The 72,089-nt window shown below is 48.0% G+C and overlaps 2 long non-coding RNA genes across 3 annotated transcripts in view; one reads left to right on the forward strand and one right to left on the reverse strand.

Moving 5' to 3' along the window:
• Positions 1-4,335: 4,335 nt before the first annotated feature.
• Positions 4,336-41,507, reverse strand: LOC132386506 (uncharacterized). The gene is made up of 3 exons (XR_009509558.1): positions 40,570-41,507; positions 40,006-40,055; positions 4,336-4,466 (listed from the first exon to the last, which is right to left on the reverse strand). It is a non-coding gene; the product is annotated as an uncharacterized LOC132386506 (long non-coding RNA).
• A 13,041-nt stretch (positions 41,508-54,548) lies between these two features.
• The window catches only part of LOC132386505 (uncharacterized), a 23,613-nt gene continuing 6,072 nt past the window's right edge, over positions 54,549-72,089 (forward strand). Inside the window, exons 1-3 of one of the 2 annotated variants that reach the window (XR_009509557.1) lie at positions 54,549-54,911; positions 62,103-62,296; positions 67,542-67,951. This is a non-coding gene — a long non-coding RNA (uncharacterized LOC132386505). Of the gene's footprint in view, positions 54,912-62,102; positions 62,297-67,541; positions 67,952-72,089 lie in introns of those variants that run through there. The other variant, XR_009509556.1, reaches the window with a different exon arrangement.

Below are 72,089 nucleotides of genomic sequence, written 5' to 3' on the forward strand. Positions count from 1 at the left end.
CCTCCCCCCTCTCTCCCCCTTCCCCCTCTGCCCCTCCCCCCTCCCCTCTGCCCCTCTCTCTCTCCCCCTCCCCTCTTTCCCTCCTCCTCTCTCCCCCTCCCCTCAGCCCCTCCCCCCTCTCCCTCCCACCACTCTACCCCTCCACCTCACTCCCCATCCCCCTCTGCCCCTCCCCCTCTCTCCCCCTCCCCTCTGCCCCTCCCCCTCTCTCCCCTCCCCTCCCCTCTGCCCCTCCCCCTCTCTCCCCCTCCCCTCTGCCACTCCCCTCCCCCCACACCTCGGGCGCTCCCTGTGGTGGAGATATGACGTGTAAGACCCGTGATTGGAGAGAGTTATGAGCATGCGCAGAAATCTGAGAAAGATCGAGAAACATCGAGAAGCCTGGCCCTGTGAGACTCGTGTGGTTTTGCTGCTGTTGTCAATGAAATTCTATTCTTCCAGAATATGTTTCGTTATTAGAAACCCCCGGGACGTATGAATATAAAGACCATGACATAGTGTCAGGAGTTGGTCTGGAAATATCAAACGTTTTCTCCATTTCCTGTCAGCCTCACTCCACCCTCCCCTCACTCCCTCCATTTCCTGCCAGCCTCACTCCACCCTCCCCTCACTCCCTCCATTTCCTGTCAGCCTCACTCCACTCTCCCCTCACTCCCTCCATTTCCTGTCAGTCTCACTCCACCCTCCCCTCACTCCCTCCATTTCCTGTCAGCTTCACTCCACCCTCCCCTCACTCCCTCCATTTCCTGTCAGTCTCACTCCACCCTCCCCTCACTCCCTCCATTTCCTGTCAGCTTCACTCCACCCTCCCCTCACTCCCTCCATTTCCTGTCAGTCTCACTCCACCCTCCTCTCACTCCCTCCATTTCCCGTCAGCCTCACTCCACCCTCTCCCCTCACTCTCTCCATTTCCTGTCAGCCTCACTCCACCCTCCCCTCACTCCCTCCATTTCCTGTCAGTCTCACTCCACCCTCCCCACACTCCCTCCATTTTCTGTCAGCCTCACTCCACCCTCCACTCACTCACTCCATTTCCTGTCAGCCTCACTCCACCCTCTCCCCTCACTCTCACTCCTCACTCCCTCCATTTCCTGTCAGTCTCACTCCACCCTCCCCTCACTCCCTCCATTTCCTGTCAGTCTCACTCCACCCTCCCCACACTCCCTCCATTTTCTGTCAGCCTCACTCCACCCTCCACTCACTCACTCCATTTCCTGTCAGTCTCACCCTCCCTCACTCCCTCCATTTCCTGTCAGTCTCACTCCACCCTCCCCTCACTCCCTCCATTTCCTGTCAGTCTCACTCCACCCCTTCCCCTCACTCCCTCCATTTCCTGTCAGCCTCACTCCACCCTCCTCTCACTCCCTCCATTTCCCGTCAGCCTCACTCCACCCTCTCCCCTCACTCTCTCCATTTCCTGTCAGCCTCACTCCACCCTCCCCTCACTCCCTCCATTTCCTGTCAGTCTCACTCCACCCTCCCCACACTCCCTCCATTTTCTGTCAGCCTCACTCCACCCTCCACTCACTCACTCCCATTTCCTGTCAGCCTCACTCCACCCTCTCCCCTCACTCTCACTCCTCACTCCCTCCAATTCCTGTCAGCCTCACTCCACCCTCCCCTCACTCCCTCCATTTCCTGTCAGCCTCACTCCACCCTCCACTCACTCCCTCCATTTCCTGTCAGCCTCACTCCACCCTCTCCCCTCACTCTCACTCTTCACTCCCTCCATTTCCTGTCAGTCTCACTCCACCCTCCCCTCACTCCCTCCATTTCCTGTCAGCCTCACTCCACCCTCCCCTCACTCCCTGTCAGCCTCACTCCACCCTCCCCTCACTCCCTCCATTTCCTGTCAGCTTCACTCCACCCTCCCCTCACTCCCTCCATTTCCTGTCAGTCTCACCCTCCCTCACTCCCTCCATTTCCTGTCAGTCTCACTCCACCCTCCCCTCACTCCCTCCATTTCCTGTCAGTCTCACTCCACCCTCCCCTCACTCCCTCCATTTCCTGTCAGCCTCACTCCACCCTCCTCTCACTCCCTCCATTTCCCGTCAGCCTCACTCCACCCTCTCCCCTCACTCTCTCCATTTCCTGTCAGCCTCACTCCACCCTCCCCTCACTCCCTCCATTTCCTGTCAGTCTCACTCCACCTCCCCACACTCCCTCCATTTTCTGTCAGCCTCACTCCACCCTCCACTCACTCACTCCATTTCCTGTCAGCCTCACTCCACCCTCTCCCCCTCACTCTCACTCCTCACTCCCTCCATTTCCTGTCAGTCTCACTCCACCCTCCCCCTCACTCCCCTCCATTTCCTGTCAGTCTCACTCCACCCTCCCCACACTCCCTCCATTTTCTGTCAGCCTCACTCCACCCTCCACTCACTCACTCCATTTCCTGTCAGCCTCACTCCACCCTCTCCCCTCACTCTCACTCCTCACCTCCCTCCAATTCCTGTCAGCCTCACTCCACCCTCCCCTCACTCCCTCCATTTCCTGTTAGCCTCACTCCACCCTCCACTCACTCCCTCCATTTCCTGTCAGCCTCACTCCACCCTCTCCCCTCACTCTCACTCTTCACTCCCTCCATTTCCTGTCAGACTCACTCCACCCTCCACTCACTCCCTCCATTTCCTGTCAACCTCACTCCACCCTCCCCTCACTCCCTCCATTTCCTGTCAGTCTCACTCCACCCTCCCCTCACTCCCTCCATTTCCTGTCAGTCTCACTCCACCCTCCCCTCACTCCCTCCATTTCCTGTCAGCCTCACTCCACCCTCCCCTCACTCCCTCCATTTCCTGTCAGCCTCACTCCACCCTCCCTCACTCCCTCCATTTCCTGTCAGCCTCACTCCACCCTCTCCCCTCACTCCCTCCATTTCCTGTCAGCCTCACTCCACCCCTCCCCTCACTTCCCTCCATTTCCTGTCAGCCTCACTCCACCCTCCCTCACTCCATTTCCTGTCAGCCTCACTCCACCCTCCCCTCACTCCCTCCATTTCCTGTCAGCCTCACTCCACCCTCCCCTCACTCTCACCACTGCTCCCTCCATTTCCTGTCAGCCTCACTCCACCCTCCCCTCACTCCCCCCATTTCCTGTCAGCCACACTCCACCCTCCCCTCACTCCCTCCACTTCCTGTCAGCCTCACCCTCCCTCACTCCAGGGGATGGGGAGACTCTCTCCCGGGGCTGACACAGCATTGTGGGCCGAAGGGCCTGTGCTGTGCTGTCCTGTTCTGTGTTCTATGATCTCTGTCAGGTCAGACTGGGCAGTTTCATTCTGACCCCGGTGTGAAGGGGGATATGGGAACGGTGATCACAGACCACGGGCAGGGCAGCCGACTGGAAAACTCAGCCCGTGGTGTGTGTTGGTGACTCAGGACGTCCCAGAATTTCCCCACAACTACCACACTGCTGTGTCTCTGGGGAACGGTGACCTACCTGTACAGTACACAGCATAACCCACGGGTGTCGGCCACAGCCAATACACAAAGTAACCGGAGCAGTTTTTCACATTGATCCCCCGGCTCCAGGAACAGGTGTTTCCATCCCGGGTGAAGCAGACGGTCCTGGTCACCTCCCCCCTCTTCCACGTTGGGATGGGGACCTGGAATGAGATTTATAAACACTGTAAAATGTACCCGGTCCCACAGTACAGCGGGGAATGTGAATCAGGACCCACTGTAAATCAGTGGTTCACAACCCACGGTCCGGTCCGGCCTCAGTCAGCACTGAGCTGCTGCCCTCTCCCTCTCCACCCCACCCTCCCCGCAGCAGCACCTTCATCTTCTGAATGAGCCCCCCATGAGGGACCTTGTCAAACGTCTGGGGGATCTCACTGAAACCTATCTGAGGAGACCCGGGTCATCAGTCTGACCCTCCCCAAAATAACCGAGCCCCACTGATGTAAACTCTGACCCTACCGTTTAACCAGCCTGGGTACTCCCCGGAGCAGTGACCCTGTGGAACGACCGTCTCGGGAATCTTCCATCCTCCGGAACTGAAACAACAATCAGAGAGTCAGTCCCTGATCTGAGGGAGTTTATTCACTCAGAGAGACATGGGAAATTACACTCACCCTGTCCGTACCCTGTCTCTGGTCAATAACCCCGAGTACTGGGAATTCCCCCTCTGTTGTACCTCTCCCTTGTTTCTACCCCGAGAATGTGGGATCTCCCCTCTCCCTGTATTTACCCCCCCATCTCAGTGTAGTCACTGATGATCCTGGTCTCCCTGCATTTCCCATTCACACGCCCCCTTGTTCCCCTGTTTACATTCCCCTTCTGTGTCCAGTTTCTCAGTGATTATCTCCTCACTTTACCTGTTAAATCTGTACCATCCCACTGCAAGATTTCCATCACTCATCAATTGTCCACTGGTACACTCAGTGTTGGAACAATCCGTGCTCCTCCAGGGCTGATCCAGGACGGTGTGGGTTACACACGGATCACCGAGTGCGGAGTCTGTGACTGAGGGACAGATCGATGTTCAGTGTTAATGTACAGCTCACATCCCCATCCTCTTTCTCTGCCAACCACAACCCCCATCTGCACTTCCACCCTCAGCAACCCCCGGGCAACAATATTTATTTTTATTCCTCGAAGGGACGTGAGTTTCAGAGGCTGAGCCAGGTAGAACTGCCCCTCCAGAGGTTCCCTTGAGAAGGTGGTGGTGGTGGCCTGTCCTTGGCCTGTTGCAATCCTTGATGTGTGGGGACACCCACAATGATGATCCGGAGTTCCAGGGTTTGGACCCAGTGACACTGAAGGAGCAGCAATGTATTTCCAAGGCACAGTCCCAACATCCGTCCTCCACTCCCCTCTCAACTTCTCTCATCCACGCTACACCCCACTCAGCATCCCTCCTCCAATCCAGCCCCCTCTCAACATCCCCCTCCACTCCAGTCCCCTCTTAACATCCCCCTCCACTCCAATCCCCTCTCATCATCCCTTCTCCAGTCCAGTCCGCTTTCAGCATCCCGCCTCCACTCCAGTGCGCTCTCAACATCCCTCCTCCACTCCAGCCCCCTCTCAACAGCCCTCCACCACTCCAGCCCTCTGTCAATAGACAATTGACAGTAGGTGCAGGAGTAGGCCATTCGGCCCAGCTAGCCAGCACCGCCATTCACGGTGATCGTGGCTGATCGTCCACAATCAGTACCCCGTTCCTGCCCTCTCCCCATATCCCTTCACCCCGCTATCTGTAAGAGCTCTATCTAACTCTCTCTTGAAAGCATCCAGAGACTTGGCCTCCACCGCCTTCTGGGGCTGAGCATTCCACATATCCACCACTCTCTGGGTGAAAAAGCTTTTCAACATCTCTGTTCTAAATGGCCTAACCATTTCATCATCCCTCCTCCACTCCAATCCTCTCTCATCATCCCTCCTCTACTCCAGTCTCGCCTCAGCATCCCTCATCCACTCTAGTCCCCTCAACATCTCTCCTCCACTCCAACCCCCTCTCAACATCCCCCTGCCTCTTTACTAGCCTCTCAGCATCCCTCCTTCACCCCAATCCGGTCTCAGCATCCCTCCTCCACTCCAGTCCCCTCTCAGCATCCCTCCTCCACTCCAGTCCCCTCTCAGTATCCCTCCTCCACTCCAGTCCCCTCTCAGCATCCCTCCTCCACTCCAGTGCGCTCTCAACATCCCTCCACCACTCCAGTCCCCTCTCAACATCCCTCCTTCAGTCCAGTCCCGTCCCAACATCCCTCCTCCATTCCACTCCCCTCTCAACATCCCGCTCCACGCCAGTAACCTCTCAACATCCCTCCACCACTCTAGTCCCCTCAACATCTCTCCTCCACTCCAATCCCCTCTCAACATCCCCCTGCCTCTCTACTCACCTCTCAGCATCCCTCCTCCAATCCAGCCCCCTCTCAACATCCCTTCTCCAGTCTAGTCCCCCTCTCAGCATCCCTCTTTCAGTCCAGTCCCGTCTCAACATCCTTCCTCCACTCCATTCCCCTCTCAGCATCCCTCCTCCACTAGTCCCCTCTTAAAATCCCCCTCCACTCCAGTCCCCTCTCATCATCCCTCCTCCACTCCACTCCCCTCTCAGCATCCCTCCTACACTCCAGCCCCCTCTCAGCATCCCTCCTTCAGTCCAGTCCCGTCCCAACATCCCTCCTCCACTCCACTCCCCTCTGAGCATTCCTCCTCCACTCCAGCCCCCTCTCAACATCCCCCTGCCTCTCTACTCCCCTCAGAGCATTACTCCTTCAATCTTGTCCCGTCCCAACATCCCTCCTCCACCCCAGTCCCGTCTCAGCATCCCTCCTTCAGTCCAGTCCCGTCCCAACATCCGTCCTCCACTCCACTCCCCTCTCAACTTCTCTTATCGACTCTACTGCCCTCTCAGCATCCCTCCTCCAATCCAGCCCCCTCTCATCATCCCTCCTTCAGTCCAGACCCGTCCCAAAATCCCTCCTCCACTCCACTCCCCTCTCAACTTCTCTCATCCACTCCATTCCCTTCTCAACATCCCGCTCCATGCCAGTCCCCTCTCATCATCCCTCCTCCAGTCCAGTCCGCTTTCAGCATCCCTCCTCCACTCCAGTGCGCTCTCAACATCCCTCCTCCACTCCACTCCCCTCTCAACATCTCTCCTCCACTCCACTCCCCTCTCAACATCTCTCCTCCACTCCACTACCATCTTAACATCCCCCTCCACTCCACTACCCTCACAGCATCCCTCCTCCACTCCACTCCCCTCTCAGCATTCGTCCTCCAGTCCAGTCCAATCTTAACATCTCTTCTCCACTCGTCCCCTCTCCGCATCCCTCCTCCACTCCACTCCCCTCTCAGCATTCCTCTTCCAGTCCAGTCCCCTCTCAGCATCCCTCCTTCAGTCCAGTCCCGTCTCAACATCCCTCCTTCAGTCCAGTCGCGTCCCAACATCCCTCCTCCACTCCACCCCCTCTCAGCATTCCTCTTCCAGTCCAGTCCCCTCTCAGCATCCCTCCTTCAGTCCAGTCCCGTCTCAACATCCCTCCTCCAGTCCAGACGCGTCCCAACATCCCTCCTCCAGTCCAGTCCCCTCACAGCATTCCTCCTTCAATCTTGTCCCGTCCCAACATCCCTCCTCCACCCCAGTCCCGTCTCAGCATCCCTCCTTGTCCAGTCCCGTCCCAACATCCCTCCTCCACACCACTCCCCTCTCAACTTCTCTCATCCACTCTACACCCCACTCAGCATCCCTCCACCAATCCAGCCCCCTCTCAACATCCCCCTCCACTCCAGTCCCCTCTTAACATCCCCCTCCACTCCAATCCCCTCTCATCATCCCTCCACCACTCCAGCCCTCTGTCAATAGACAATTGACAGTAGGTGCAGGCGTAGGCCATTCGGCCCTGCTAGTCAGCACCGCCATTCACTGTGATCGTGGCTGATCGTCCACAATCAGTACCCCGATCCTGCCCTCTCCCCATATCCCTTGACCCCGCTATCTGTAAGAGCTCTATCTAACTCTCTCTTGAAAGCATCCAGAGACTTGGCCTCCACTGCTTTCTGGGGCTGAGCATTCCACATATCCACCACTCTCTGGGTGAAAAAGTTTTTCCCCAGCTCTGTTCTAAATGGCCGACCCATTTCATCATCCCTCCTCTACTCCAGTCTCGCCTCAGCATCCCTCATCCACTCTAGTCCCCTCAACATCTCTCCTCCACTCCAATCCCCTCTGAGCATTCCTCCTCCACTCCAAGCCCCTCTCAACATCCCCCTGCCTCTTTACTAGCCTCTCAGCATCCCTCCTTTACCCCAATCCTGTCTCAGCATCCCTCCTCCACTCCAGTGCGCTCTCAACATCCCTCCACCACTCCAGTCCCCTCTCAGCATCCCTCCTTCACTCCAGTCCCGTCCCAACATCCCTCCTCCGCACCACTCCGCTCTCAACTTCTCTCATCCACTCCAGTCCCCTCTCAGCATCCCTCCTTCAGTCCAGTCCCGTCCCAACATCCCTCCTCCACTCCACTCCGCTCTCAACTTCTCTCATCCACTCCACTCCCCTCTCAACATCCCGCTCCACGCCAGTCACCTCTCAACATCCCTCCACCACTCTAGTCCCCTCAACATCTCTCCTCCACTCCAATCCCCTCTCAACATCCCCCTGCCTCTCTACTCACCTCTCAGCATCCCTCCTCCACTCCAGTCCCCTCTCATCATCCCTCCTCCACTCCAATCCCCTCTCAGTATCCCTCCTCCAGTCCAGTCCCCTTTCAGCATCCCTCCTCCACTCCATTCCGCCCTCAACATCCCCCTGCCTTTCTACTCCCCTCTCAGCAACCCTCCTTCAGTCCAGTCGCGTCCCAACATCCCTCCTCCACTCCACCCCCCTCTCAGCATTCCTCTTCCAGTCCAGTCCCCTCTCAACATCCCTCCTCCAGTCCAGTCCCCTCACAGCATTCCTCCTTCAATCTTGTCCCGTCCCAACATCCCTCCTCCACCCCAGTCCCGTCTCAGCATCCCTCCTTCAGTCCAGTCCCGTCCCAACATCCCTCCTCCACTCCACCCCCCTCTCAGCATTCATCTTCCAGTCCAGTCCCCTCTCAGCATCCCTCCTTCAGTCCAGTCCCGTCTCAACATCCCTCCTCCAGTCCAGTCCCCTCACAGCATTCCTCCTTCAATCTTGTCCCGTCCCAACATCCCTACTCCACCCCAGTCCCGTCTCAGCATCCCTCCTTCAGTCCAGTCCCGTCCCAACATCCCTCCTCCACACCACTCCCCTCTCAACTTCTCTCATCCACTCTACACCCCACTCAGCATCCCTCCACCAATCCAGCCCCCTCTCAACATCCCCCTCCACTCCAGTCCCCTCTTAACATCCCCCTCCACTCCAATCCCCTCTCATCATCCCTCCACCACTCCAGCCCTCTGTCAATAGACAATTGACAGTAGGTGCAGGCGTAGGCCATTCGGCCCTGCTAGTCAGCACCGCCATTCACTGTGATCATGGCTGATCATACACAATCAGTACCCCGATCCTGCCCTCTCCCCATATCCCTTGACCCCGCTATCTGTAAGAGCTCTATCTAACTCTCTCTTGAAAGCATCCAGAGACTTGGCCTCCACCGCCTTCTGGGGCTGAGCATTCCACATATCCACCACTCTCTGGGTGAAAAAGTTTTTCCCCAGCTCTGTTCTAAATGGCCGACCCATTTCATCATCCCTCCTCTACTCCAGTCTCGCCTCAGCATCCCTCATCCACTCTAGTCCCCTCAACATCTCTCCTCCACTCCAATCCCCTCTGAGCATTCCTCCTCCACTCCAACCCCCTCTCAACATCCCCCTGCCTCTTTACTAGCCTCTCAGCATCCCTCCTTCACCCCAATCCCGTCTCAGCATCCCTCCTCCACTCCAGTGCGCTCTCAACATCCCTCCACCACTCCAGTCCCCTCTCAGCATCCCTCCATCAGTCCAGTCCCGTCCCAACATCCCTCCTCCGCTCCACTCCGCTCTCAACTTCTCTCATCCACTCCACTCCCCTCTCAACATCCCGCTCCACGCCAGTCACCTCTCAACATCCCTCCACCACTCTAGTCCCCTCAACATCTCTCCTCCACTCCAATCCCCTCTCAACATCCCCCTGCCTCTCTACTCACCTCTCAGCATGCCTGCTCCACTCCAATCCCCTCTCAACATCCCCCTGCCTCTCTACTCACCTCTCAGCATCCCTCCTCCACTCCAATCCCCTCTCAGTATCCCTCCTCCAGTCCAGTCCCCTTTCAGCATCCCTCCTCCACTCCATTCCGCCCACAACATCCCCCTGTCTTTCTACTCCCCTCTCAGCAACCCTCCTTCAGTCCAGTCCCGTCTCAGCATCCCTCCTCCACTCCACTCCCCTCTCAGCATCCTTCCTCCAGTCCAGTCCCCTTTCAGCATCCCTCCTCCACTCCATTCCGCTCTCAACATCCCCCTGCCTCTCTACTCCCCTCTCAGCATCCCTCCTTCAGTCCAGTCCTGTCTCAGCATCCCTCCTCCACTCTACTCCCCTCTCAGCATCCCTCCTTCAGTCCAGTTCCCTTTCAGCATCCCTCCTCCACTCCATTCCACTTTCAACATCCCCCTGCCTCTCTACTCCCCTCTCAGCATCCTTCCTCCAGTCCAGTCCCCTTTCAGCATCCCTCCTCCACTCCATTCCGCCCTCAACATCCCCTGCCTTTCTACTCCCCTCTCAGCAACCCTCCTTCAGTCCAGTCCTGTCTCAGCATCGTCCCTCCACTCCAGTCCCCTCTCAACATCTCTCCTCCTCTCCAGTCCCCTGTCAGCAACCGTCCTCCAGTCCACTCCCCTCTCAGCATCCCTCCACCACTCATCCCCTCTCCGCATCCCTCCTCCACTCCAGTCCCTTCTCAACATCCCTCCTCCTCTCCACTCCCCTCTCAGCATTCCTCCTTCAGTCCAGTCCCACCTCAACATTTGTCCTCCACTTCACTCCCCTCTCTGCATCCCTCCTCCTGTCCAGTCCCCTCTCTGCATCCCTCCTCCTGTCCAGTCCCCTCTCAGCATCCCTCCTTCAGTCCAGTCCCGTCTCAGCATCCCTCCTCCACTCCAGTCCCCTCTCAGCATCCCTCTTCCACTCCAGTCCCCTCTCAGCAACCCTGCTCCACTCCAGTCCCCTCTCAGCATCCCTCCTCCACTCCAGTCCCCTCTCAGCATCCCTCCTCCACTCCACTCCCCTCTCAGCATCCGTCCTCCAGTCCAGTCCCATCTCAACATCTCTTCTCCACTCATCCCCTCTCCGCATCCCTCCTCCACTCCAGTCCCTTCTCAACATCCCTCCTCCTCTCCACTCCCCTCTCAGCATTCCTCCTTCAGTCCAGTCCCACCTCAACATCTGTCCTCCACTTCACTCCCCTCTCTGCATTCCTCCTTCAGTCCAGTCCCACCTCAACATCTGTCCTCCACTTCACTCCCCTCTCTGCATCCCTCTTCCAGTCCAGTCCCCTCTCAGCATCCCTCCTTCAGTCCAGTCCCGTCTCAACATCCCTCCTTCAGTCCAGACCCGTCTCAACATCCTTCCTCCAGTCCAGTCCCATCTCAGCATGCCTGCTCCACTCCAATCCCCTCTCAGCATCCCACCTCCACTCCAGTCCCCTCTCAGCATCCCTCCTCCACTCCAGTCCCCTCTCAGCATCCCTCCTCCACTCCAGTCCCCTCTCAGCATCCCTCCTCCACTCCAGTCCCCTCACAGCATTCCCCCTCCAGTCCACTCCCCTCTCAGCATCCCACCTCCACTCCTGTCCCCTCTCAGCATCCCTCCTCCACTCCAGTCCCCTCTCAGCATCCCTCTTCCACTCCAGTCCCCTCACAGCATTCCTCCTCCAGTCCACTCCCCTCTCAGCATCCACCTTCCATTCCAGGCCCCTCTCAGCATCCCCCCGCCTCTCTACTCCCCTCTCAACATCCCCCCACCTCTCCATTCCCCTGTCAGCATCCCTCTTCCAGTCCAGTCGCTTCTCAAAAGCCCTCCTCCACTTCTGTCACAGAAGGAATGTGAGGTGTTGCCCCTCCATTCTGATTCTGGCCTCATCAGGTGAGTGCAGGAGTCCTTGGACAGACACGTGGGAATGGGAATGGTTAGTTGAATTGGAATGGGTAGCCACTGGGACAACAATTTGGAAAGGAGGTCTCTGATCTGAAGAGGTATCAAAACCATCCAGTCCCTGTTCAGCAACTCTTCCTGGTGAATGTCTGTGACCGGTCACTACTCTCAGTCAAAGCCCAGGAGAATATTTGGGGCTGAAGGAGAGAAAGATCGTTCCCTTCAGTGATCTCAGGATTGCTACCTGTGCCACGTGCGAGTGAGGCAAGGAACAGGAAGATTATACAGATTAATACGTGGCTGAGAGGATGGTGCAGGAGGGAGGGCTTCAGGTTTGTAGATAATTGGGCTTTGTTCCAGGGAACGTGGGATCTGTTCCGAAGAGACGGTTTACACCTGAATTGGAATGGTACAAACATTCTTGCAGGGAAGATTGCTAGTGCTCCTTGGGGGGGGTTTAAACTAAATTTGCAGGGGGCGGGGATCCAGAGTGTGAGAGAGGATAGCGAGAGGAAGAATAAAGGACAGGTGGGGACTACACGGTTCCGGAATATTAAGTGCGTAGTAGAGGAAGGTGGGGTGGAACAAGTGATAAGGAGGACTCGTGTACAGACGGATGGTCTGACGGAACATGGAGTTAAATGTGTTGAAAGAATAAGTAAATGTAGGAAGGACAACAAAATTCTAGGGGCGTATAGCCCGATGGGAGTTCATGGAGCTGGGTTAAGCACAATAGGCAAGGATTCAAACAGAGAGAGAGGAGAAATGGGTTAAAAATTCTATATCTAAATGCACGAAGTGTCAGGAATAAGGCAGATGAGCTTGAAGCCCAGGTGCGAATGGGTAACTATGATGTTGTTGGAATAACGGAGACATGGCTGCAGGGAGATCAGACCTGGGAAATGAATGTAAAAGGGTATACGTGCTATCGTAGGGACAGAAATGTGGGCAGAGGGGGTGGGGTGGCCCTGTTGTTGAGGAATGAGATTCAGTCACATGCAAGGGGGGACATAGGGTCAGGAGAAGTAGAGTCTGTGTGGATAGAACTCAGGAACAGTCAAGGCAAAAGGACCCGAATGGGTGCTGTCTACAGGCCACCAAACAGTAGCATGGATATTGAGTGCAAGTTGAATAGGGAGTTAAAACTGGCATGTGGCAAAGGTAATGTCGCAGTAGTTATGGGGGATTTCAACATGCAGGTGAACTGGGAGAATCAGGTTGGTGCTGGACCGCAGGATAGGGAGTTTGTAGAGTGCCTACGGGATGCATCCTTGGAACAGCTTGTACGAGAGCCGACTAGGGACAAGACTATTCTGGATTTAGTGTTATGTAATGAACAGGATTTTATAAGCGATCTCACAGTAAAGGAGCCATTAGGAGGTAGTGATAACAATATGATAAGCTTTTATCTGCAATTTGAGAAGGATAAGGGCAGCTCGGAGGTGTCAGTGTTGCAGATGAACAGGGGAAACCATGGAAGCCATGAGGGAGGAGCTGGCCAAAGTTGACTGGACGGATAGCCTAGCAGAAAAGACAGTGGGACAGCAATGGCAGGTATTCTTGGGAATAATGCACAAGGTCCAAAATCAGTTCATCCCCCAGAGAAGGAAGGATTCAAAGGGGGGAAAGGGGCCTCAGTGCTGACAAAGGGAGTCAGAGACTGCATAGCATTAAAAAAAAGGAAATATGACAGAGCTAAGGTGAGTGGGAGCACAGATGATTGGGAACTTTTTAAGGAACAACAGAACTTATCTAAAAAGACAATACAGGGAGAAAAAATGAGGTACGAATGCAAGCTAGCCAGGAATATAAAGGAAGATAGCAAAAGCTTTTTTAGGTATGTGAAGAGAAAGAAGATAGTTAAGAACAATGTTGGGCCCTTGAAGAATGAATTGGGTGAAATTGTTATGGGAAACAGATAAATGGCAGAAGAATTTAATGAGTACTTTAGATCTGTTTTCACTAAGGAAGACACAAGCAATCTCCCAGATGTATGGATGGGCCAAGGACACAGGGTAACAGAGGAAATGAAACAGATTGACATTCGGAGGTCAAATCCCCAGGTGCAGATGGTCTGCACCCTAGGGTACTAAAGGAGGGGGCCCTGGAAATTGCGGATGCATTGGTAATCATTTTCCAATGTTCCTTCGATTCAGGATCAGTTCCTAAGGATTGGAGAATGGCTAATGTTATCCCACTTTTTAAGAAAGGAGGGAGGGAGAAAACAGAGAACTATCGACCTGTCAGCCTGACATCGGTGGTGGGAAAGATGCTAGAGTCCATTATTAAGGATGAAATAGTGGCATATCTAGATAGCAGTGATAAGATTGGGCCGAGCCAGCATGGATTTACCAAGGGTAAATCATGCTTGACTAATCTGTTGGAGTTTTTCGAGGATGTAACCAGAAAGTTAGACGGGGGAGATCCAGTGGATGTAGCGTACCTCGATTTTCAGAAGGCATTTGATAATGTCCCACATAGAAGATTGGTGGGTAAAATCAAAGCTCTGGGCATCGGGGGGAAGGCATTGACATGGATAGAAAACTGGTTGGCAGATAGAAAGCAAAGGGTAGTGGTGAATGGGTGTGTCTCGGAATGGCAGGTGGTGACTAGTGAGGTGCCACAGGGCTCGGTATTGGGACCACAGCTGTTTACAATTTACGTCAACGATTTAGATGAAGGCATAGAAAATAACATCAGCAAATTTGCTGATGATACTAAGCTGGGTGGCAGTGTGACATGTGATGAGGATGTTAGGAGAATTCAGGGTGACTTGGATAGGCTGGGTGAGTGGGCAGATACTTGGCAGATGGCGTTTAATGTGAATAAGTGTGAGGTTATCCACTTTGGGAGTAAGAACAGGAAGGCAGATTGTTATCTGAATGGTATAGAGTTGGGTAAGGGAGTAATACAAAGAGATCTCGGAGTCCTTGTTCACCAGTCACTGAAGGTGAATGAGCAAGTGCAGCAGGCAGTGAAGAAGGCTAATGGAATGTTGGCCTTTATTACAAAGGGAATTGAGTACAAGAGCAAGGAAATCCTTTTGCATTTGTACAGAGCCCTGGTGAGAACACACCTGGAGTAAAGTGTAAAGTTTTGGTCTCCAGGGTTAAGGAAGGACATCCTGGCTGTAGAGGAAATGCAGCGTAGATTCATGAGGTTAATTCCTGTGATGTCTGGACTGTCTTACGCAGAGAGGTTAGAGAGACTGGGCTTGTACACGCTGGAATTAAGGAGATTGAGAGGGGATCTGATTGCAACATATAAGGTTATTAAGGGATTGGACAAGGTAGAGGCAGGAAAAATGTTCTAGATGCTGGGAGAGTCCAGTACCAGAGGGCATGGTTTGAGGATAAGGGGTAGGTCATTTAGGGCAGAGTTAATGAAAAACTTCTTCTCCCAGAGAGTTGTAGGGGTCTGTAATGCACTGCCTCGGAAGGCAGTGGAGGCCAATTCTCTGGATGCTTTCAAAAAGGAGCTAGATAGGTATCTTATGGATAGGGGAATCAAGGGATATAGGGACAAGGCAGGAACCGGGTATTGATAGGAATTGATCAGCTATAATCTCAAAATGGCGGTGCAGGCTCGAAGGGCCGAAAGGACTATTTCTGCACCTATTGTCTATGTCTATTGTTACCCGATTGTTATTTGGGACTGAAGGAGAGAAAGATCGTTCCCTTCAATGATCCCACCACAGTTACCGGAGCTCGCAGACCCTGCTGGGGGGTGGTGTTGGTCAAACCCGAATCAGGCTCTCCAGTCACTGATATCCGGATTTCCTGAGTTGTGTCCGACTGGGAATCTGTACCGGAGCTCGCAGACCCTGCTGGGGTGATGGACAAACCCAGACTTGGCTCACTTGTCTCTGATCCCCTCTAATTTCCTGTTTAATACCTCCAACCCTTGTCTGCCAAATCCATCTTGTCACGTGTCCCTCTCTCTGTCTGAATCACTCTCCGGTCAGTCACTCCTTCCTTCCCCCAGTTGGAGTGTCCCTTTCATTAATCTCTCCCCATCTCCCCTCAGACCCTCACCATCTCCCTCTCTCCCCCTCCCCTCTGCCCCTCCCCCTCTCTCCCCATGCCCCCTGCCCCTCCCCTCTCTCCCCCTCCCCTCTGCCCCTCCCCCTCTCTCCCCCTCCCCTCTGCCCCTCCCCCTCCCCCACACCTCGGGCGCTCCCTGTGGTGGAGATATGACGTGTAAGACCGTGATTGGAGAGAGTTCTGAGCATGCGCAGAAATCTGAGAAACATCGAGAAACATCGAGAAGCCTGGCCCTGTGAGACTCGTGTGGTTTTGCTGCTGTTGTCAATGAAATTCTATTCTTCCAGAATATGTTTCGTTATTAGAAACCCCGGGGACGTATGAATATAAAGAACATGACATAGTGTCAGGAGTTGGTCTGGAAATATCAAACGTTTTCTCCATTTCCTGTCAGCCTCACTCCACCCTCCCCTCACTCCCTCCATTTCCTGCCAGCCTCACTCCACCCTCCCCTCACTCCCTCCATTTCCTGTCAGCCTCACTCCACTCTCCCCTCACTCCCTCCATTTCCTGTCAGCCTCACTCCACCCTCTCCCCTCACTCCCTCCATTTCCTGTCAGCCTCACACCACCCTCCCCTCACTCCCTCCATTTCCTGTCAGCCTCACTCCACCCTCCCCTCACTCCCTCCATTTCCTGTCAGCCTCAAACCACCCTCTCCCCCACTCCCTCCATTTCCTGTCAGCCTCACTCCACCCTCCCCTCAGTCCCTCCACTTCCTGTCAGCCTCACCCTCCCCTCACTCCAGGGGATGGGTAGACTCTCTCCCGGGGCTGACACAGCATTGTGGGCCGAAGGGCCTGTGCTGTGCTGTACTGTTCTGTGTTCGATGATCTCTGTCACAGGTCAGACTGGGCAGTTTCATTCTGACCCCGGTGTGAAGGGGGATACGGGAAAGGTGATCACAGACCACGGGCAGGGCAGCCGACTGGAAAACTCAGCCCGTGGTGTGTGTTGGTGACTCAGGACTTCCCAGAATTTCCCCACAACTACCACACTGCAGTGTCACTGGGGAACGGTGACCTACCTGTACAGTACACAAGGTAACTCCAAGGTATCTGCTTCAGCCAATACACAAAGTAACCAGAGCAGTTTTTCACGCTGATCTCCCAGCTCCAGGAACAGGTGTATCCAGCCCAGTTGAAGCAGACGGTCCTGGTCACCTCCCCCTCTCCCACGTTGGGATGGGAACCTGGAATGAGATTTATAAACTGTAAAATGTACCCGGTCCCACAGTACAGCGGGGAATGTGAATCAGGACCCACTGTAAATCAGTGGTTCACAACCCACGGTCCAGTCCGGCCTCAGTCAGCACTGAGCTGCTGCCCTCTCCCTCTCCACCCCACCCTCCCCGCAGCAGCACCTTCATCTTCTGAATGAGCCTCCCATGAGGGACCTTGTCAAACGTCTGGGGGATCTCACTGAAACCTATCGAATATCGAAAGGCCTGGATAGAGTGGACATGGAGAGGATGTTTCCTATATTGGGGGAGTCTGGGACCAGAGGGCACAGCCTCAGGGCACAAGAACCTCCCTCTAGATCAGAGATAAGGGAGAATTTCTTTGTCCAGAAGGTGGTGAATCTGAGGAATTCATTGCCACAAACGGCTGTGGAGGTCACGTCATTTATAAATGTAAAGTGGAGGTTGAGAGGTTTTTTGATTTGTGAGGGTGTCATTTGTGACTGTCCCTCATTCACCCACGGTCTTCCCAATGCTCATCAGTCCCATCCATAAGAATCCTCTCCACTGCCTTCCCTACCACTGACGTGAGACTTACTGGTCAGAGAGTCACAGAAAGCTACAGCACAGAAACAGGCCCTTCGGCCCATCCAGTCCATGCTGAACCATTTAAACTGCCTTGTCTCATCAACCTGCACCCGGACCACAGCCATCCATCACTGAAATCGAAATGGCATCCACCACTTGCTCAGGCAGCTCATTCCACACTGTAGTTTCCAGGATTATTCCTGTTTCCTGACATTTTCCCCACATTTGAACTGAATGTTAAATCTGTTTCATTTATTTATCTATTTGGCAATAAAACATAGAGTAGGGCCTTCTGAGCCACACTGTCTCTGCAACCCTCGACAATCCCGAGAAAGCCGATCGTCATCATGGGACAATTTACAGTGACCAATGAACCCGCCCAGTACGTCTTTGGACAGTGGGAGGAAACCGGAGAACCCGGAGAAAACCCATGTATTCCATGGGGAGGACGGACAGAGACTCCTTACAGATGACACTGGAATTGAACTCTGAACTCTGACACCCCAAGCTGTAATAGTGACGTGCTAACTGCTACGTTCCTATGGCAACCATTAATTTATCCCACTAATTGGTGAAGGATGATGTCTGCAGACTCCCCCAACTCCCTGGAGATTGCCCCACCACTGAAAGAGTCTGGGGTCGTTGAAACTCCTCCGGGTCGTATCCAGAATGGGGTCAGTGGGTAGATCAGTTCTGTAACCCAACTCCAGGAAGTTGTCACTCCTCCACCGGACTCCATGACGATACAGGACCGTAGAGCGGTCTGAGTGACTGTGGGGAGACCTCTCAGGGAGATGGAGTTCTGTGTCTGTGCTAGGGTCCTCTGAAGAGATTCGGGTCATCAGTTTGATCCTCCCCAAAAATAACCGAGCCCCACTGATGTAAACTCTGACCCTACCGTTTAACCAGCCTGTGGCGTGCCCAGAGCAGTGATTCGGTGGAACAACCGACTCTGGAATCTTCCATCCTCCGGAACTGAAACAACAATCAGAGAGTCAGTCCCTGATCTGAGGGAGTTTATTCACTCAGAGAGACATGGGAAATTACACTCACCCTGTCCGTACCCTGTCTCTGGTCAATAAACACCCAAACCTGGGAATTCCCTCTCTGTTGTACCTCCCCCTTGTCTCTACCCCGAGAATATGGGATCTCCCCTCTCCCTGTATTTACTCCCCATCTCAGTGTAGTCACTGATGATCCCAGTCTCCCTGCATTTCCCATTCACACACCCCTTGTTCCCCTGTTTACATTCCCCTTCTGTGTCCAGTTTCTCAGTGATTATCTCCTCACTTTACCTGTTAAATCTGTACCATCCCTCTGCAAGATTTGCATCAGTCATCAACTGTCCATCGGTACACTCAGTGTTGGAACAATTCGTGCTCCTCCAGGGCTGATCCAGGACGGTGTGGGTTACACACGGATCACCTAGTGTGGAGTCTGTGCCTGAGGGAGAGAATGATGTTCAGTGTTAATGTACAGCTCACGTTCTCCATCCTCTCTCTCTGACAACCACAACCCCCCTCCTGAACTAAATGGTGGGGGGAGGGGAGGGAGGCTAGCTGGAAGGTGATAGGTGAAGTCCCTTCCCATAGAACTCCCACCCGGCACTTATCCCTGTAAGCGCAAATGCTACACTTGTCCCCACACCTCCCACCTTACCACCATTCCGGGCCCCAGATAGTCCTTCCAGGTGAGGCAATACTTCACATCCAAGTCTGCTGGAATTGTCTATTACCTCCGGTGCTCCCGGTGCGGCCTCCTCTACCTCGGTGAGACCCAACGCAGTTTGGGGGACTGCTTCGTTGAGCACCTACGCTCCGTCCATCACAATAGTCAGAACCTTCCGTTTGCCACCCACTTCAACTCTGCCTGTCATTCCCATCTAGTTATGTTCATACATGGCCTCCTCTACTGCCATGATGAGGCCAAACTCAGGTTGGAGGAGCAACACCTCATCTACCGTCTGGGTAGCCTCCTGCCTGGTGGTATGAACGTTGAATTCTCCAGTTTCTGGTAATTCCCCCCCCCCCTTCCCCCATCCAAGGTCCCTCTCTGCCTCTCTCCCCTTTTAACTTTCTGCTCCTTTATCTCTACAGTTCTTTCATGCTTATCCCCTCCCCCTCCATCTTTCCTCTGATTGGTTTCTAACTGGCGCCTCCAGCCCTTCCCCCTTCCCTATCTATATTACTGGGCTTCAGACCTCTCTTCCCCCCCATTCCCGATGAAGGGTCTCGGCCCGAAACGTTGGCTACTCTTTTCTCACGGATGCTGCCTGACCTGCCGAGTTCTTCCAGCATTGTGTACATATTCTTTGATCCACGGCATCTGCAGTTGTATTTTTGTGCTCTGATAGGTGAAGCCAAGTGGGTGGGAAAGGTCAAGGGCTGGAGAAGAAAGAATCTGATCAGAGAGGAGAGTGGACAATAGGAGAAATGGCAGGAGGAGGGGACCAAGGGGGAAGTAATGGTTTGGTGCTGAGAAGTAAAAGGTCACATTGGGGAATAGACGATGGGGGAGGAGAATTTTGTTCAATGGAAGGAGAAATCGATCTTCGTACCATTAGGTTGGAGGTTATGCAGAAGGAATATAAGTTGGTTTTCCTCGACTGTAAGAGGATACATCTTGGCACAAGACAAGGCTATAGATCAACAACATTGGAAATGGATTGGGAATGGGAATTTAAATGTTTGGCCATCAGGAAATCCCGTTTACGGCGGATGGTGTGGAGGTGCTGGAGAAGCAGTCCCCCAGTTTACGATGAGTCTCTCCAATGTAGAGGAGGCCACATTGGGAACAATAGACAGTCCTGGCAGATTTAGTGAAGTGATGCCTCACCTGGAAGGAGTGTTTGGGGCCCTCAATGGAGATGAGGGAGGAGGTGAATGGGCAGGTGCAGGGATAAGTGCCTGGAGGGAGATTAGTGGGGATGGACATATGGACAAGGGAATCGTGGAGAGAGCGATCCCTGCAGACAGTGGTGGGCAGGAGGAGGAAAGGATATGTTTAGCAGACGGGTCCCTTTGGAGATTGAGGAAATTGTGGAGGATAATGTGTTGAATGTGGAGGCTGAAGTGGTGGTAGGTGAGGACGAGGGACTTGGGAAGATGGAGTGAGTTGAGATGTATGGGAAATGGAGGAGATACGAACGAGAAAGGGAGGGAGATAGTAGAGGGAGGGAAACCCCATTCTTTAAAGCAGGAGGACATCTCTGATACCCTGGAATGGAAACCACATCCTGAGAACAGACGTGGTGGAGTCACATCTTGTGCCAAGATGAGGCCACCCTCAAGGTGGAGGAGCAACACCTCATATTCCATCTGGGTATCCTCCAACCTGATGGTATGAATATCGATTTCACTCAATTTCAATTGACTCCACTCCCTTCCTATATTCCCATTCTGATCTTTTACTTCTCACCTGCTTTAAACTTCCCCCTGGGTCTCCTCCTCTTTCCGTTTCTCCAATTGTATTCACTCCCCTCTCCTATCAGTTTCTTTCTTCTCCAGCCCTTGACTTTCCCACCCACCTGGCTTCACCTGTCACCTTCCAGCTAACTACTCTGCCCCCCCCCAACCTTTGTTCTGGCATCTTCCCCCTGCCCTCTCAGTCCTAAAGAGGGGTCTTGGCCCAAATTATCAACTAACTATTCATTTCCATAGATGCTGCCTGACTTGCTGAGTTTCCCCAGCATTGTGTGTGTGTGTTGCTACATATTACTATATAAAACCCTGAGATTCAGTTTCTTCCCGGCATTCACAGTGGAACAAAGGAATACAATAGAATCAATGAAAAACTACACACAAAGACTGACAAGCAACAAATGTGCAATAGAAATCAACAAAGACAGTATCCATCAGTCAGGACCCCACCACCCAGGGCATGCCGTCTTCCTATTACCACCATCAGAGAGGAGGGACAGGAGCCTGAAGACACACACTCAACGTTTCAGGAACAGCTTCTTCCCCTCCGCCATCAGATTTCTGAACGGACAGTGAACCCGTGAACATTACCTCACTATTTTTGCTCTCTTTCTACACTATATATTTATTTTCTATATATTTGTTATTGTAACTTGTGTATTGCACTGTACTGCTGCTGCAAAACAACAAAATTCATGACATTTGTCAGTGATAATAAACCTGATTCTGATTCTGTGTTCTAGTACATGGAACATAGAACAGTTCAGCACAGGAAAAGGCCATTCAGCCCACAAAGTTGTGCTGACCCAACTAAAAAACAAATCAGAAGCACCCAAACACTAATCCCTTGAGATGTTCCCACAGCCAATGATCTCACTTTAAGGACTTTATCTTGTTATTTCATGTTCTCGTTATTTATTGCTATTTATTTATATTTGCATTTGCATAGTTTGTTGGCTTCTGCAATCTGCTTCATCTTTCATTGATCCTGTTACAGTTACTATTCTATAGATTTGCTGCAAATGCCCACAGGAAAATGAATCTCAGGATTGTATGTGGTGAAATATGTACTCAGATAATAAAATTTACTTTGATTTTACTTTGAGCTTTTCCCTCCTACCTACACAATGTTCACATCCCTCCATCTTCCTCACATCAAAGCGTCTCTTAGAAGCCTCGAATGTATTTGCACCTACCACCATACCAGGCAGCACATTCAGGCATCCACCGCTGTCTGAGGGAAAATAACTTACCCCTCACACTCCTCTTGAATCTACCCCCTCTCACCTTCAACACCTGTACGCTGGTAAATGACATTTCAACCCTGGGAAAGAGATACTCTCTGTCCACTCTATCTCTGCCTCTCAGATGTTATAAACCTCTATCTGATCTCCCCTCAGCCTCCGATGCTCCAGAGAAAACAACCCAAGTTTATCCTGCCTCAATTGAAATGGGTGGTCACTGGGAAATCCTGCTTTTTCTGGCAGATGGATCGTAGGTGCTCGGTGAAGCAGTCTCCCAATTTTCATTGGGTCTCTCTGATATACAGGAGGCCACACCAGGAGCACCGGATACAGTAGATGCCCCAACAGACTCACAGGTGAAGTGTCAGCTCACCTGGAAGGACTGTTTGGGGCCCTGAATGGTGGTGAGGGAGGAGGTGTCGGGACAGTTGTGACTCTTATTCCGTTTGCAAGGATGAGTACCAGGAGGAGATCAGTGGGGAGGGACGAGTGGACAGGGAGTTGTGTCTGGAGTGATCCCTGTGGAAAGTGGGGGAGGAGTGCAGGGGCGGGAATGATTTTCTTGGTGGTGGGGTCACGTTGGAACTGACAGAAGTTATGTAGAATTATGTGCTGTTTTTGAAAGCAGGTGGGGTGATAGTTGAGGAAAAGAACTCTATTCCTGGTGTGGCAGTGGGAGGATGGGGTGAGGGCAGATGTGTGTGAAATGGAAGAGATGTGGGTGAGGGCAGCATTGATGGAGGAGGAAGGGAATCCCTTTTCTTTGAAGGAGGAAGACATCTCAGTAGTTCTGGAATGAAGGGTGATGGGGTTTTTACAAGTGACAGGGTGGGATGAGGTATAGTCCAGGTAGCTGTGAGAGTCAGTGGGTTTGTAAAAGATATCAGGAGATAGACTGTCTCCAGAGATGGAAATAGAGATTGAGAAAGGGGAGGTATAGACGAGGTAAATTTGAGGGCAGGGTGGAAGTTGGAAGCAAAGTTGACGAGCTCAGCACGGGTGTAGGAATCAGCACCAATGCACTCTTTGATTAGCATAGGAAGAGTTGGGGAGCAATACCAGTGTACGCTTTGAACAGGAATGTTAAATGTAGCCAACAAAAAGGGAGGCACAGCTGGGACCTATGTGAGTGCCCATGGCCACACTTTTGGTTTGAAGGTGGTGGGAGGAACCGAAGGAGAAATTATTGAGGATGAGGACCAGTTCCACCAGACGGAGGAGAGTGGTGGTAGATGGGAAATGGTTGACTCTGTTGTTCTGAATGTAACTCCCTGGGTCGCCTCAGGCTTGCTCAGCTTGTTCTTGTCTAGGGGGAGCAGCCTTCGGCCCCACCAAACTGGGTAATCAGCTGGTGTGGATGCTGTGTGATGTCCCCGCCTCGCCCAAAAACAGACAGTACACCATATGCGATTAAATGAGTACAATTTATAAAGGTTACTATAACTAAGTGATTAATAACGATACAGTATATATGAAGAGAAAATTAAAGAAAAGGCGCCAAACTTATCAAAGTCCAAACCACTTCGTGCACAACCGTTGGAGCTCAATTACTGAAGTCTTCTGGCCACCATTCGATCCCCTCCGAACTCCTCGACTCGCAGCTCAGGACCCTCCGAACTCCTCGACTCTCCAAACAGCTCAGGACCCTCCGAGTGGTCAACCAAGCACATCTAGCTTCATCCCCCCCCCCCCGGAGAATCTCCCGGCCTCAGACCCCGATCCTCGCCCAGCTTAGAGCATTGCGTCCTCTCTCTCGACCCCCTCGCGCCGATCTGCCCAAAAGCCCGTCAACAAAAGCTTACAGACTCAGAAGAAAGAACATTAATCCCCATTTGGTTTACAAAGGAATACCATTCTCGGTATCAGTAAATTAGCATTCCTGCTAGTTAACAAAAAGAAACCCTTTCCCAACAGTAACAAAGAAAAAAGAAGAAACCCCCTTTGCATGAAGAAAGTGGAGAGATTTAATGCCCACCCGATGGGGGATGGAAGTGTATCGGGTCTGGACATCCAGAGTGAAAATGAGGTGATCAGGACCAGGGAGCTTAAAGACATTGAAAAGATCAAGATCACGTGAAGTGTGATGGATGTAGGTAGGAAGGGACTGACCAAGGGGAATAAAACAGTGGAGGTATGCAGATATAAGTTCAGTGGGGTAGGAGCAGGCTGAAACACTGGGTCTACCTGGACAGTCAGGTTTGTGGATCTTGAGTGGGAGGTGGAAACAGGAGGTGCAGGTTAAGGGAACTATGAAGTTGGTGGCAGTGGATGGGAGATCCCCAGAGTCGATGAGGTCTGTGACGGTGTGGGAGACAATAGTCTGGTGCTCCTTAGTGGGGTCCTGTTCAAGGATTAAGTAGGAGGAGTTGTCTGAGAGTTGTTTCGTGGACTCAGCAGGGTAGTGGTCAGTCCACCAGACTACTACAGCACCCCACCCTGACCTGGAGGATTAATAGTGAGGTTAGGATTAGTGCGGAGAGAGTGGAGAGCAGCGTGTACAGAGGGGTGAGGTTGGAATTGGAGTGAGGAGGGTTAAAGTTAAGACAGTTGGTGTTTCGCAGGCAATTGGCTATAAAAAGAAGAGCAGGCAGAAGACCAGAGCACGGTGTCCAGGAAGAGGAGGGTTGGAGATGGCAGACTGGGTAATCGGTGCGGTCTGCAGAGTCCTTGCCAAAGACGTAAGCGTGGATACAGAGGCAATGGAAGAAGAGTTCAATGTCACGGTGGGTGCAGTGGGGCAAAAGTGAGGCCTTAATGAGGACAGAATGTTCTGCCTCAGAGAGGGGAAGGTCAGAGGGAATTGTGAAGACCCGGCACGGATGAGAGTTGGGATCAGAATGGGGAAGAGGGTTGGTAGTGTCTGAGGAGAGAGGAGGGTTGGAATGTCCAGGGAAGTTGGGGTTGGAGAATGTATGTAGAATCCTTGTGGGTAAAATTCAGAATCTGCAAGACTAAAAAATCCCAGATGAGAGTAGTATCACACTGACACAGAGGTGTCAAGGAAACAACCTCTCCCTCAATGTCGTTAAAAAACAAAGGAGCTGGTTGTGGACTACATGAGGAATGGAGACAGGCTCGCCCCTATTGGCATCAATGGATCTGGGGTTGAGAGGGTGAACAGCCTCAAGTTCCTCAGCATAAACATCACTGAGGATCTCACGTGGTCTGTACGTACCAGCTGTGTGGTGGAAAAGCACAACAGTGCCTCTTTCTCCTCAGACGGTTGAGGAAGTTTGGTCTGGGCCCCCAAATCCTAAGAACTTTCTACAGGGGCACAATTGAGAGCATCCTGACTGGCTGCATCACTGCCTGGTATGGGAACTGTACTTCCCTCAATCACAGGACTCTGCAGAGAGTGGTGCGGACAGCCCAGCGCATCTGTAGATGTGAACTTCCCACTATTCAGGACATTTACAGTGACAGGTGTGTAAAAAGGGCCCGAAGGATCATTGGGGACCCGAGTCACCCCAACCACAAACTGTTCCAGCTGCTACCTTCTGGGAAACGGTACCGCAGCATAAAAGCCAGGACCAACAGGCTCCGGGACAGCTTCTTCCACCAGGCCATCAGACTGATTAATTCATGCTGATGCAACTGTATTTCTATGTTATATTGACTCCTGGTGTACATACTATTTATTACAAATTAATATAAATTGCACATTACCCCTTCAGACAGAGACATAATGGAAAGATTTTTACTTCTCATGTATGTGAAGGATGTAAGAAATAGTCAATTCAATTCTCCATCTCCCTCCCTCCACAGTCTCTCTGTACCTCTATCTCCCCTCTGACTTTCACAAACTCCCTACCTCCCTCACATCTCGATCTCTGCCTCACCCTCTGGTCTCTCCCTACCCCTTCTCTCCTCTCCTTAACTCCATCTCCACTCTGCCACCCTTCCCCCTTGGTCTCCCTCTCTCTATCTCCAGCTCCCCCAGACACCACAACCTCACCCTCGCCTTCCTCATTTCTTCACCCTTTGGCTTCCTCCAACCTTCCTCTCCCCTCACTCTCCCTACCTGCTTCTCCCCTCAGACGTTCCCAACCTCTCCATCCCCTTAGACTTTGCGTACAATCCTCTTCCCTCAGTCTCTCACTAACCACATCTCCCCTCGTTCTTTCCCTACCTCCCTCTCGCCTTGGTGTCCCCGTCCCTCTACCCTCTGTCTCACCCTAACACCCCCAACCCTTGGTCTTTCCTCATATTTTCCCCTCTGTCCCTCCCCACCATATTCATGCTTCAAACTCTCCTTACCTCCCTCAACCCTGGGTCACTCCCTACCTCCCGCACCCCCCGGTCTCCATCTCCATCCCTCTATTCGGAATCTCCACACTTCCCTCTACGCTCTTTCTCCTCATAACTTCGTCTACCCTTAGTCACTCACTGCCTGTCTCCCTCCCTCGGTCTAGCTCAGCCATCCTTTCACTCAGTCTCTCCCTACCCTCCTTCCTCAGTCTCCCCCAAACTCCCCCTCATCTTGATCTCTGCATACATCCCTCTCCAATGGTCTCTCCCGACCTCCAACTCCACTCAGTCTTTCCCTTATTCACACTACCCTCAGGCTCTCCACATGGCTTCTCCCTACCTCCCTCAGCTCCCAGTCTCCTACCTCCTTCACCCCTCGATCTCACCCTAACTCACCATACCCCTGGTGTTCCCTCATGCACTCACCTCTTGGGGCCTCCCTCCCTCCCTCTCCCCAAGGTCTCACACTTCAGACACTCCCTACCTCCCTCTGTCCTTGGTCCCTCCTTACCTCGTACTCCCCTTGAACTCTCCCTTACTCCCTCTCCACACGGGGTCTCCCTCCCTCTTACCTCATACTCAAGAAGAGATAACCACTCCGTCTCTTTCTCCCTCGCAATCTCTCCCCTTGGTCTCGCCCTCATGCTCTCTCAGCCGGGGGTCTATCTCCCTTCCTCTCCCCTCATCCTTCCTGAGTACCTCTCCTCTTCAAGTCTCCTTTACCTTCCCCTCCCCTCGGTCCTTCCTCACATCTCCCCCCTCCTCACATCTCCCCCCTCCTCTCGGTCCTCCCCAGCCTCTCCCCCCTCCCCTCAGTCCTCCCCCACCTCACCCTCTCCCCACGGACCGTCCCTGCCTCACCCTCTCTCCTTCGCCATCCATTCCTCTCCATCTGCCCTCGGTCCATCACCACCTCCCTCTCCCCTTTGGACTCTCGCCAACTGCCTCTCTGCACGGTCTCTTGGCACCTCCCTCTTCCCTGGTCTCTCCCTACATCCCTTTCCCCTCAGACTCCGACTACCTCACACTCTCCCCTCACTCTCACTAACTCCCTCTCCCCTCAGATCACTGGACCCGAAGTGCTCCCCACCACATACCTCAGTCACCAGACCTATCTCATTCCCCAACAGGAGATGAAACACTGCCCCTTCTCTAGCTGGTACCTCTATGTATTGCTGCAAAAAACTATCCTGCACACATTTTACAAACTCCAAACCATCCAGCCCTTTGACAGAATGGGCTTCCCAGTCTATGTGTGGAAAATTAAAATCTCCCACAATCACACAACCTTGTGCTTACTACAAATATCTGCCATCTCCTTACAAATTTGCTCCTCCAATTCTCGCTCCCCATTAGCTGGTCTGTAATACACCCCTATTAGTGTTACTACACCTTTCCTATTCCTCAATTCCATCCAAATAGCCTCCCTAGATAAGCCCTCTAATCTATCCTGCCAGAACACCGCTGTAATATTTTCTCTGACAAGCAATACAACACCTCCCCCTCTTGCCCCTCCAATTCTATCACACCTGAAGCATGAAATCCCGGAATATTTAGTTGCCAATCACACCCCTCCTGCAACCATGTTTCACTAATAGCCTCAACATCAAATTTCCAGGTATCAATCCATGCTCTAAGCTCATCCACCTTTCTTACAATGCTCCTATCATTAAAATAGATGCATTTAAGAAACTCTCCACCTCTTCCTTTCTGTTTATCCCTGACAGTGCAAAACAATTTTATTATAATTTTCTTCCTTCTTCCCTACATCTTCAGTCTGAGTGCTTCCCTTCTCTATCACCTGCCTATCCTCCCTCACACTGTCTACTAGCTTTCTCTATTTGTGAACTAACCTCCTCTCCCCTAGTCTCTTCAAATTGATTCCCACTCCCCAACCATTCTAGTTTAAAGTCTCCCCAGTAGCCTTAGCAAATCTCCCCACCAGAATATATTGGTCCTCCTAGGATTCAAGTGTAAACTGTTCTTTTTGTACAGGTCACACCTGCCCCAAAAGAGGTCCCAATGATCCAGAAACTTGAATCTCTGCCCCCTGCTCCAATTCCTCAGACACGAATTTATCCTCCACCTCATTCCATTCCTACTCTCACTGTCGCGTGGCAGAGGCAGTAATCCCGAGATTACTACCTTTGTGGTCCTTCTCAACTCCCTTCCTAACTCCCTATACTCTCCTTTCAGGATCTCTTCCCTTTCCTACCTCTGTCATTGGTACCGATATGTACTGCGACCTCTGGCTCCTCACCCTCCCACTTCAGGATATCTTGGACGCGATCAGAAACATCCCGGACCCTGGCACCAGGGAGGCAAACTACCATGCGGGTCTCCTGATTATGTCCACAGAATCGCCTATCTGACCCCCTAACTATCGAGTCCCCTATTACTACAGCCTTCCTCTTCCTTTCCCTACCCTTCTGAGTTGCAGGGCAGGACTCTGTGCCAGAGGCACGGCCACTGTTGCTTCCCCCCAGGTGGGCTGTCCCCCCCAACAGTACTCAAACAGGAGTACTTATTGTCAAGGGGTGCAGCCACAGGGGTACTCTCTTGCACCTGACTCTTCCCCTTCCCCCTCCCTGCCTGCCATGGCCCCGGTGTGACCACCTGCCTGTAACTCTTCTCTATCAACTCCTCACTCTCCCTGACCAGTCGAAGATCATCGAGCTGCATCTCCAGTTCCCGAACACGGTCCCTTAGGAGCTGCAGCTCAGCGCACCTGGCACAGATGTGGACGTCCGGGAGGCTGGGAGACTCCAGGACCTCCCACATCCGACACCGAGAACAACAAGCTGCCCTCACACTCATACTTCCCCTTTCCTCAAATATTCAGGATTTCTGTCCTTTTGAATCTTCCCCGCTTCACTGCCCGACGTCACGCGCCTGCGCAGTCCCGCCTCTCTTAACCCCGATGAGAGGAAGAAAAAATCAAAATGGCTGCCGCCACACTCTCGTTCTGATCCTCCAATTTCCTTCTCCAAAAATAAGTTTAATTCGAACTCTTCCCATCTCACTCATCCATCCGTTGGTCTCACCGTAACTCCCTCTCTACTAGTTTTCTCCTCATCTCATTCACCCCTCCTCCACTTCCTACCTCATTCCCTCTTCGGTCTCTCCTTACCTCACTGTCTCCAACTCCCTCTACCCTCAGGCTCCCCCCAAGTGATTTGCCCTTCACTCTGCCAAACTCCTTGTCCCCATGTTCTCTGTCTATCTCCATCTCCCCTCATCTCTCCCTACCACCCTCTGCCTCAGACTCTCCCTACCTTCCTTTTTCCTCATTCTCTCCCTACATTCCACTCCCCACTGTGTCTCATTAACTCCCTCGGTCTCTCACTACCACTGTCTCCCTTAGGAGCATCCCTGCCCCTGTCTCCTTTGGTCACTTTCTAACTCTCCCTCCACGGTCTCTCTCTACTACCATCCACCCCAGGTCTACTCCCGTCTCCCTCTCCTCTGGGTGTCATATGCAGTGCTTTGAAAAAGTATTCCGTCCCCACAACTATTTTCATGTATTACCTACTCTGTTTCTAAATTTAAAATATATCAAAGTAGGATATTTTGAGCTAATCCATGAAACAGTGTTCATCATGTCAAATCAAATCAAAATTCCAAATCTGGTCAACAATTTGCTGAAAATTAAAAACCAAAGTTGTGAGGCTGAAAAAGTATTCATCCTCAATCACCCCATTTGCCGATGGACAAAATTGGAGTATCATTTGAACAAATACCCCTGTCCCAGTAAGGGCCAACAGTATGGTAGATTTTCAACAGACCAAACCAAAATGAAGACTAAAGAGCATTCAAGATAAGTGATAATAACGAAGCACAAATCTGGGGAAGGGTACAAGACCATCTCAAAGGCACTGAACATTCCTCAGAACTCAGTGTAGTCCATCGTGAATCAGTGGAAAAATACGAAACCACAGCCACACTGCCCAGGTCAGGCGATCTCTCTAAACTTAGTCACCGGAGAAGATTGGCACTTGTAAGAGAGGCTACTGTGACAACAACAGTCACTCTGAGTGAGCTGCAGGAGTCAGTGGCTGCAACTGGAGATGAAGTTCATGGCTCCACAATCTTTAAAGCCTTGCACAAAACAAGTATTTATGGAAGAATGGCAAAGAACCAGCCCGATAACCCCATCTATACTGGAATGTATGGTATCCCATCCTGCTATGAAGATGATTTTCAGCAGCAGAGACCAAAAATCTGGTCAGGATTGATGGGAAGATAAATGCTGATAAATACAGAGAGATCCTGGATAAAAACTTGCTAGCCTCTGCTAGAAAGCTTAAACTGGGAGAAGTTCATCTTTCAGCAGGACAACAAGCCAAATCACACTGCCTGAGAAACCATGGAGTGGCTTCAAATGAAGACAATTGATGTCCCTGAGTGGCCCAGTCAGAGTCCTGACCTTAACCCGATCAAACATCTCTGGCAAGACGTCAGGATTGCTGTCCACCAGCACTCCCAACTAACCTGGCACAGCTTGAGAAAATTTGCAAGGAGGAATCGACAAACCTTGCTCCGTCACATTGTCACAGTTAATAGAGACTTATCTAAAAAGACTACTGGCTGTAATAGCTGTGAGAGGTGGTTCAACTGAGCACTGAGCAAAGGGGAATGAATGCTTTTGAACTGCTGACGTTCCAGTTTTAGAATTTTTAGTTTTTCATGCTTTACAACTTTCCCTGTTGTTTGGGCTCTACTGTGAAAAAGGGAGCATGTGATTCACAAATAAAAATTCTCAGTTAAATTGGTCAAAATCCCTGGTTGTAATATTCACGTATGTGATCAAAGGGTTGGGGACTGAATATTTTTACAAGGTACTCTAAGTACTTGATGAAAACTCTTTTTTTGTAATTTGAAGGACGACCGTCCAGTTGCACTCACATCTACTGTGATGAAGTACTGTGAGAGGTTAGTCATGGCCAGAATCAACTCCAGCCTAAGCAAGGCCCTGGACCTGCTGCAATTTGCCTTTCACCACAATAGGTCTACAGTGGATACAATCTCACTGGTTGTACACTCGGCCTTGGATCACCTGGACAACAGCGATACCTCTGTCAGGCTGCTGTTTATTGATTACAGCTCAGTGATCAACACCATCACCGCCTCAGTACCAATCAACAACCTCCAAACCCTCCCACTGTCACTGGATCCTTGACTTCATCAGGAGACCTCATGTTTACAATCTCACTGGTTCTACACTCGGCCTTGGATCACCTGGATAACAGCGATACCTCTGTCAGGCTGCTGTTTATTGATTACAGCTCAGTGATCAACACCATCACAGCCTCAGTACCAATCAACAACCTCCAAAACGGGGTGGGGGGGGGGGGGGGGTCACGTGATGACGTAGGCTCGAGACGTTGTGAATCCAGCTCCCTCGTAAAAAGTAATGAAATAGGGTTTAAGTGAAGAAGAGTTAACAAATACCTACTAGAATCTATTTATAAGCAACTCAGGATTATTTTTAGTTATGGCCTAAACCGAAACAGAAGAAAGCTACTACTTCGAAGACTGCGCAAGTCGACGGGGGAAAAGGCCTAACCGTCTCGGCGAAGCCTCGGACTCAAGTTGGATCTCCTCCCGGTGAAGTGCATGGCACTTCTGATGGTGCGGGACAGGAAGTTGTGGCAATGTCGGCGGTCTCTAAGAAGACACGGCAAGAACAATGCATGCGCGAAGAAACAAGTATGCATGAACAGATACTAACAAAACTACAAATCCCAACTATGGCTGGAAGTGAATCGGAAGTGGAATCAGATTCTTTGGGAAACACAGATGAAGAAGAAGAGGAAAAGAAGGAGATTAAAGGAGACATAAGAGATATCCTGATACATATGATGAATGAATTAAAAGCTATAAGAACAGATGTAAGAAGGATGCAGAATACACTCGATAATGTGGTGGAAAACAAAAGAAGATGGATAATAAAGTTAAAGAGAAGGAAGTAAAAATGGAAGAAAACACTGAAAGAATAGATAAAATAGAAGAGAATAATCTTGCCTGGACAACACAAAGAAAACGGATATTGGAAAAAATAGATGCGCTTGAAAACTCTAGTAGACGAAATAATATTAAAATTGTTGGTCTTAAAGAAGGTACAGAGGGAGAAATTCCGATAAAATTCTTCCAAGAATGGATTCCGAAAATTTTGGAAATGAAAGAAGGAAGTCAAGTAATTGAAATTGAAAGAGCACACAGAGCATTAAGACCAAAACCTCAACAAGATCAAAATCCAAGATCAATTTTGATAAAATGCTTAAGGTACCAAGATAAAGAAATGATCTTGAAGGCAGCTACTCAAGGTGCTAAAAAGAGAAATGGGCTATTGATGATAGAAGGGAAAAGAGTTTTTTTTAAAAATCCAGACATAAGTTACGATCTTCTGAAGAGTTGGAAGGAATTTAATCCAGAGAAAAAATTTTTATGGGAAAAGGGTTATAAATTTTTATTGAGCTACCCAGCAAAATTGATTATTTTCCTGGATAATGAAGAAGGAAGGTTTTTCGTTGACTACCGGAAAGCAGAGAAATTTGTACAAGAACTACCTGATATCCACGAGGGGGAGTAAAGAATTATAGAAATGAAGTGAACTAATGATGAACACTGAAATAAGTTTGGACTTGACGGACATCTATAAGGAATAATAAGAAAAAAAATAGTTGAGTATTAACTGGGAGTAGAGACATTAATTATTTTTTTTTGTTTCTTCACTAATATATTTTCTTCCTTTTTTTTTGCAGGGGAGCTGGAGGAGCTCCTGATTGATGGCTGTGAGTTTCACGTGTACAATCATGGTGATTGCCATGAGCTGTAAAATGGGGGGGGGGGGGGTAATGTTGTGTTCTTTTTATTCGCAACATTAGTGGGGGGGTATTTTGTTTAATTTTCTTATATATTAGTTATCTTTCTTCTATTTTTCTTCTTTTTTGCCTGGATGGTTGGAGAGAGACTCATAGCAACATGGAGAATTTTAAAGAGTTCCCAAGGTATTATGAATAATTAATTTACTTAATTTTTAAAGTTTTATTGTGAATGGACTTAATGGACCTGTGAAAAGAAAAAGAGTGTTAACATATATTAAGAAAATGAAAGGAGATATAGCTTTTCTACAAGAAACACATTTAACAGAAACAGAACATAAGAAATTAAAGAGAGATTGGGTTGGAAATGTCATTGCAGCTTCATTTAATTCAAAATCGAGAGGAGTTGCAATTTTGGTTAATAAAACTTTACCAATTAAAATACAAAATGTAGTAATTGATTCTGTGGGGAGATATGTGATTATACATTGTCAATTTTTTTCAGAATTATGGACTCATGAACATTTATGCACCAAATGAAAATGATGCAAAATTCATACAAGAAGTTTTTTTGAACTTGGCTGATGCACATGATAAAATATTAATAGGTGGAGACTTTAATTTTTGTTTCGATCCAGTTTTGGATAGGTCAACTAAAGTCATTACAAAATCAAAAATAATAAAACTAACTTTATCATTAATGAAAGATTTAAGCCTGATTGATATATGGAGAAAAATTAATCCAAGAGAAAAACACTATTCATTTTATTCAAATAGACATAAAACTTATTAAAGGATTGATTTTTTTTATAATCAAAAAATATTCAGGATAGAGTGAAAAGTGTGGAATATAAAGCAAGAATACTGTCAGATCATTCCCCCTTGATAATGACAATTTTAATGATGGATAAGGAGGAACTGATCTATAAATGGAGATTTAATTCAATTTTATTAAAATGTCAAGATTTTTGTGATGTTATAAAAAAACAGATTCAATTTTTTTTGATACAAATTTACATTCAGTTGAGGATAAAATTGTATTATGGGAAGCGATGAAAGCATATTTAAGGGGTCAGATTATAAGTTATACATCTAAAATTAAGAAGGAATACATGGCAGAAATAGATCAATTGGAAAAAGATATCATAAAGTTAGAAAAATAATCTCAAAGATACATGACAGAAGAAAAACGAAGACAACTTGTTAATAAAAAATTACAATATAATACCCTCCAGACATATCGTACAGAAAAAGTAATTATGAGAACTAAACAGAAATATTATGAATTAGGTGAAAGATCACATAAGATTCTTGCTTGGCAGCTGAAAACAGAACAGGCTTCTAAAACAATAAATGCAATTAGAACAAGTGCAAATAAGGTTACTTATAAACCTTTAAAATTAATGAAACTTAAAAAAAATTATACTGAACTATATCAATCAGAATCACAAAATAAGATTGCTGAGATAGATAAATTTTTATCACAAATAACCCAAAATTAAATTTGGAAGAACAGAAAGGATCAGATATGCCCTTTACATTAAAAGAGTTGAAGAAGCTTTAGGATCACTTCAGAGTAATAAATCCCCAGGAGAAGATGGATTTCCTCCTGAAATTTATAAAAAAATTAACGATTTATTAATTCCTCCTTTTATGGAATTAATATATCAAGTGGAAAGAATGCATAAACTCCCACAATCTTTTTTAACAGAATTGCCAAAAAAAGATAGAGATCCTCGAAAACCAACATCATATAGGCCTATTTCTTTGTTGAATACAGATTATGAAATAATAACAAAAAATTTATATAATAGAATATCTAAATATTTACCAAAATTAATACATATGGATCAAACAGGTTTTATTAAAAACTGACAATCAATGGATAATATAAATCGGTTACGTAGTATAATTCATTTGGCATAAAAAAGAGAGGGAATGAGTGTGGCAGTTGCTTTGGATGCAGAAAAAGCATTTGATAGATTGGAATGGGATTTTTTATTTAAGGTATTGGAAAAATATAAGTTGGAAAATCTTTTATACAATGGATTAAAACCTTAAATACTAATCCTCAAGCTAAAGTAGTTACAAATGGTCAGATTGCAACACCATTTTGCTTAATTAGGTCAACTACACAAGGCTGCCCATTATCACCTGCTTTATTTGTATTGGCAATAGAACCATTAGCTGAATTAATTAGAACAGATTCAGACATTGGGGGCTTTAGAGTTAATCAAGAAGAATATAAGATTAATTTATTTGCTGATGATGTTTTGATTTATTCAACAAACCCATTGCAATCTTTGCAAAGACTATCTTTTAGATTGGAAGAATATGGGAAAGTATCAGGGTACAAAGTAAATTGGGATAAAAGTGAAATTTTACCCCTTACCAAAATTACCAAAGGAAATTATAATCAATGTCGATTAGTAACTCAATTTTGATGGTCAATAAATGGGATAAAATATTTAGGTATTAGAGTTGATAATGATGTAAAAAAAATATATAAACAAAATTATTTGCCATTATTAAAAAAAATAAAAGAGTATCTTGATAAATAGATGACGTTACCAATAACATTAATAGGTAGAGTTAATGCTGTAAAAATGAATATATTTCCTAGATTGCAATATTTATTCCAAACTTTACTAATACAATTGCCTCAGAAGTTTTTTCAAGAACTGAATAACTATGTAAGGAAATTTCTTTGGAAAGGAAAGATGTCAAGAATATCATTGGAAAAATTGATATATAAATTTGATTTAGGAGGGTTACAACTTCCAAATGATAAGAATTATTATAAAGCAAATCAACTTGGATTTATTGCGTCTTTTTTTGATGAAGAAAAAATGGCATGTATTAGAACAGAATTAGATAAGTTAGGAGAAAACATACCAGAAGATTTTATATATAAATGGGAATCCAAATGGATACGGGAAAAAAAAGAATCTCCTATATTAAGTCACGATTGATTTATGGAATAAGGTAAATATGGATGATGAGATAAAGAAATCTTTATTAGCAAAAAGAACTTTAATTCAAAATAGGCTTATTCCTTTTATAATGGATAATAAACTTTTACATAATTGGTTCCAAAAGGGGATTAAATATATAGGTAATTGTTTTGAAGGAGGTATATTGATGTTGTTTGATCAATTAAAAAATAAATATAAAATATCAAACAACTCTCTTTTCTGTTATTTTCAATTTAAAGCTTATTTACGAGAAAAGCTGGGTCAAACAATGTTGATGCCAAAACCTAGTGAAATAGAAATATTAATTCAAAGAGGAAAAATTAAAAATTTACATCCTGTATGTACAATTTGATTCAAAATCAGACAATTAAATCAGGAATTCATAAATCAAGACAAAAATGGGAATCTGATTTGAATATTAAAATTGATGGAAAAAGCTGGTCAAGATTATGTTCTGATAGTATGATAAATACAATAAATGTTTGACAGATTAGTACAATATAATTTTTTACATCAATTATACATAACACCACAGAAAATAAATAGATTAAATTCAAATATGCCTGACCAATGTTTTTGATGTAATCAAGAAATTGGCACTTTTTTACATTCTACTTGGTCTTGTTTTAAAATTCAATCATTTTGGATAAATCTAAGACTTTTATTGGAACAAATTACTGGAGTACAACTCCCACATAGTCCAATATTATTTTTATTAGGAGACACTGAAGCGACAATACCAAAACTTAAATTGAATCAGTATCAGAAAAAATTTATAAAAATTGCATTGGCAGTAGCCAAAAAAGTTATCGCAGTTACTTGGAAATCTGATTTATATTTAACTATGGATCGTTGGAATAATGAAATATATAGTTGTATTCCACTTGAAAAAATTACTTACAATCTAAAAAATGAATATGATATATTTTTGAAAATTTGGCTCCCATACCTACAAAAGATAGGATTAAATACATAGGTCCTTTGAAGATAAAATTATAAATTAATTGGAGAAAATTAAAAATTAAAATTAAAATTATTTTGAACTCCATGGAGCATGTGGGGATCCTCCGATATACAGGCAACCTTTCTCTTCTTTCTTTCTTTTTTTTTCTTTAAATAAGGGTTAAGGGGTGGAGGGTTAAGGGGGGGGGAGGGTTAATATTATTTTTTCTCTTTCATACTACTTTATCAGTACATTTATTCTTTGTAATTTTCTAAAAAATTAATAAATAAATTAAAAAAAAACACTACCTCCAAAACCACCCTCTGTCACTGGATCCTTGACTTCTTCATCAGGAGACCTCAGTCAGTGCAGATGGAAAATAACATTACCTGCTCACTGACGATCAACACTGGCACACCTCAAGGATCAAACTCAGCCCACTGCTCGATTCTCTCTCCACACCAACAACTGTGTGGCTCGGCACAGCTCAATCACCATCTATAAATCTGCCGATAACACAACTATTGCCAGCAGAATTTGAGATGGTGATGGGGAGGCGTACAGGAGTGAGTGGATCAGCTGGTTGAGTGGTGTCGTAACAACAACCCTGCACTCAACGTCAGAAAGACCAGGAAAATGATTCTGGACTTCAGAAAGGGGGTGTCAAGGGAATACACACCAGTCCTCATCGAGGGATCAGCAGTGGAAAGGGTGAGCAGTTTCAAGTTACTGGGTGTCAACATCTCTGAAGATCGATCCTCAGACCAACATATTGAGCCAATTATAAAGAAGGCCCAGCAGTGGCTACATTTCATCAGGAGTTCGAAGGACTTGGTCCGACTCCAAATACACTCGCAAATCTCTACAGAAGTACAGTGGAGAGCATTCTAACTGGTTGTATCACCGTCTGGTATGGAGAGGCCACAGCACAGAATCAGAAAAAGGTGCAGAATACTGTAAACTCAACCAGCTCCATCATGGACACAAGCCTCCCCAGCATCGAGGACATCTTCACAAGTAACGCCTCAAAACAGCAGCATCCATCATTAAAGACCCCCATCACCCAGGACATGCCTTTTTCTCCTTGCTACTGTCAGGGAGGTGGTACAGGAGCCTGAAAACACACACTCAACGCTTCAGGAACAGCTTCTTCCTCTCCACCAACAGATCTCTGAATGGACAATGAACCCATTTACACCACTGTAAAAACTTTTTATGCTCTGTCTTTGCACAACTTTTTTTATTTAAATATATTTCTTGTTGTGATATATAGTTTTTTTTATCTTGTACTGTAGTGTACTGCCACAAAACAACAAATGACATGACATATACCAGTGGTATCAGACCTGATTCGGATCAATCAAACCCTTTCCTCCTACACCGCTCTCCATTCTTCTACCATCCATGTGCTTATCTATGAGTTTCCTTACACACCCTATCAAATATTGAAAGGCTGGAGAGAGTGGACACAGTCGTGTCCGATAGTGGAGGAGTCTCGGACCAGAGGGCACAGCCTCAGAATACAACGACGCCCCTTTAGAACAGAGATAAGCAGGAATTTCTTTACCCGGAGTGTGGTGAATCACTGAAGTTCATTACCACAGACGACTGTGGAGGTCACGTCATTGGGGATACACTCAGTGGCCACTTTACTAGGTACACCCGCACACTTGTCCATTAATACAAATATCTAATTAGCCAATTACACTCTGCCCATAATAAAGTGGTCACTGAGGGCACATAGTTACACTGATTCCAAGAGCAACACACACAAAATGCTGGATGAACTCAGCAGGTCAGCCAGCTGAGACGGAAAAGAATAAACAGACAACATTTCAGGCTGAGACTCTGTGGTGAACTGTCTGGACACGCCCCCTGCTGACTGCACCCGTGGCTCCTCCCACAGACCCCTGTATAAAGGCGATTGAGGCCTGAGCCCGGCCTCTCAGTCTCCAGGATGTAGTATGGTGGTCACTCACTGCTTGTTCCTTCTTCCAGTCAATAAAAGCCGATATCTCGCCTTTACATCTCAGAGTGAGTTATTGATGGTGCTTCAGACTTTTCATCACGACTGGAAAGAAGGACTGGGGAAAAAAAAAAGATGGACTGCTCCTCTTGCTTCCCGGTCCTGATGAAGAAACTTGGCCCGAAAGATCGACTGTTTACTCTTCTGCATAGATGCTGCCTGGCCTGCTGAGTTCCTCCAGCATTTTCTGCCTGTTGCTATTCACGGGGCAATTTATAAAGACCAATTAACTGACTAACCGGTACATCTTTGGACTGTGGGAGGAAACCGGATCACCCAGAGGAAACCCACAGAGGGTGGTACGAATGCAGAATGAGCTGCCACTGGAAGTCATTGAGACAGGTACGATAATGACATTTAAAAGGCACCTCTGCCCCACTGTGATGCTTGCCTCGGTAACGTCACCCAGCTCCGCCCCTGACCCAGTACGTCTCTCATTCACACCGTCAGCCACCTCCCACTCCTGCACTCTGCTCTCCACACACTCTGCTGGCTGTGCCTGAAATTGCCCCAAACCCCTTCACCCACCACCATTCACTAATCTGGTTAAGTAACATACAACCCAACTTTGCTTTCACATCCCAACATAGCCTCACCTCTTCCTCCCAGTGTAATCTCCTCCAGCCTCTGGACACTCCCTCCAGTCCCAGCCTCTCGGAGTGTAATCACTGCATTTCCAGCCGTGCCTTCTCCTCAGTCTTCAAGCCTGAAATTCTCTGCTGAAGCCTCTCTGCCTCCCCATCTCCCTCCACTCCCTACTGTTGTTTTACCAAACCGGGTATCTGGACGTTTCGGATCACCAGCTCTAATGCCATGTGTCCCAGTGTCAAATTGGATTCTTAATGTTCCCGAGGTCCCTTCAGTACTTTCCCCCCATTAAATACAGGCTGTCTCTGCTCATCTACAGAAACAATAAATAACATCTACTTCCTCTTACTGCACACAGCACGCAGTTTGTCCCTACAAGACATTACTCACCCAGAAAACCCAGGATCAGCAGCACAACCCTCAGTTCAGCCAGTGACATTCTGGAAATGAAAGACTGGAATTAACTCAGTGAGAAATGACACACTGGGGCTGAGGTCAAGGTGTAAATGGGGATGGGAACTGAGGATGGAAAGGGATATCCACCTACAGTGGGATAGATTCATCACACCCTCACTGAAACCACACAGACAGAGGTGAGAACTCCCTCATGGAGACCCCACAGAGAAGTGGGATCTCTTTATCTCCCTCACTGAGAACCCAAAGATAGAGATGAAACCTCCCTCAGTGAGAACTCAGAGGTGAGATACTCCAGAGTCCCCATGGAAGGAGGTGAGCTCTCTCTCTCTGGATCACACATACAGTGAGATCTCCGTGACTGAGACCCCAGACAGAGGTGAGAAATCCCTTCCTGAAACCTCACAGATGGATGAGACAGAGGAGCTCCATCTACCTTCATTTATTTACACACTCTCTCTCTCTCTGCAACACCCACACACAAACACAGAGCACAAGACAAATTTCCAGATTCAATCAGTTTGGTTGATGTCTACTCACGTGTGACTCCCGATGAGGTGTTGCTGTGTGAACTGGAGGGAGATGGGACCACCTACAACCTCCTCACTCTCTGCTGTGAGTGGTGTCAGACGCAGCGACAGGTCAACGACTACCTTCCGCACCGGCTTCTCGAAGCAATGAAGCCAGCACGGGGCGGTGGAACAGTTGATGTATGTTTTGAAAAAGTATGCAAAGCAAACAAACAAACATCATGTATCCTGAGCCTCTGCAATGAAGAGCCTATTGTTCCCAGTCAGTGAGCTTCCTCTAACAACCACAGTGATGGGTCAGTATTGAGCAGAGGGACAGGAATGGACTCACGTGCTGGAGAGGAAATAGTCACAGGATTACTGTCGCCAGGTTTATAATGGGTCAGTATTGTGGAGTGGAAGGTGTAGATCGTCTGTAATGGACAGCAGACATTAGAGGGGGAGTGGACACAGGATAAACCCCCGGTCAGGTCGGCAATGGGTCAGTAACGGGGAGTGGACTGTGTACAGGGTCGGTAATGGAGAAGGAATTTAGAGAGAATTTAATGAAAGATGCAAAGATGTTTCTACACAGATGCAAGTGTGTAGTCACACTGGTCCACTGTGGGGTGTTTATCTCAGACTGCAGGAAGGGGCAGCAGTAGTTAGGAGGGCCAATGGAACATTGACATTTATTTTATGGGAGGGTGTTGGTCATAGAGTCATGGAGAACTACAGCATAGAAACAGGAAATTCGGCCCATCTAGTCCATGCCAGCCTGCTCCTCTGCCTCGTTCCCATCTCCCTGCACCCAGACCACAGCCCTCCAGACCTCTCTCATCTCATCCACCTATCCAAACTTTTCCTAAATGTTACAATTGAATTTGCATCTACCACTTCCATTGGCAGCTCGTTCCATGCACACCACCCTCTAAGTGAAGATCCACACAAACCACCCTCTGAGTGAAGTTCCACTCACACCACCCTCTGAGTGAAGATCCACTCACACCACCCTCTGAGTGAAGATCCACACACACCACCCTCTGAGTGAAGATCCACTCACACCACCCTCTGAGTGAAGATCCACTCACACCACCCTCTGAGTGAAGATCCACTCACACCACCCTCTGAGTGACGATCCACACAGACCACCCTCTGAGTGAAGTTCCACTCACACCACCCTCTGAGTGAAGATCCACACACACCACCCTCTGAGTGAAGATCCACTCACACCACCCTCTGAGTGAAGATCCACACACACCACCCTCTGAGTGACGATCCACACACACCACCCTCTGAGTGAAGATCCACACACACCACCCTCTGAGTGAAGATCCACACACACCACCCTCTGAGTGAAGTTCCACACACACCACCCTCTGAGTGAAGATCCACTCACACCACCCTCTGAGTGAAGTTCCACACACACCACCCTCTGAGTGAAGATCCACTCACACCACCCTCTGAGTGAAAATCCACTCACACCTCCCTCTGAGTGAAGATCCACTCACACCACCCTCTGAGTGAAGATCCACTCACACCACCCTCTGTGAAGATCCACTCACACCACCCTCTGAGTGGTTCCACTCACACCACCCTCTGAGTGACGATCCACACACACCACCCTCTGAGTGAAGTTCCACACACACCACCCTCTGAGTGAAGATCCACTCACACCACCCTCTGAGTGAAGATCCACTCACACCACCCTCTGAGTGAAGATCCACACAGACCACCCTCTGAGTGAAGTTCCACTCACACCACCCTCTGAGTGAAGATCCACTCTCACCACCCTCTGAGTGAAGTTCCACTCGCACCACCCTCTGAGTGAAGTTCCACACACACCACCCTCTGAGTGAAGATCCACACACACCACCCTCTGAGTGAAGATCCACACACACCACCCTCTGAGTGAAGATCCACACACACCACCCTCTGAGTGAAGATCCACACACACCACCCTCTGAGTGAAGATCCACTCACACCACCCTCTGAGTGAAGTTCCACTCACACCACCCTCTGAGTGAAGTTCCACTCACACCACCCTCTGAGTGAAGATCCACTCACAACACCCTCTGAGTGAAGATCCACACACACCACCCTCTGAGTGAAGATCCACACACACCACCCTCTGAGTGACGATCCACACACACCACCCTCTGAGTGACGATCCACTCACACCACCCTCTGAGTGAAGATCCACTCACACCACCCTCTGAGTGAAGATCCACTCACACCACCCTCTGAGTGAAGATCCACTCACACCACCCTCTGAGTGAAGATCCACTCACACCACCCTCTGAGTGAAGTTCCACACACACCACCCTCTGAGTGAAGATCCACTCACACCACCCTCTGAGTGAAGTTCCACTCACACCACCCTCTGAGTGTAGTTCTCCCTCAGATTCCTCTAAAATATTTCCTCGTTCCCACTAAGAAAACCAGTGAATAAATTCCTAATGGATTCAAACTGTCCCTGTAACTCAGATCCTCAAGTCCCAGCAACATCCTTGTAAATGTTCTCTGCATTCTTTCAAGTTTATTAATATCTTTCCTACCGGTAGGTGACCAGAACTGCACACATTATTTTGAAATCACCTTCACTAACATCTTTTACAACTTCAACATAACATCCCAATCCTGTACCCTGTACATACCAATGTACCTAAAGCTCTCATTACAACTGGATCTACCTGTGACGCTGCTTTCAAGCAAATGTGGATCTGTATTTCCAGGTCCCGTGGTTCTACCGTACACCTCAGAGCCCTAACATTCACTATGTGAGTCTTATCCTGGTTTGTCCTCCCAAATTCAACATCTCACCCACATCTGCAATAAATTCTATCTGCCCTTTCTCAACCCCTTTTCTCAGCTGGTCCAGATCCCACTGCAAGCATTGATAGCTTCCTCGCTGTCCATTACACACACAATCCTGGTCAGCAGCAACATTGCTGATCCAGTTTACCACATTATCATGCAGATCGTTGTTACAGATGACAAACAACGGGCCCAGAACTGATCCCTGTGGACACCACGAGTCACAGGCCTTTCTGACTGGAGACCTGTGACTAGTGGTGTGTGCCGCAGGGATCAGAGCTGGGTCTGTACTTGTAAATGGCTGCCTCTCTGACTGGAGGCCTGTGACTAGTGGTGTGTGCCACAGGGATCAGGGCTGGGTCTGTACTTGTAAATGGCTGCCTCTCTGACTGGAGGCCTGTGACTAGTGGTGTGTGCCACAGGGATCAGAGCTGCGTCTGTACTTGTAAATGGCTGCCTCTCTGACTGGAGGCCTGTGACTAGTGGTGTGTGCCACAGGGATCAGAGCTGGGTCTGTACCTGTAAATGGCTGCCTCTCTGACTGGAGGCCTGTGACTAGTGGTGTGTGCCACAGGGATCAGAGCTGGGTCTGTACTTGTAAATGGCTGCCTCTCTGACTGGAGGCCTGTGACTAGTGGTGTGTGCCACAGGGATCAGAGCTGGGTCTGTACTTGTAAATGGCTGCCTCTCTGACTGGGGGCCTGTGACTAGTGGTGTGTGCCACAGGGATCAGAGCTGCGTCTGTACTTGTAAATGGCTGCCTCTCTGACTGGAGGCCTGTGACTAGTGGTGTGTGCCACAGGGATCAGAGCTGGGTCTGTACTTGTAAATGGCTGCCTCTCTGACTGGAGGCCTGTGACTAGTGGTGTGTGCCACAGGGATCAGAGCTGGGTCTGTACTTGTAAATGGCTGCCTCTCTGACTGGAGGCCTGTGACTAGTGGTGTGTGCCACAGGGATCAGAGCTGGGTCTGTACTTGTAAATGGCTGCCTCTCTGAGTGGAGGCCTGTGACTAGTGGTGTGTGCCACAGGGATCAGAGCTGGGTCAGTACTTGTAAATGGCTGCCTCTCTGAGTGGTGGCCTGTGACTGGTGGTGTGTGTCACAGGGATCAGAGCTGGGTCTGTACTTGTAAATGTCTGCCTTTCTGACTGGAGGCCTGTGACTAGTGGTGTGTGCCGCAGGGATCAGAGCTGGGTCTGTACTTGTAAATGGCTGCCTCTCTGAGTGGTGGCCTGTGACTGGTGGTGTGTGCCACAGGGATCAGAGCTGGGTCTGTACTTGTAAATGGCTGCCTCTCTGACTGGAGGCCTGTGACTAGTGGTGTGTGCCGCAGGGATCAGAGCTGGGTCTGTACTTGTAAATGGCTGCCTCTCTGAGTGGTGGCCTGTGACTAGTGGTGTGTGCCACAGGGATCAGAGCTGCGACTGCACTTGTTTGTCACCTATGTCGACAAATTTGCGAATGACACCAAGATTTCGGCTGTAGTGGAGAATAAAGAAAGTAATTAAAGCTTGCAGCAAGATGGAGACCAGCTGGAAAAATGGGTTTGAAATTGGCAAATGGAATTTAATGCAGACAAGTGTGAGGTGTTGCTCTTCGGTCGGACATTCCAGGGTCGGGTTTACACTGTGAGCAGTAGGTCACTGAAGAGTGAGTTAGAACAGGGGCAACTGGGAATACAAATCCATAATTCCTTGAAAGTAACATCACAGGTAGAGAGGGTCATAATATGCTTTTGGCACATTGGGCTTCATAAATCACAGTATTGAGTAAAGGAGTTGGATGTCCTGTTGAAGTTAAAGCTGCGGTGAGACCCAATTTGGGGAATTGTGTACACTTCTGTTCAGCTACCTACAGGTCAGATATCAACAAGATTCAAAGAGTGCAGAGAACATTCACAAGGATGTTACCAGGACTTGAGGACCTGAGTTACAGGGAAGGTTGAACAGGTTATGACTTCATTCCCCAGAGTGTAGGAGAATGAGGGGAGATGTGACAGAGGTTTATTTACCCTATCCATACCCCTCACAATACAATATTATGGAGAGGGTAAATGTAAACAGAGCTTGAACTGTTTCAGGGGAACACGAGGGATCTTCTTCACTGAGAGAGAGGCGAGAGCGTGGAACAAGCTGCCAGCCGAAGAGGTGCATGCACGTTCGATTTCAACATTCAAGAGAAATGTGGATTGTACGAGGGTGGGAGGGGTACAGAGGGTTCTGGTCTGGATGGAGGTCGATTGGACGAGGCAGGTTAATAGTTCAGCATGGACTAGATGGACAGAAAGTCCTGTTTCTGTGTTGTGGTGTTCTGGGACCCTTCTCTGATTTCTGGGTTTTCTCCCCATTTAGAAATTATTCTACATTGTTATTCTTTCTGACAAAGTCTATGACCATACACTTCCCTACACTGTATTCCATCTGACACTTCTTTACCCATTCTCCTGATCTGTCTGAGTCTTTCTGCAGACACCCTGCTTCCTCAGCACTACCTGCCCCTCCACTTAACTTCGTATCATCCTCAAACTTCAATCGGCTTCCCAATCTTTCAGCCTCACACTGATTTTGTGATCCATGCCCTCTCTTTTGCTTTTATGCCATCTTCGACTTCCCTTGTCAGCCTCAGTCTCCAGTTAGAACACTTCTTCTCTGGGATGTATTTATGCTGGATCTGCCAATCCAACTTTTCTCCAATCTGCACGCCCCAAAACTGCCTCGACCGCTTTCCAAATCCCTCGAGTCAGCCTGGCCTCTTCTGTACAGAACAAAGGGGGGGGGGGGATGAATACTCTGGAACTGCTGATATTTCAGTTTTTGAATTCTTAGTTTTCCACACTTTACAATTTCCCCTGTTTCTTTTCTGGCTCCACTGCAAAAACAAGGAGCATGTGATTCACAAATAAAAATTCCCAGTTAAATTGATCAAAATCCCTGGCTGCAAAACTCATTTTTGTGAACAGGGTGTCAGGGCCTGAATACTTTTTCAAGGCACTGTAAAAAGACAGATAGATAGATAAATAAATAATACTGAGAACATGAGATGTAGAGTCCTTAGGTTGTGGAATCAGGTTAGTATTGAGGTGAGTGAAGTTATCCTCACTGGATCAGTAATAACTGTTCTTGACCTGGTGATGTGAGACCAAGGCTCCTGTACCTCCTGCCCAGTGGAAGCAGTGAGAAGAGAGCACGGTCTGGATGGGGGTCACTGGTGATGGATGCTGTTTTGTTTGTGCCCACGCTTCTTGTCGATGTGAATGGTGGGGAGAGCTTTTCCTGGGCACTGGGCTGTATCCACCACTTTTAATAGGCTTCTCCATTCTTGTGTACTGGTGTGGGACTGGGACAGATCAACCCGTGAGTGGTGGCCCGGGCTTGAGGGGCTGGTGACATCTGCTCCTGGTGTGTTGTCTTCTTGCATAATGAGATGGAGGGGCCTCAGGAGGTAACTCCAGAGCAGAGTGTCCTGTTTTCATTCACACACTGATCAGTAGATAAAATGGCCACAGTCCCTTGGAATGTGGAGACAATAACGTGTGATCAGGGTAGGATCAGTGTCAACGGTGTTTGATGGTCAGCACGTACCCAGTGGGCCAAAGAGCCTGTTTCTGTGTTGTATGACTGTGATTCCTTCTCCCTTCCTCTCTCACCTCTGCTGTCTTTCACTTTCTCACTCTCCCTATCCCCTCCCCTCGAACTCCTCAATGCATAGTTTCTGACCTGTGACATTTCACCAAATGTGACCTGTGTCTCTGATGTGAAAACCCCTCTGTTCTCAGACTGTTTGCATCTGGTGGCAAACAGAACAGGGCAGAATTAACCAGAGGGATGTTCCTATTGGAACTGAAATGGCCAAAAAGAAAGAGTGAATAATCTGGAATGTTTTGCACAGAAACTGAATATTCAGACACACAAACTACATGGGCATCTCTCTGACCCTCTCTCACCTCACCCCCCCCCCCCCCACCCCACATGTCTCACTCTCCGTATCAGCTCAGCACCCTATTCCAGGAACTCCTCTCAGTTCTGTTAGTGGGTGAATTTGCATCTGTGGCTTTCAATATGTGATACCTGCGTGAGTGAAATGAACAGCCCATTGTTCTCAATCTGTGTGTTTTTTGTTGGCAATGATTTCCTGTTGTTTGCCTCCCACCCTTCTTAAAGAGTGGAGCGACATTTACAATTTTCCATTCCTCCCAAATCCCAGAATCTAGTGATTGTTGAAAGATCACTACTAATGCCACCTCTTTCAGAACCCTGGGGTGTAGTCCATCTGGTCCAGGTGACTTATCGACTTTCAGACCTTTCAGCTACCCAAGCACCTTCTCCTTCGTAATAGCAACTACACTGACTTCTGCCCCCGACACTTGAATTTCTGGCAGACTGATGGTGTCTTTCACAGTGAAGAAAAATACAAAATACTTATTAAGTTTGTCCACCTTTCTTAATACTGCATTATGACCTCTCCAGTGTCATTTTCCACGTCTCTATTTTACTTTTTGCATACCTTAAAAACCTTTTGTTTTCTTCTTTTAAATTACTGGCGAATTAACCTTCACATTTCATCTTTTCTCGTTATTGCTTTTTTATTGCCTTCATTTAGTTTTTAAAACCCTCCAGCTTCCCATTAATTATTGATTTACTGTATGCCCTTGCGTTTGAATTTATGCTGTCATTAACTTCACTTTACAGCCACAGTTGACACAGTTGCCTCATCTTCCCTTTGCGATATTTCTTTATCTTTGGTATTTATCTATCCTGCATTTCCAAATTACTCCCAGAAACTCCAGCCCTTGCTGCTCTGTCATCATCGCTAATAATGTCCGCTTCCAATCAACTTTGGTCAGCTCCTCTCCCATGCCTCTGTAGTTCCCTTTACCCCACTGATACATCTGATTTCAGCTTCTCCCTCTCAAACTGCAGGGTAAATTCTATCATATCATGATCTCTGCCTCATTACACAACACCAAATCCAGACTTGTCTTTTCCCCAGTGGGTTCAACCACGAGCTGCTTTAAAAAGCCATCTCGTAGGCATTCTACAAATTCCTTCTTTTGGGATCCAGCACCAACATGATTTTCCCAATTTACCTGCAAATTGAAACCGCCATGGCTATCATTCGATTGCCTTTTATACATGCTCTTTCTAACTCCTGGTGCAATTTGTAGCCTACATCCTAGTTACTGTTCTGAGGCCTGTGTACATTGAATTGGAATTGAACTTACAACTTACAACCTTCATATACAGGAGTAAAAGTCTTATGTAGGGCTCTCAGTACCAGTAACTGTGGTGTTAACTATTCAGGCTAACAAAATGGTTTCTTTGTATTGTTATAATGAAATGGCTTCCCTGTAATGTTACTTAATGCTGTAATGGGTTTCTATATCTGGAATGTCTGGGTTATAACTGTAGCTAAGGGGGGAACTAGTCAATGGAGAATTGTTATGCTATCTTGTATCAGTGAGCTGAGCAGGAGTTCACGGTCTTTTCTCGGGAGGCGAGTGAGGAGGATGACGTGTGAGGAGTGGACAGCGGTTCCAGGGCAGTGGATACTGGACGTCGGCGGTTCGGACGGTGGCCGAAGGCTCGGAAGGTCGTTGTGGATGGAACCGGAGGCGTGAGCTCCAACGTATTAAAATATTATGTGCACCAACTGATAAACTTACTGATTTGGCGTTTTTAGGTTATCTGTTTCTACTAATCCATCACTAGGAAATAACTATAAAGTTGCAATTACTTACTCGCCTTTGGTGTATTGTCTGATATTTGTGTTGTGAGCGTGTACTGGGGGTGGGGGGGCATTACACTGTATTTACACCGAAGTACTGCACTATTGGCGGGGCAACTGAGGTTCACCATAGGTAAACGGGGGTAAATTGGGGGCTCAGATGCTATACTTATGTTTTGTCTCTACCTAAATGTGCAATTTATAATAAATGTTACGTACACCAGGACAGTCAATATAACATAGAAATACAGTTGAGTCAGCATGAATTAATCAGTCTGATGGCCTGGTGGAAGAAGCTGTCCCGGAGCCTGTTGGTCCTGGCTTTTATGCTGCGGTACCGTTTCCCGTATGGTAGTATCTGGAACAGTTTGTGGTTGGGTGTCTTGGGTCCTCAATGATCCTTCAGGCGCTTGTTATGCACCTGTCACTGTAAATGTCCTGAATAGTGGGAAGTTCACATCTACAGATGCGCTGGGCTGTCCACACCACTCTGCAGAGTCCTGCGATTGAGGGAAGTACAGTTCCCATACCAGGCAGTGATGCAGCCAGTCAGGATGCTCTCAATTGTGCCCCTGTAGAACGTTCTTATGATTTGGGGGCCCAGACCAAACTTCCTCAACCGTCTGAGGAGAAAGAGGCACTATTGTGCTTTTCCACCACACAGCTGGTACGTGCAGACCACGTGAGATCCTCGGTGATGTTTATGCTGAGGAACTTGAGGCTGTTCACCCTCTCAACCCCAGATCCATTGATGCCAATAGGGGCGAGCCTGTCTCCATTCCTCCTGTAGTCCACAACCAGCTCCTTTGTTTTTTAACGACATTGAGGGAGAGGTTGTTTCCTTGACACCTCTGTGTCAGTGTGATACTACTCTCATCTGGGATTTTTTAGTCTTGCAGATTCTGAATTTTACCCACAAGGATTCTACATACATTCTCCAACCCCAACTTCCCTGGACATTCCAACCCTCCTCTCTCCTCAGACACTACCAACCCTCTTCCCCATTCTGATCCCAACTCTCATCCGTGCCGGGTCTTCACAATTCCCTCTGACCTTCCCCTCTCTGAGGCAGAACATTCTGTCCTCATTAAGGCCTCACTTTTGCCCCACTGCACCCACCGTGACATTGAACTCTTCTTCCATTGCCTCTGTATCCACGCTTACGTCTTTGGCAAGGACTCTGCAGACCGCACCGATTACCCAGTCTGCCATCTCCAACCCTCCTCTTCCTGGACACCGTGCTCTGGTCTTCTGCCTGCTCTTCTTTTTATAGCCAATTGCCTGCGAAACACCAACTGTCTCAACTTTAACCCTCCTCACTCCAATTCCAACCTCACCCCTCTGTACACGCTGCTCTCCACTCTCTCCGCACTACTCCTAACCTCACTATCAATCCTCCAGGTAAGGGTGGGGTGCTGTAGTAGTCTGGTGGACTGACCACTACCCTGCTGAGTCCACGAAACAACTCTCAGACAATCCTCCTACTTAATCCTTGAACAGGACTCCACTAAGGAGCACCAGACAATTGTCTCCCACACCGTCACCAACCTCATCGACTCTGGGGAACTCCCATCCACTGCCACCAACTTCATAGTTCCCTTAACCTGCACCTCCTGTTTCTACCTCCCACCCAAGATCCACAAACCTGGCTGTCCAGGTAGACCCAGTGTTTCAGCCTGCTCCTACCCCACTGAACTTATATCTGCATACCTCCACTGTTTTATTCCCCTTGGTCAGTCCCTTCCTACCTACATCCATCACACTTCACGTGATCTTGATCTTTTCAATGTCTTTAAGCTCCCTGGTCCTGATCATCTCATTTTCACTGTGGATGTCCAGACCCGATACACTTCCATTCCCCATCGGGTGGGCATTAAATCTCTCCACTTTCTTCAGAACAACAGAGTCAACCAGTTCCCCTCTACCACCACTCTCCTCCGTCTGGTGGAACTGGTCCTCATCCTCAATAATTTCTCCTTCGGTTCCTCCCACCACTTTCAAACCAAAAGTGTGGCCATGGGCACTCACATAGGTCCCAGCTGTGCCTCCCTTTTTGTCGGCTACATTTAACATTCCTGTTCAAAGCGTACACTGGTATTGCTCCCCAACTCTTCCTATGCTAATCAAAGACTGCATTGGTGCTGATTCCTACACCCGTGCTGAGCTCGTCAACTTCATCAACTTTGCTTCCAACTTCCACCCTGCCCTCAAATATACCTCGTCTATACCTCCCCTTTCTCAATCTCTATTTCCATCTCTGGAGACAGTCTATCTACTGATAACTTTTACAAACCCACCGACTTTCACAGCTACCTGGACGACACCTCATCCCACCCTGTCACTTGTAAAAACCCCATCACCCTTCATTCCAGAACTACTGAGATGTCTTCCTCCTTCAAAGAAAAGGGATTCCCTTCCTCCTCCATCAACGCTGCCCTCACCCGCATCTCTTCCATTTCACACACATCTGCCCTCACCCCATCCTCCCACTGCCACACCAGGGATAGAGTTCTTTTCCTCAACTACCACCCCACCTGCTTTCAAAAACAGCACATAATTCTACATAACATCCGTCAGCTCCAACGTGACCCCACCACCAAGCAAATCATTCCCTCCCCTGCACTCCTGCCCCACTTTCCACAGGGATCACTCCGGACACAACTCACTGTCCACTCGTCCCTCCCCACTGATCTCCTCCTGGTACTTATCCTTGCAAGCGGAATAAGAGTCAGAACTGTCCGACACCTCCTCCCTCACTACCATTCAGGGCCCCAAACAGTCCTTCCAGGTGAGCTGACACTTCACCTCTGAGTCTGCTGGGCCATCTACTGTATCCGGTGCTCCTGTTGTGGCCTCTTGTATATCAGAGAGACCCAATGAAAATTGGGAGACCGCTTCACCGAGCACCTACGATCCATCTGCTAGAAAAAGCAGGATTTCCCTGTGGCCACCCATTTCAATTCTCCTTCCCATTCCTACATGTCAGACCATGGTCTCCACTGTTGCGATGAGGACACACTCAGGTTGGAGGAGCAACATCTGTCTGGGGAGCATCCAGATGGCATAAACATCAATTTCTCCTGTTTCTGGTAATTGCCCCCACCCCCTTCACCATTCCCTTTTCCCTCTTTCACCTTACCTCCTTACCTGCCCATCACCTGCCTCAGGTGCTCCTACCCCTTCCCTTTCTCCCATGGTCTTCTACCCTCTATCAGATTCCCCCTTCTCCAGCCCTTTATCTCTTCCATCAAACTTCCCTGTTCTTTACTTCACCTCCTCCCCCTCTCCCGGTTTCACCTATCACCCACCACCTTGTACTTCCTCCTCCACTCCCCCACCTTCTTAATCGGACTTCTCTTCTTTCCCTTCTGTCCTGATGAAGGGTCTCAGCCTGAAACGTCGACTGTTTACTCTTTTGCACAGATGCTGCCTGACCTGCTGAGTTCCTCCAGCATTTTGTGTGTGTTGCTTTGGATTTCCAGCATCTGCAGATTGTCTCGTGTCTGTGAGTCTTCTCCTGCTCCTATTTCTATGTTCTGACATTGTACAAGATGTTGGTGAGGCCAGATTTGGAATACTATGCTCAGGTTTAGTCACACTGCGACAGCAACAATATCATGAAGCTGGACGGAGTGCAGAGGAGATTTACCAGGATGTTGCCAGGACTCGTGGGACTGAGTTATGGACAGAGGGTGAGCAGGTTGGGACTTTTTGTTTTGTCCCCATTGGAGTGTAGGAGAATGAGTGGCCATCTTATAGAGGGGTAGACAATCATGAGGGACATACACTCAGTGGTGGAGGGGTCTCGGGAGGTAATTCTAGAGCAGAGGGTCATGGTGGACAGTGTTGTAGAGATTAATTCAGGATAATAGGGGCAGGGATGGGACAGCAGTGATATCTCAGTGGGGAGTGAGACCAGAGGAAATGTTCACCCTCCCAGTCTCAGCTCCATCTCTCACCTCAGCCTGGTTTCCATCTGTTGTTCAATGTTCCCCTGTGGCTCCTCACCAGACGTTGCCTCTGCCTCTGACACGGAGAGTCCATCGCTCTCAGTCCGACACCCTCCTGTAACAGACCCGTCATCAGTGGACTCTGACCATTGGGACTCTGCCCACCTCAGACTCGTCCCTCACCCTCGGGAGCTCCCTCCCAACACACCGTCCCTCACCCCCGGGAGCTCCCTCTCAACGTCCCTCACCCTCAGGTGCTCCCTCACAACACACCATGTCCCTCACCCTCGGGAGCTCCCTCTCAACACCGTCCCTCACCCTCAGGAGCTCCCTCACAACACACCTTCCCTCACCCTCGGGAGCTCCCTCTCAACCGTCCCTCACCCTCAGCAGCCCCCTCACTCCGACTACCCCACTACCTCAGAAGCTCCCTCAAGTCAGTCCCTTAGACCCAGCCATCTCTCACACTACGGAGATCTCTCAAGTCAGATGGTCCCTTGATCTCAGGAGCTGCCTCACCTCGATCCCTCCCGCTACCTCAGGAGTTTTTTCAGCCCATCCCTGGAGCTGCTACAACAGACACTGTCCTCTTACCCCATGAGTTTCCTCAGTCCATCCCTTATCCTAGAGTGTTCCCTCACCTCAGACCCATCTCTACCTCAGGAGATACTCAGACCAACACTCAATGTAAGAGGTCCCATGGTCTGAGACCCTCCTCAGCTTCAGCTTCTCCCTCACCAAGACCCTCCGCACCCTCAGACACCCCTCACTAACACCATCCTGACTGTGACCCTCCCCACTTAGAACCTCCCTCAACGACCCTCCACACCCCAAGAACCTCCCTCATCAAGACCCTCACCCCCAAATCTTCCCTCACTGAGACAGTCTCATACCCTCCCTCACAAAGAACATTCCTCACCCTCAGTCCCTCCTACTGCTTATCCTCATTCCCTCACTGAAAACCTCATCACTACCAGACCCTCACTCACTGAATCATCCTCAGCTACGACATTCTCTACCCCACAGACCCCCCTCACCCTCAGTCACTCCAAACGCACAGACACCCTCACCGAGACCCTCCCTCACTCTCAGACCCTCCGCGCCCTCAGTCACTCCAAACACAGACACCCTCACCCTCAGACCCTCCTCGCCCTCAGTCACTCCAAAGACACCCTCACCGAGACCCTCCCTCACCCTCATACCCCCCCCCCCCCCCCCATTCAGACACTCCGACACCTTCAGGCGGAGCTCGAGCTTCGGGCAGATTAATCGACCAATGACGGAGAGAGAAGGTGGGGCTAGCAAGATTGACGGACTGAGCGACCAATAACGAAGCGAGGGAGGAGGGGCTCGCGCTGCGGGAAACGAACCGACCAGAGGCGGAGGGAGGAGCTCGCGAGCCGACGGTTTACCTGCCCAATGACGTCACTCGGGGTGGGCGGAGTTACCTGTGCAGTGACGTAAGGCGAACTGCGCGCGACGGTGAGCGGTCACCTGATTGGCTTTTTCGGAGCAAATTCCAGAAAATTGGCTTTTTATTCAATTTGTTTGGCTTCGGAAGATTCATTTGGCTTTTTCCCGGCTCTTTCACTTGCTGACATTATCTGCAGGAAAATTACAAGCCATCCTGTTTCTGAAACATTTTCCTTTGAGAAAGATGTATTTCGGTCAGTTCCATTCGGCAATATCCAAACCGGCAACACGGCCGGTCACGTGATCCGGCTCCAGTTTGTCTCGGATGTGATTTATAATCACACACATCGACTTTCTATACGGAATCACGTTTTGTGGTGAAACTGTGACGCCTTCGGCTCTTTTTATAAATCATTTATCATCAACACATGTCGTCAAAGAAATGGAAAGCTTGTTCCGAGAGCAATCGTAAGTACAACAGCAAATGGGAAGAAAAACTTGTCTGGGTACAACAGGCTGCTGATGTTCCAGTAAAACTCTTAAATTTGTCCAAAAAGGTTGAATTTTAGAACAAGACCAAGTAGAATGTAAAAAGGTACTAATTTCTTGGTTACATCGGAAACACTGATCAGATAAATTTGGGTTTAATTTATATATTTTTTGTGGTGTAATATATAATTGATGTAAAAAATTATATTCCACTTATCTTAACCGGATATTTATTGTATTTGTCATACTGTCAAGACATAGTCTTGATCATTTTGTTTCTTCAATTTTAATATTCAAGCCAGTTTCCCATTTTTGTCTTGACTTATGGATTCCTTGTTTAATTGCTTGTTTTTGAATCAAACTTTACATACAAGAAATAAATTTTTTAGTTTTTCCTTTTTGAATTAAAGTTTCTATTTCATTAGATTTCGGCAATAACATTGTTTGACCCAATTTTTCTCGGAAATAAGCCCTTAATTGGAAGTAACAAAAAAGAGTGTTTGATATTTTATATTTATTCTTTAATTGATCAAATAAAATTAATATACCTCCTTCAAAACGATCTCTTATATATCTAATCCGTTTTTGAAACCAATTATATAAAAGTTGATTATCCATTGTAAAAGGAATGTCTATTTTGAATTGAAGATCTCTTTGCTAATAAAGAATTCCTTATTTCATCATCAACATTTATTCCATAAATCAATCAAATGTTTTAATATAGGAGATTCTTTCTTTTCCCGTATCCATTTAGATTCCCATTTATATATAAAATCTTCTGGTGTATTTTCTCCTATTTTATCTAGTTCTATTCTAGTTCATGATGGTTTATCTTTATCAAAAAAAAGATGGAATAAATCTGTTGATTTGCTTTATAATAATTCTTAAAATTTGGAAGTTGTAACCCTCCTAGATCAAATTTCCATGTCAATTTTTCCAACGATATTCTTGAGATCTTACCTTTCCAAAGGAACTTCCTCACATATTTATTTAACTCTTGAAAAAGCTTCTGAGGTAGTTGTATTGGTAGTGATTGGAATAGGTATTGTAATCTAGGGAATATATTCATTTATACGGCATTTACTCTGCCTACTAGTGTTATTGGTAATATCATCATTGGTAATAGAGTTAGCAACCTTTCAAATCATGAAAAATCAGAGAGACACTAGCGGAGAACTCCAGACGCAGCTTAATGTAACAAAGACTTAGGCAAGATAATGATAAAGTTAAGGCAGCAGAGCTGCAAATTGCTGTAAGCATGACCTGCCATTGTGCGATATGTACAGTTGACCAGCTTAGTGAAATCATGATAGCACATGGGCAGGGGAGTACACTGGAGCACATAGAGTTACATAAAACTAAATGTGCATGCTGAATCAAAAACATCATTTTGCCTGCACTGAGAACTGATCCTATTGATGACTTTCAGAACAAGAAATATGCCATCATCATAGATGAATCTACAGACATTTCAACAGAAAAACACTTATGTATTTTAGTTTGATTTTTAAGTGACAGGACAAAGGAAGTTGTAACTGGGTTTCTAGGTTTAATTCCAGTGCAAGAGGCTGCAAGAGAAAACGTATTCAATTTGATTGACAAGGAAATGAAAAGTTGTGGCCAGAGTCTTGGAAATTGCATTGGTTTTGCATCTGATGGTGCATCAGACATGGTTGGATGCAACAATTCTGTGTGGTCTAGACTAAAAGATGTGTCTCCTTTCGGTGTAAACCCTTCATCTGCTTGGTGGCTTCTGCATGGAAAAGTTTTGATGAACTGGGAAGAGCTAAAGGCTTATTTCACTTCTGCTGACCTAGCCCAATCAAAGTTTGGTACAAAATTCAAAGCAAGATGCCTAAAGGAAATGTTGTCACTCAGACTACAAAAACTACTTGTTCTTTGAGTTTGCAACAGCTGTTGTGCATGAATTTGAAAGACTGAACAGCCTTTTTCAGCAAACCAAAGCTGATACTTATGAATTTTACCAACAAGTATTCTTACACCAGAAGAGTCTTCAGAGCAGACTGTATGATGCCAAAAGACAGAAAAAAAAATATTGATGAAGTTGATTTTGGTATCAAATTCTTAACAGCATGTAATAAGGTCCTACAGCAGAACTTTGGCCCATCTAGAAATAAAAAATGTCAAAGAAAGATGTATGTCTATGCTAGAAGAAGCTCTCAGTCAAGTTACATGTAGACTTCCATCAACGAGAGATACATTTATCAAAGTTTATCAAAATTGAGCCCTGTGATATTTTTAAATCAAGACTCAAGGCCCATGTTTTCCGAGTTACCCTTTATACACCTTGCAGGAAACAACGTCGGCATTATTGAAGAACAACACAGAAAAATGCCTTTTGTCGGTTGGAACGAAGAAGCTCCATTTAAGAAAGATGGACTCCCGACAGACACTGAACAGTTTTGGATTGGTGTACTTCACCATCAGGCATTTAAAGAGGTTGCCACCTTTGCCCTTACTTGCCTAACTACCCCTGTCAGCAATGCTGTAGTTGTGAGGATATTTTCTCTTGTATGCTTCGGTAAAACAAAGGCAAGAAACAGAATGCAGCTGGATCTTCTTGATGCTACGGTGAGAATCAGGGCAGAATTATTGATTTCAGGAATGTGTTGCAAAGACTTCACTGCATCTCCAGAAATGCTAAAAAAACTTCACATCGGACAAGGTTTGTGCTGCACGTTCCACTCATTCCTGTGAAGAGAATAGTAATGACCTGGATCTGGAGCTTTTCATGTGATGTGAGTATGAGAAACATATTGTAATTTGTTTGGCTTTTTTCTAGTATTGTTTGGGTTTAAATTAATATTTCAGTCTGGCAACCCTGCGCAGGCGTATTGACCAATGACAGGGCAGGAGGTGCGGCTCACCGAGCGGGGAGATTAACTGAACAGTAAACTCAGCCCAGTGTCCAACACTGACACATTGCTGGTGTAGGGGGATTTATCCTGTGAACTGTCCCTCTCTCTCCCTCTCTGTCCATTATATTCCTGTGAACTCAGCCCAGTGTCCAACACTGACACGTTGCTGGTGAGGGGGGGATTTACCCTGTGGACGGTCTCTCTCTCACCCTCTCTGTCCATTATATTCCTGTGAACTCAGCCCAGTGTCCAACACTGACACATTGCTGGTGAGGGGGGGATTTACCCTGTGGACAGTCCCTCTCTCACCCTCTCTGTCCATTATATTCCTGTGAACTCAGCCCAGTGTCCAACACTGACACATTGCGGGTGTGGGGGGATTTATCCTGTGAACTGACCCTCTCTCACCCTCTCTGTACATTATATTCCTGTGAACTCAGCCCAGTGTCCGACACTGACACATTGCTGGTGTGGGGGGGATTTATCCTGTGAACTGTCACTCTCTCATACTCTCTGTCCATTATATTACTGTAAACTCAGCCCTGTGTCCAACACTGACACATTGCTGGTGTGGGGGTATTTATCCTGTGAACTGTCCCTCTCTCACCCTCTCTGTCCAATATATTACTGTAAACTCAGCCCAGTGTCCAACACTGACACATTGCTGGTGTGGGGGGGGGGGATTTATCCTGTGAACTGACCCTCTCTCACCCTCTCTGTGCATTATGACCATATAACTACCTCAGGGACTGCAGCAGTTCAAGAAGGCAGCTCATCACCCCCTCCTCAAGGGCAACAAAGGATGGGCAATAAATGCTGGCTCAGCTGGCGATGCTCCATCCCGTGAATGAATAAATAAAAAATAATTATGGTTGGGGTGCCAGCTCCCCTTCTCGTTCCTGTGTGGAGGGGCCAGTGAGTGTGGGGCGGGCTCTGTGGAGGTGACCGCCGTCTCCAGAGTTTGTCGCGTTTCCTCTCCTGCCAGTCCTCTGTCTGGTGGCCTTCCTGCTTGCAGTTTTCACGCATCGCTGCCCTGCATCGGGCCGAGACGTGTCCTGACTTGTGACGGTTACGGCACAGCCTGGGTTGGCCAGCATACAGCCTGTAACTGCTGTTCGATGCCTTGGTGAAGTAAGCCCGTCAGACTGTAAGACCATGCGGCATAGGGGCAGCACGAGGCCATTCAGCCCATTGAGTCTGCACTGCCTCCAGCACTGCTGATACATTATTCCTCTAAACCACATTCTCCTGCATTGCCCTGGTAACCTTTGACCCTGATTAATCAGGGACATATCGATACCTGCCTTGAATAAGAAGCATTTTAAAGGCAGCCTGATCGAACCGTGGCTGGCAAGAGTAGTCAAAGCCAACATAAAACTCCAAGAGAGGGCATAGAATAGAGTAAATTTAGTAGGAAGTTTGAGGACTGGGAAACGTATAAAAACCAAAACAAGTCAACTAAAAGAGTCATGAAGAAGCAAAAGCTGGCCGATAATAGTAAAGGGAATGTGAAAAGCTGCATCGGATATATACAGAGCAAAAGAGAAGAGAGAATGCAGATCAGATCACTGGAGAACGATGCTGGAGAGGTGGAAATGGCGGGGGAACAGAAGAAGTATTTTGCATCCGTCGTCACTGTGGAAGACACAAGCAGTGTGCCGGAGGTTCGAGAGTATCGGGTGCAGAGTGAGTGACGCTGACATTGCCAGGGAGAAGTTGCCTGGGAAACTGAAAGGGCCTCAGGGAGATGTCCCCTGGACCACTTGGTCCTCACCTCAAGAGTCTGAAAGTGGTGGCTGAAGAGATTGTGGAGGTTTCAGTAAAGGTCTTTCGAGATTGTAGCATGGTCCCAGAGAATTGGAAAATTGCAAATTTCACTCCATTTTTCAAGTAGGGAGGGAGGCAGAAGAAACAAAACTATGGGCCAGTTTGTCTGACCTCAAAGTCTGGGAAGGTCTTGGGGTCGGTTGTTGAGGTTGTGGTTTTGGGTTACTTGGAGACATGTGATAAAATAGACCATAGTCCACATGGTTTCCTCAAGGGAAAATCTTGCCTGACAAATCTGTTGGAATCCTTTGCAGAAATAACACGGAGGGTAGACAAATGAGAATTGGTGGATGTTGTGTATTTGGATTTTCAGAAAGCTTTTGACAAGGAGCCACAGGTGAGGTCTTCCTTTTGGAGTAACAGGCAAGGCTCACAGGTTCAGAGATTGTTGGTTATCGAGGGATATTGAGGCTTGGGTAAGAAAAGGAAGGAAGGGTAGGATCAAATGAGGCACCTGAAGAGTATAAGAAATGTACGTGACCGCTTAAGAGGGAAATCTGGAGGGGAAAATAGGACACGAAGTTACAGTGCCATACAAGATGAAAGAAAATCCCAAGAGTTTCTCTCACTATCTTCAGAGCAAAAGGGTAGCAAGAGACAGAGTTTGTCTTCTTGAAGATCAGCGTGACCATCTATGCATGGAACTGAAAGAGAGGGGAGAGATGCATTTTCCGCATCAGTATTTACTTGGGAGACTGACACCGATTGTAGAACTGGAGCAAAAGAGTAGTGAGGTCATGGACCTTGTCTGGACTACGGAACAGGAGGTGCTGGCTGTCTTCAGGCAAATTAGGGTGGATAAATCGAAGGGTCTGGCAAGGTATCCCCTTGGACCTCGTGGGAGGCTAATGCAGGAACTCCAGAGGCCCTGGCAGGAAGAGTTAAAATGTCCTAGGTCATGGGTGGGATGTCAGAGGACTGGAGGAGAACTGACTTTGTTCCATTGTTCTGAAAGTTTCTAAGATATAGCAGGTAAATTATCAGTCAGTGAGCCTGATATCAATTATAGATAAATTATTAAAGGGAATTCTAAAGGGTGGGATTAATAAATATTGTGGATTCTGGTAAATTATCAGCCAGTGAGCCTGACATCAGTCAAGGGTAAATTACTGGAAGGCATTCTCAAGGGCAGGATTAATAAATTCAATGGATTCTGGCTCATTGGGGCAGCTGGGACGACTCTGAAAGAACAAAAACTAATGGAGAAATTAGCCAGCATTCCATTTGATTATTTGGGACAGAAGATTTTTGCTGAACAGTTTCTAACTAGTGTCAGTCAGGTGACTTGTGTGGCCCTTAGACACGTCTGAACTTGAGCTGGTGCCTGCACAAGATGCCAGGAAAATTACTGTTGGATTTCGAGATTACCGGAAGCTGGAAGGCAATGCAAGCAGTCTGTTATCAACACTCGGTGTCTGTGCTGACTTGTTCTTTGACAGTCAATCAAAAGAACACGGCAACGTGCACTGAATTCTTCTGTTGGTAACTATTAGGAACTAATACAGAGTTTCATCATACTGTCGTAGTATTAGCAGTGTTCTTATGTGTTCTGTATTTCATTTAAATGTGTCAATTGTTGATCAATTAGATTGTCTTTTTCAAATTATTTCCATGAAACGGTCTAATTAGGGACAGCCATTTAATTGGACCCCATTTAATCAGAACCTACTGTATCTGGACAGGCAAGCACAATTTTCACACTGAATCTCCCTTAACCTGGACAAGGGGCCGGGAAAGTGAACAATCCCACCTCTACCATTCCCAGGGTCACCATGGAAACCAGTTAATCTTTTCACCATCTTCACGCCATTGTAATGTGGCCAAGCAAGGCTTTTACTACATGCAGAGGTGTTGAGGAGTGACCAATCAGGGAGAGGTCAAGGCCTGACATCACAAGGCCACTGTGACACGGGCGGGACACATCACAATGCGATGCAGCATCACCACAGGGTTTCATCTCTGGTTGCCTGGAGACCGGAGACAAACAGATGCAAGGCAGATATTATGGGCTGTAACACGTCTACACGGATGGTTCAGAAGATCCAGTGACAGCTCGTCCCCGTGTTTCTGTTCATGCTCCAAAATCTCAGCTTGAACAGTCAGTGAGGGTGAGCACAACACCACAATGGTGAGGATGAGGGTTGTCGGAGGTTACAGTGGGATGGAGGCCACCCGGGATAGTGGGCCCAGGAATGGTTGGGACAACTTAACCGGACAAGCACGACTTTGGAAGGTAAACCAGAGTGGAACACACAGAGTGAATGACAGGGTCCAGGGAGAGTTGTAGAACAGAGAGTCCGATGGGGAGATGTATAGAGTTCCCTGAAAGAGGCACACAGGTAGACAGGGGGAGTGAAGAAGATGTGGACGGATTCTCATGCTGTGTAAATCCGTGACTCTCAGTGTAAGTGGTTCTCTCGTCTCATCGTAAGCCTGTGAATTTACTTTCTCTTTCTTCTCCCAGAACAACCAGACTGTTAGAGCATTGGGAAGCTTTTCAAAGCCAACAGAGGCAACTAAAAGAAGACAAAAAGATGGAATACAAAGGTCAGCTCCATCTTGGGTACTGGCCTACAAAGGACCCAGGACATCTTCAGGGAGTGGTGTCTCAGAAAGGCAGCGTCCATTATTAAGCCCTTTTCTCACTGTTACCATCAGGTAGGAGGTACAGAAGCCTGAAGGCACACACTCAGTGATTCAGGAACGGCTTCTTCCCCTCTGCCATCCAATTCCTAAATGGACATTGAATCTTTAGACACTACTTCACTTTTTAAAAAATATACAGTATTGCTCTTTTTGCACATTTTATTTAGTCTATTCAATATACATAATTGATTTAGTTATTTATTATTAACTTTTTTCTCTCTGCTACATTATGTATTGTATTGAACTGCTGCTGCTAAGTTAACAAGTTTAATGTCACATGGCAGTGATAATAAACCTGATTCTGATTCTGAAAAGTTACTTCAGATATATAAAGAGAGGCAAGAGTAGATTTTGGACTGCTGTAAAATGACGCTGGAGAGGTAGGATGTGAGGAGTAGGATATAGTGGATGAAATGAATAAGTATTTTGCACCAGTCTTCACTGTGGAAGACACTGACAGTATGCTGGAAGTTTAAGTGTGTCAGGAGCTGGAGTGAGTGAAGTTGTCATTGCTAAGGAGAAGGTGCTTGGGAAACAGAAAGGTCTGAAGGTAGATAAATCACCTGGACCAGATTGTCTACACCCCAGGTTTCTAAAAGTGGTGGCAGAGGACATTGTGGGGGCAAGAGTGATGAGAATGAATATATTCTGCTGTGGTTCCGGAGGGCTGGAAAATTGCAAAATTCACTCCACTATTCAAGAAGGAGAAAGGAAATTATCAGCCAGTCAGTCTGACTGCAGTGGTTGGCAAGATATTGGAGGCAATCGTTCAGGATGTGGTTAAGGACTCGAAAGCACATGATAAAATAGGCCGTAGTCAACGTGCTTTCCTTAAGAGAAAATCTTGCCTGACAAATCCACTGGAATTCTTTGCGGAAATAACACCCAGGATTGGCAAATGAGAATGAGTGGATGTTGTGTATTTGGATTTACAAAGGGCCTTTGACCAGGTGCCACACATGAGGCTGTTTAACAAGTTGAGAGCCCATGGTGTTGGAGGAAGGAATATAGCACGGATAGAGCATTGGCTTATTGGCAGGAGGCAAAGAGTGGGAATAAAGGGAGCCTTTTCTGTTTGGCTGCTATTGGTATTCCACGGGGTCTGTGTTGGGACCGATTCTTTTTATGTTATACAGTATGTCAGTGATTTCAGTGATGGAATTAATGACTTTGTGGCCAGGTTTTCAGACAATATGAACATAGGTGGAGTGGAGATGGAACACAGTGTCAAGAACTGTATGATCATGCACTTTGGTAGAAGAAATAAAAGTGTAGAGTGTTTTCTAAATGGAGGGAAATTTAAAAATCTGAGACACAAAGGGACTTGGGAGTCCTCGTGCAGGATTCCCTGAAGGTTAATCTGCAGGTTGTGTTGGTGGAGTGGAAGAAAAGAGCGACGTTAGCATTTATTTCAAGATGACTAGAATATAAATGGAAGGATGTAAGGTTGAGGCTTTGTAAGGCCCGAGTGGGGCTTCGCTTGGAGTATTGCGAGAGGTTTACGCCTTTTATTTAAGAAAAGATGTGTTGGCATTGGAGAAGGTTCATGAGTCCAGGAGTGAAATGCTTATCATGTGAGGAGAGTCTGGTGGCTCTGTGCTTGTTCTTTGTGGAATTCAGGATAATGAGGGGAGATCTCAATCAACCTCTCAAATGTAACAGGCATCGATAGAGTGAATGTGGAGAGGATGTTTCCACTGGTGGGGGTCTCAGATCAGAGGACACATCCTCAGAACAGAGGGACGTCCATTTAAAACGGAGATAAGGAGGAATTTCTTTAGCCACAGGAGTGAATCTGTGGAATTCGTCTCCACATTGGAGAGGATGTTTCCACTGGTGGGGGTCTCAGATCAGAGGACACATCCTCAGAACAGAGGGATGTTCATTTAAAACGGAGATAAGGAGGAATTTCTTTAGCCACAGTGGTGACTCTGTGGAATTCGTCTCCACATTGGGTATATTTAAGGCAGAGGTTGATCGATTCTTGCTGGGTCAGGAAGGCAGGATATTAGGGCTGCCTAATAGTAGATATTAGAGAGGGAAATGATGAAAGTGGCAGAGCAGACTCGATGGACCAAATGGCCTAATTCTGCCCCGATATCTAACGGTCCAAGTCTATGGCTGGAAAGTCCTGACACGTAAACTAGATGACACTTGGTCAGTGGATGATCCAGGTTAGGTGAGTAGGAGTTGGACAGAACCCCCACGTTTGACCATCACAAGGAGTTAATCATAAAGCCCACTCCACCTTTTTAAATGCCTTAACACCATATCACATCCTGTATTGTCCATGGGTGTAGTTGTGTTTCAGATGCAGCAGTCTAAAATGAGAATATTGGACAATTATCATCGGAGCTTCTTACAGGAGTCACCTTCTTAATGGTGCCCCAAAAGCTAATGCTTTCATCACATGTGTAAAAAAAAAAAAAAAATAAAAAATAAAAGGCATTGAATGGTTTATACTGGTAAATTCTATTATGAATATAGACTGTTTTATTTGAGAAAGGTACTGGATCTCCCCTTGGGGACGAGACAGGACAGGTGACAGAAGTGTGTGCAGGAACACACTTTGGATCTAGTGATCACAATTCCACTGAGACCCTCAGTGGGTCGCTATCTCCCATGGTGATTGCACCCTAGCTGTCTACATGATATGAGAGCCAGTACACAACCAGGACTGTAGGATATGGAGAGCAAGCTTTTGTCCATGTAGGAGGATCCATTCTCCTCGAAGCCAATGGATCCAGAGAAATAGAAATTTTGGAACCAGGGGCATCTCAGGAATTGCCAGTCTGTGTAGAACTCAACACAGGATTGTCCTAGAGAATCCAGCTTGAGGTTATTCCACAGGATTTACTCCCAAACCCGTACACATGAGTGGGTAGGATTGTCCTAGAGACCCCAGCTCTGGGTTATTCCTCAGGGTTTACTCTCAAAGCCATACACATGAGGATTAGGATTGTCCTAGAGACCCCAGCTCCAGGTTATTCCTCAGGGTTTCCTCCCAAACCCATACACATGAGGAATAGGGTTGTCCTAGAGACCCCAGCTCCAGGTTATTCCTCAGGGTTTACTCCCAAACCCATACACATGAGTGGGTAGGATTGTCCCAGAGACCCCAGCTCCAGGTTATTCCTCAGGGTTCACTCCCAAACCCATACACATGAGTGGGTAGGATTGTCCCAGAGACCCCAGCTCCAGGTTATTCCTCAAGGTTCACTCCCAAACCCATACACATGAGTGGGTAGGATTGTCCTAGAGACCCCAGCTCCAGGTTATTCCTCAGGGTTCACTCCCAAACCCATACACATGAGTGGGTAGGATTGTCCTAGAGACCCCAGCTCCAGGTTATTCCTCAGGGTTTACTCCGAAACCCATACACATGAGTGGGTAGGATTGTCCTAGAGACCCCAGCTCCAGGTTATTCCTCAGGGTTTACTCCCAAACCCGTACACATGAGGGGTAGGATTGTCCTAGAGACCCCAGCTCCAGGTTATTCCTCAGGGTTTACTCCCAAACCCGTACACATGAGTGGGTAGGATTGTCCTAGAGACCCCAGCTCCAGGTTATTCCTCAGGGTTTACTCCCAAACCCATACACATGAGGGGTAGGATTGTCCTAGAGACCCCAGCTCCAGGTTATTCCTCAGGGTTTACTCCCAAACCCATACACATGAGGAATAGGGTTGTCCTAGAGACCCCAGCTCCAGGTTATTCCTCAGGGTTCACTCCCAAAGCCATACACATGAGTGGGTAGGATTGTCCTAGAGACCCCAGCTCCGGATTATTCCTCAGGTTTTCCTCCCAAACCCATACACATGAGTGGGTAGGATTGTCCTAGAGACCCTAGCTCCAGGTTATCCCTCAGGGTTTACTCCCAAACCCTTACACATGAGTGGGTATCGCTGAAAGACAGTGGAGGTTTGAGCTCAGAGATTTCCTTCTCCAGATAAGTTCCCAACCACGGCCGACAAGCCCAGTCTGCCTGAAGCGAATGCTTTTAAGGCATGAATAATCTGCCTCTGTCCCTTGTCCCGTCAGTAGAACCAGTTCCTCTGGACATATCAGCTAAACCACACGTGGAAGCCAGGAGCTGGACTTGGTTGTCAGAGCCTGTTTGAGACGCAGGCCATTGAGAACATTTAATGGGTATTGGGAGGTTATCCTGACTACCACCTCCCCTCCCACTTCAGTGACAACCTGAAGGAACCATTAGTTTCAAGTTAAGTACGGAGAAGGATAGGACTGGTCCTCGGACTGTGATGCAAAACTGGAGAAAGGCCAGTTTTGGTGGCATCTGAAGAGATCTGGCAGGTATGGATTGGTGGAGGTGGTTTTCTGTTAAAGAGATGCTTGATAAGTGGGAGGTTTTCAAAAGTGAAATATTGAGAGCACAGAATTTGTACCTTGCATTTGGAGTAAAAGGCAAGACTAACAGGTTTAGAGACCCAGGGTAGGAAAAAGAGGCGAGGTTGAGATCAAATGAGGCACTTGTGGGGTATAAGAAATGCAAGAAACCTCAAGAGAGAAATCAGGAGGGTGATAGAGGACGTGAGGTTACAGTGTCGTACATGAAAGGTTGCTTTAGTAGACAAGGTGAAATAGGATCCTACAGGTATTTTAAGAGCATAAGTTTTGCAAGGGACAAATTTGGTCTGCTGGAAGATCAGAATGGTGAACGATGTGTGGAGCTACAAGAGATGGGGAGATGGTGAACTGATTTTTTTCATCTGTATTTACTCGGGAGATGGACACAGAATCTAGAGAAGTGAGGAAAAGCAGCAGGGAGGTCATGGATCCTATACTGACTACCGAGGAGGAGGAGTTTGCTGACTTGAGGTGAATTAGAGTGGATAATTCCCCAGGGCCTGTGGGAGGCAAGTGGAGAAATTGCAGGGGCCCTCGCAGAGATATTTAGATCATCCTTAGTGACAGGTGAGGTACCGGAGGACCGGAGGGTGTCTAATGTTGTCCTGCTGTTTCAGAACGACTTGAAATGTAAAACGGGAATTATCGGTCGATGAGCCTGACATCAGCAGTGGGGAAGTTAGTGGAAGGCATTCTAAAGGACTCGATATATGAGTAGGACAGGTTCAGTGAGATACCGCCAAATGCAAGTGGGTGGGACTAGCTCATATGAGGATCCCTCCTACCCTTTTTCCCTCCTCTCTACTCCCTCCCCATCCATTAACCCGCTGTCTCAAGGTTATTTAAACCATCTGACAAAATTCACTTAAAGATGATGATGTCATCAACAGGTCCATCCAAATGAGGCTCCCCGATTGGCTGCGGGACATTGATGTCATCAAGCAATGTTTCCAGATGGGTCTCTGTGATTGGCACCAGGATGGTGACATCACTGAGTCAGGTATCATAGGCCTTGGCTGTGATTGGTCCCAGGACTCATCTCCAACAGGTTTTGCATCAAAGACCCTACAATTGGCTCTGAGGTTCCCACAGCAATGGTGATTGGCTTCCGAGCCTTGACGTCATCATGCCATGTGACCGATTTCACCCCTCTGATGTGCTCCACCAGCAGCCCTGTTGGCACCCGGCCTGTCCCACTGGCGATTGTCTCTCCCCCTAACACCCAACAACGGGCTCCTTTCCAGCCTTCACTGAACACTCGTGTGTGGCCGTTCAGCAACGGCTATTGGCTCCAGTGGCCTGACATCATCCATTGGCTCACCAACATCGTCATACTGGGTTGGATCCTACTCAATAACTCCGCTGAGAATCCCCACAGTTTGACCTCATTGGACTCCAGCCCAACAGCTTCATAGGGCAACACCAATAACCTCGTCATGCTTCCCAGGCAACAGCCCCCATTGGCCCATCAATTGACACGGATGTCATCTCTCATAGGCTTGTGGAAAATTTCAGTCTGAATTTGCAATTGCTTCCTCCAATGACTCCACACCCACACCGACCGGCTCCTCCAGTGACTCAGACAGGGCGTCACCGATTGGCTCATCCGGTGGACCAGCCCTGTGTCAGCCAATGAGCTGGCTGGAAAACCTGGGTCAGACCTTGCTGACTGATCAGTGCCACTCCATTCCGGAGCATCTCTCGACGGCTCCACCAGTGACACCGTCTTCTGCCCCTGGACTAACCCCACAATCACTTTCCTCTCCCCTTCCCCTCCACATGATCCCCCCACCCTGCCCTGGTTGTCCTGGGTCCTCCAGTGAGAGCACCTCCTGCCCTCTCCTCACACCGAACCTTTCTGAGCCCTCCCATCTCACACATCCTGCCCATCCTGATCTGTCTCACCCTCTCCATCCCCAACTACCATTCCACTTCCCTCTCCCTCCATCACCTACCCTCCTCTTCTCTCCCCCTTCCCCAACACACCCTGCATATCAAATTCTCCCCTCACCCTATCCCTCCCCCTCCTACACACTTACCCCTCCCCAGCAGCTTTACCCCTCTGTGACGTTGTGAGGGAACTAGGAAAAAACTCACATGAGATCTCGGCTGAAGTTTACAAGAAGGCATATGGGAGACTTGGAAGCCACATAGAAGGAGGTTCTATGGTCTGGTGAAACCAAAATTGAGCATTTTGGCCATCAGAGTAACGCTGTGTTTCTCATGTCTAACACCGCACATCATCAAAAACACACCATCCCTACCGTGAAGCACGGTGGTGGCTGCATCGTGCTGTGGGGATGCTTCACTGCAGAGACGCTGGAAGGTCTGTAGGGGTAGTGGTAAAATGTATGCAGCAAAATACAAGGAAATCCTGGAGGAAAAGCAGATGCAGTCTCCAGGAGAACTGTGACTTCAGTGATTTGTTTTCCAGTAAGAACTGACCCCAAGCATAAAGCCAAAGCTACACAGGAATGGCTTAAAACAACAAAGTTAAAATGTCCTGGACTGGCTAGGTACAGTCTCTCATAACCATCCCGGCAGAGGGAATGTTTCCTCTCTAGGAAATACATCACATATGTCCGAGATGTAGAAAGCAGATTTGGAACCCACTTGTTTAGGAATCTCCTGAACCAAATGTAGAGGACACGGAGTGTATGTTCGTGGTCTCCTGCTGTTGGAGCCCATCCACTTCAATACTAGACGTGTTGTGCGTTGAGGGGTGTTCCCTTGCATACCGCTGTTGCAACCCGTGTTTATCTGAGTTACTATCGCTGTCCTGTCAGCTTGAACCAGTCTGGGCAATCTCCTGTGATCTCTCTTATTGAAAACCCGTATTCGTCCACAGAGCTACCGCTCTCTGGGTGTAGTCTTACTCCATCCGATTCTATGTAAACTCTGGAGACTATTGTGCGTGAAAACCCCAGCGAGACATTTTCTGCGAGACTCACTGCAACCTGTCTGACCGACAATCGTCCCAGGGTCAGAGTGACTCAGATCAGAGCTCTTCCCCAGTCTGATCAACAACTGGAGCTCATGACCAAGCCGGCACGTTTTTATGTGCTGAGCTGCTGCCTCTGATTGGCTGGTTCAATGTTTGCAGGTGTACAGCTGTGCCTAATGACTTGTGTTTTCGGGAATTTACACCATGACATGAAGAACAGTGTAGCACATTGAGAGGAATTGTTCAATAGCTAAGTTTAAACCCATTCAAAATGGTCACTAATATGTTCCCGATCTGTCGCTCTGCCAGCAAGGTAAACACGGAAAGTTCACGGCCCATTCTTTCCTCCAGATACTCCAAGATAAAATGCTTGATAGCAGAGTGTCGGTGACATGTACCCAGAAATGTCAGATGAAGTATAATCCGGATAAATGTGAGGTGGTGATTTCTCTGAGTCCTATTGTGACTCGGACACACGGACACTGTGAGCAGCCGGGTCCTGCGGAGAGACGAATGATTCGGTGTCGGTGTGCAAGTCCACATTCGGGGCAAAGGTCCCCGTGAGTCAGGGCATTGATCACCAGACCAGTGAGGCTTTGCTCAAATCTCATAAGCGTTCGTCGGACCGCAGCTGGAGTTATTGTCCCCAAAGCACAGGAAAGGCTTGGAGAGATTGTCTGGAAACTCAACAAAGGAGCTGACCGGGAAGGTGTGTCCCCGATATCAATATAAACCGGAGAGTCTGAGTGGAGGACATGACATTGGGACAGGAGTAGATGGGGCAGACTGCAGGAAGATTTCCACCATAAATGTGGTGATTAACACTGGAGGACATTTTAGGATAATTAGTCAGAAAATGATGGAATCTGAGGGGCAGCCTTTTCCCTGTGAAACTGGTGAGTACCTACAGGAAGAGTCCCGAGAGACTCTATGGGCTGAGTGCTGGAAGAGGGAATGAACAGGGACGCAAGCCTGAAGGTCGGCAGTGACGAGCGAGACAGAGTATTGCGGGACTGCGTGACTGTGACCGTGAGAAGACTATCAGTCAGGTTCTAGTCAATGAGAATGGGTCCTCGATCGTCCGCATTGACGCCCTCGCCCAGAGATCCGCGTCTCTGCTCTACGACTCACTGAGCACGACCAGGAAACGTGTGTGAAGTGGTGTTAATACGGATCGGGTCCGGTGTTTGGAGACTCCACTGCAAGAGACGGAAGAGACTATTCGATCCGCTGTCACTAGACGGCTCTGGAAATCATGGCCTGAGATTGTGATGCGGCCGGTGGTGTCTGGGAGACGGGCCGTTTAATTCACAGGCGTGTGGACCGGAAGAGGAAAGACGGACAGTTACTATGAAGGACCGATGGAGCACATTCAGTCCAATGCGACGCATAAGCTGGGCTTACCGGGGAATGACATCTGTTGCAGGAATACGGGAAATAGAGGCATCTCCAATGCACTGAGACACTAAGAACAGAGGCGAGGGCAGTGGAGTAAACAGCGATAATGAATTGAAGTGTCTGGAGTGGAAGAAGACTTTAAGATGGATGAACCCGGGTCCTTATACCCGATGGAGATTAACTCCCTATTCCCAGGAATGGAGTGGGGATGCCAAGGACGTTAAGGAATATCAGAGGAACATTATGTCAAGTTGCCGGAAAGTCGATCACAACAAAACTAATCGATGCAGATTCGTTCTCAGGATTATTCAATGTTTAATGGATGCTACGACACCTGTAGCATCATCCCGGAGCTTGGTCTGGTTACGCTACAGATTTCCCAATCGATGTGTCACAGTTCTGTTAGTTGGGAATTTCAAACATCACAGGGATCCCCTGAGCTCCTGCTCTACATCCATAAAATATATCGGACTGTCCTTAGTTCTACCTGTCAGTGACATTTCACAGCTGTGATTCCTCTCCTGTTTTTAACACCCTCTCCCTCTTCATGGTTCCACACACCATAACTAACCTCTGCCTCCATTTATCTGACATCGAGCCCAAGATTTCTCTTTACTTGATGGTCCCTGTGATCTCGTTGATCAGATTCACCCTCAGGGATACACGCTGTCTCTGCCTCTCACAATTTCACTCTAGTTGAGGGTCCCTGTGATCACATTGATCAGATTCACCCTCAGGGATACACGTTGTCTCTGCACTCTCACAATTTCACTCTGCTTGAGGGTCCCTGTGATCACATTGATCAGATTCACCCTCGGGGATACACGTTGTCTCTGCACTCTCACAATTTCTCTCTAGTTGATGGTCCCTGTGATCACATTGATCAGATTCACCCTCAGGGAAACACGTTGTCTCTGCACTCTCACAATTTCACTCTAGTTGAGGGTCCCTGTGATCACATTGATCAGATTCACCCTCAGTGAAACACGCTGTCTCTGCACTCTCACAATTTCACTCTAGTTGATGGTCCCTGTGATCACATTCATCAGATTCACCCTCAGGGATACACGTTGTCTCTGCACTCTCACAATTTCAC

The sequence above is a fragment of the Hypanus sabinus genome, unplaced genomic scaffold (assembly GCF_030144855.1).
Source record: "Hypanus sabinus isolate sHypSab1 unplaced genomic scaffold, sHypSab1.hap1 scaffold_1181, whole genome shotgun sequence".
Taxonomy (NCBI): Eukaryota; Metazoa; Chordata; class Chondrichthyes; order Myliobatiformes; family Dasyatidae; genus Hypanus; species Hypanus sabinus.